Below are 61171 nucleotides of genomic sequence, written 5' to 3'. Positions count from 1 at the left end.
TTATTTTTTTAAAAAAAAATTATTTAAAATTAACTTAATTAATTTTTAATTGGATTTTACTAAATCAACCAAATCATTCAAAACTCATTGAAATTAATCAAGTTTTACAAGATTAATTTTCTTTTCAGTTTGCTCCGAATTCCTACGTCAATGTTTGTGCCTATATAGCACGAATTTCATGCAAGATAATCCACAGTAATTTAATCAAAAACTACTTTCTTGTGAGGTATTGACCTTGAGCTGGAGGACCAAGAGCAGAATCTCGAGCTACCCAACCCACGTTACAATCTAATCGAATAATAGATCTTGTAAGGAATTAATTAAACAATAGATTGTTGAATGTGCTGCATTGCAGGGCTGCCAAGAGAATAATTGTATCGTCTGGCATATTCTTCCGCCAAGGAGAGAATCCCAGGCCTTCATTACGCCGGGCAAATTAACCTTAAATTGGATTAAAAGATTTTAATTGAGTTTTTCGTTCGAACTCCTTACAAAATTAAATGAAATCATTAACTAAATTATATATGCGGCTTGGACTAATTAATAGCTTCGTAAATTAATTTCCATGCAGGTGCATATTTTTGCCTTGCTATTGTACAATCATCTTAATTAATTTTTTTTTATATTTTGAATCGTTTTGATGCGTTGATCTCAAAAATAATTTTAAAAAAATAAAAAAAAACATCATTATAATGCATTTTGAAACAAAAAGTACTTTGAAAAGCAATCGCAACCACACTTCAAAACATGAGAATATTTATAGAAAAAAAAAAGAATAAATATAAATTCAAACGAGAGGGCAATTATATCATAATTTCTCGATTGACTTGAGAATAAGATCTATGTGAATACTTGAGGGAGGGTTAGTGAGATTAATTTGTCGCTATTTAAGTGCAATAATAAGATGATAATATAAAGTAAAGATAAAGCAGAAGAGAACATAAAATTGGGGCCGGGCCGGGGACCTCTACAAAGAGTTTTCGTCAAATATGACAACCGGCACTGAATTAAAATCGTACATGATGAGATGGAGAGACACTGGCATTCAATTAGTTTTCTATAATCTAAGTATTTATTTATTTATTTATTTCTAGATCCATTGTTTTTTCTTCATATTTCCAGGATTTTGCTTTTAGGTGAGGAAACCAGAAATACAACCCTTCCCTTCTTCGGTGGAAATTATAGCCATGATGTGTTTTCTCGTGTACACATGCCTTTTTTTATTACTATTACTATTATTATTATTATTATTATTATTATTGCAAGTTGGTGACGAAAGCAACTTGCAATAATAATAATTAGTTTGTTCTTATATGCACATAAATATATCTTTGCATACATGCCATTGGATTTTTCTTGATAATTAATGAAAGCAACAAACTCATTGAATTTCTTGCAATAATAATAATTAGTTTGTTCTTATATGCACATAAATATATCTTTGCATACATGCCATTGGATTTTTCTTGATAATGAAAGCAACAAGCTCAATGAATTTCTTTTTTACGTAGAATTGTCAAACTCTTAAAGAGTATTCTGTCTCTAAAATGTTGGAAAATTATTAGTTTGTTCTTATAATAAGGTGAGTTTTATATATATATATATATATATATATATATATATAATTAAGTTATTTTTATTCTTATAAAATGCCTTATGTTCTAATTTATTTTCTAAATCTTTTTAAACGTAAATAAAATTGTTTAGTCATTGTTAACGTTTTTTCTATCAGAAAAAAAATTATGTAGGAGTTGATTTAATATAACCTGGTCATCTTGGCAAGTAAAAAGACTACTTAGACGATCGATACAAATATTGCTTGACTTAAAAACTCAAAACGATATCTTTTTTAAAAAAACAAAATTAGACGGAAATATATTAGATCAACCTCAGTTAACTTGTCATATCTGCAATCATATTCATAAGACCATAATAACTCTATAAAAAATAAATTGAAACAAATTATAAAATATATTTTCCAATTAATCCAATGTTAAAGAATACAATTAAAAAAAAATTAATTAAAAAATAACTAAAAAAGCAGTCCGAGTCAACCTGTCAAACTCGCGACTTGAATTATAAGACCGAGATAACCCTATAAAAAGTAAATTGAAACAAATTATAAAACTCAATTCTCAATCAACTCAATGTTTAAGAATAAGATTTTTTTTAAAAATAAATTAAAAAAAGGATACAAATAACAACCGTTGTCAACCCAGTTTAAATATATTAATTTGTTAGTCTCTTCATTCTCTGCTACTCAAGCCTGCCGATTTTACGAGATAGACGATGATTGCTGCACTTGATCCAAACCATAGTACATAATATTTGTAACCAAAATAAAATAATTAATTCCTTACAAGAAGAGAAAAGAAATGCATAAACCTTTTGTTTTGGTGAAAGAAGATATTATTTTATTACTCCATATGAAATTAACAGCCATGCATGCATAGCACAACAGGTTGAAAACTACATACGCATAAGCTACTTTTCAACAGAGCAGATTAACCGGTGACTACAGCTTTCTAATAATACACTAAACGAGGAAGCTGATCTTTTCTTCTACATGTCTCTCTTTATTCATCATATAAATAAAACACAGAGCTCCACTAATGCATGCAGTAGCTTGATTCCTTAGTTTCCTTCCTTGCAGAAGCTCCTGCACCCATCCTTTTCCTTATTACATGCATGACACTCTTCCCTTTAATTACCTGTCAAAACACACATAAATTGGATCTCTGTCAATATATATACTGGTGCATATTGGCAATATTTACTAATATTTATTTTATGTGGGAAGAAAGTGAATAATTTAATGCAATGCTGCACCAACATATTTTGGCCTGACATTATATTTTCAGATTTTTGTTAATTAAGATATATATACTTAGCATTGTCAAGATAATCGTTCTTGCATATATAATTGGGTTTACCTTGAAACTATATATGATAGCCGTATTCTAGTAATGGTGAGGTGGAGGGGGTGATGCGTAAATGTAATGGGGTGGTGGTGGTGACTTGTGTACTGGTGGTGGTGGGGGAGGAGACTTATATTTATAAACTGGAGTAGGAGGTGGGGGAGGAGACTTGTATTTGTATGGCTTCTTGGGAGGAGGTGGTGGAGGAGACTTGTGTACTGGTGGTGGTGGGGGAGGAGACTTGTATTTATAAACTGGAGTAGGGGGTGGTGGGGGAGACTTGTATTTGTAAGGCTTCTTGGGAGGAGGTGGTGGAGGAGACTTGTAAACTGGAGGAGGTGGTGGGGGAGACTTGTACTTGTATGGCTTCTCGGGAGGAGGAGGTGGTGACTTGTAAACTGGTGGTGGAGGAGGAGGAGACTTGTAAATTGGAGGTGGTGGGGGAGACTTATACTTGTACGGCTTCTTGGGTGGTGGGGGAGGTGACTTGTAAACTGGCGGAGGTGGAGGAGGAGACTTGTATTTGTAAACTGGTGGAGGAGGTGGTGGAGACTTGTACTTGTAAGGATGTGATGGTGGTGGTGGAGAATGAACCGGAGGAGGCGGTGGTGACTTGTACTTGTAGGGCTTTTTGGGTGGTGGTGGAGACTTATGCACCGGTGGAGGAGGTGGGGGGGACTTGTACTTGTAAGGGTGTGGTGGTGGTGGAGGAGAATGCACTGGAGGAGGTGGTGGTGGGGACTTGTAATGGTAAGGAGGAGGTGGTGATGGAGGCGATTTCTTAGGAGGTGGAGGAGAGGAGTATTCGTAGTTTGCTGTGGTTTGTGATGGCAAGCTGAGAGAGATTGCTACCAGTAGAAGAGTAGCAGTAAGAGAGGCCATTGAAGACCTCATTTTTGCCAACTTTGCTTTGGTTCTGCTTCTTAGGCAATCCTCACTTCCCTTTATATAGATTCGATACTTTACCCTTGAACACGTAAACCAATCATGGTAAAATGGACTTCGGAGAAGTTTTTAAACTTGGTGAAAAGGCATAGAAATAAAATAATTAATTTGAAACAATGTGACTTTTAAATAGTTGATTTGCCTTGATTGAGTCTGCAAACTCAGCAGGAATCGAGTACTAATTAAGACTATATATCCATGCATGTCCTTTGTTTTTTAGCTTTTGTAATTTCTTAATCAGTTGCTCAAGCGGGAAGTCATCCTCATTTATTTATTTATTTCTTCTTTTTTTAAAATAAAAAAACCATTTATTTCTGCATACAGAGCTAGTTTTGAAAAAGTTAAAAATATATAGAAAGCAAGGGCCTAACTTCCTATGACTTTTTTCCCCCGAGGGACCAGGCGGCTACGACTTCGACGTCTCTCTCTCGCAACCACTGTGTTGCTTCCCTCGAGTGCCTAGTTGCGTTCACTTTCAATTCGCCTTCACACTGTGCTAAATTCCAATTTATCTAGAAGTCAGCTTCTAATATCCTTAAAGGGTAAATTCAAAGGTAAGATCTGGTTTGGATTAATTAAAAAAAAAACATAATAAAACACTATTATAGATATATTTTCCTGTTCATCGGAAAAGTTCGCTTTTACCATTAAAAAAAAAACTACAGAAACTTTCAATTGTTTATAAAATCATCCTTTTCTTTTGATTCATTAGTTATTGTAAAATTAATTAAAAATAAATTAATTAGGATATCTTTTTTATCATAGTAAAATAACTAAATAATATTAGGCTTTCGGTTAAGGGTTTTTTCTGTTTTTTTTTAAATCACGATAAAATTATGGTCATACTCTTAGAAAAAAAATGAACATGCACAAAGAAACTTTTTTATTATTTTTTATTTTTTTAATAGTTAAATTACATAATTACTTTTGAAATCTAAAAAAAATTAAAGTTAATTTCAAGAGCATTTTAGTCTTTTCATTCTTCTACGTTCGTAAAGGGTAAATTCACATAAAAAAGTATTAATGAAACTATTGCAATCAATTACGGATGCATGCAAAACTTCTAGCTATGACCATGCTCAAGAATGATATAAGAAGTAAAAAAAAAGCATTGTTGAATATTTTAGTCACCGACTCTTAAAATACTACACCAAATACCTCTGCAACACTAAAAAATACAACTTGGATTAGAATAATTACCAATTATAACAATTTTAAGAGAGCAAATTCAATGACAAAGACTCCTCTAGTTGAACTTATCTTTTAAATAACAACGAGATGCAATTTTTGAGCTCCTCCTTTTTCAACTTTTTTTTTTCCTTGCAATATAGGTAGTACAGCTTGATGAAACTTAGAATATTATGCATGCATTAAAGTCGGCCATGTATCTGTGTGATGGTCCTTCATGAAGAAAGTCATTAATCTGCACGACTTCATCTCAAGTTGCCTTTGAGCAAGCAATCACAGTATCAGTACGGCACAGGAGTAGGTGAAGACTCAACCAACTTCAATCTCTTTTAGCTTGGAGAAAGACGACGTAAAAGAAGCATAAAACTTTGTCTTTGAATTTTTCTCTAGCTTTAATTACTATATATGTGTAGAAAGAGCTATCTAGACAAATACATCTACCCATCTAGTTATCTCAAATTTTCCAACAGCTGAAATTTCAAAGTTGGCTTGTCTTTTGAAACTTTCTATCCTTTTTATTTTATTTTATTTTGTTCAGCATTATTATAGGAAATTAAACAACATAGGATAGCATATGTGTAATCAAGAAATATTGATAGGCTTAATGATCTTGTATTGTAATCTCTACATTAACTATTATACATTGCCTTACATATATAGATAGAAAAGGTTGGCTGATTAATTGGTCAAGCCTCTTGTTCTTCTCAACTTTGTATCAGAGCCTTCACATATTAAAATTCTCTTTCCCTCTCCAAATGAACTCTTCCCTCACTGTCGTTTCTTCCCGCAACAGATTGGTGTTCCAGCTCCTACACCACAGGCTGGCGTTTCTTCTCAATCGATGCATACTCCTTCTTTTTCCCTTGCTTTGGAATCTTCCCCTGCTACTGATGCTACCGTGAATCTTCTCCTCATGAAGGCTTCAATTACAACGATTGTTCCCCTATCTAATACTCATCAAGTTATTTCTTTAAAATTTACAAACAACAATTATATTTATTAGCGAATGCAGATGAAGCCGTATCTTATTGGACAAGTTATTTTTCATTTTTTTGATGGCTCATTGTTGTGTCCTCCTTTTCATATGCTTTTTGCTGATGGTTCTTCTCTTTAGACTAATCATTTTTTTCTTCATTAGAAGCAGTATGATCAACTTATTTTCAGTGCACTGCTTTCTTCTCTTTCAATGGAAGTATTGCATCTTGTTGTCGATTGCAAAACCTCGCAATGTGTTTGGTGTACTTTTGACTAAGCCCTCATTTCCCCGTCTAATTCTTGTGTTATACAACTTTATGGGTCTTTACAAGATCTTCGTTAGGGTGATAATTCGATCATTATATATATGCAGAAGGTAAAAACATTTTTTAATGAATTACAGTTGTTGGCCAACCAGTTTCTTTATAGGATTTCAATTTGTATGTGTTTCATAGTCTTCACGGTGAGTTCAAAGACTTGGTAACAAACCTCGTGACCAAGGCAAAACCTCTTTCGTATGCAGATCTTCATAGTCATCTCCTTACTCATGAGTTCCTCCACAAGACCTCCCTTCAATTCATGATGGTTACTCCTCCTTTACTTCTCACGCCAGCTCAGCCATCGTCATCTAATGTTGCACACAATCAGTTCTCAAGTTCGTATAACAACAATCCTAATTTCAGTCATGGCAAACCAAGGTAACCACTTGCTTAATTTTCTTAATTCACCATTTTTTCCCTCCCTTATACCTATAGCCTCTCCACCACCCATATTGCCTATCATTTCTGCCACCATCAGACATCCCATCATCCCTGCCTTTTATGTCACCATCTGCTTGTTTATCTAATTATCATTCTCCACATCATATCCCTACTAACCACTAGCTTAATTTTTTTAATTTGCTATTTTTTCCCTCCCCTATACCTACAACCTCTCCACCACCCATACTGCCTATCGTTTCTGCCACCATCAGACATCCCATCATCCCTGCCTTTATGTCATCATCTGCTTGTTTATCTAATAATCATTTTCCACATCATATCCCTACTAACCACTAGCTTAATTTTTTTAATTCACCATTTTTTCCCCTCCCCTATACCTACAACCTTTCCACCACCCATAGTGCCTATCGTTTCTGCCACCATCAGACATCCCATAATCCCTGCCTTTATGTCATCATCTGCTTGTTTATTTAATGATCATTCTCCACATCATATCCCTACTAACCATTAGTTTAATTTTCTTAATTCATCATTTTTTCCCTCCCTTATACTTATAACCTCTCTACCACCCATACTACCTATCGTTTCTGCCACCATCAGACATCCCATCATCACTGTCCTTATGTCACCATCTACTTGTTTATCTAATGATCATTCTCTAGGTACATGTTCTTCTCCTTCAGAGTTGCTATTTTCTAGGTTTGTCGTCGTTGGTTCTGCTGCTGGGTCACTTGGTTTGTTGCTGCTAGTCTAGCATCTAGATCTGAATCTCCAGTTAGGTTGAATTTGGTTGTTGACCTCTCCTCATATCCTCTACAATAGCATACAGGTTCGAGCTTACCTACCTCTAGTTTTGTGGTTCGTCGGCATTATATGGTTCTTCATCCATAACTGCCAAAAACAGCAAGTCTGATGGTTTCTTCAATTTTGTTTACCAACCCTATCTCTCCTCCTACTTATGAACCGAGTGCATTTATGATGCTGACATATATGAGGCTTGGAACGATGCTATAAAGGATGAAATTTAGGCGCTGCATTCCAATGACACTTGGTCTCTGGTTCCTTTTCATCATTCGATGAATGTTGTTGGTAATTGTTGGGTGTATAAGATAAAGCATCATGCAAATGGCAATATTAAGCGCTATAAGGCTCGATTGGTTGCTAGAGGTTTTACTCAGCAAGAAGGTATTGGTTATCCTGAGATTTATAGTCCTGTCATTAAGCAAGTGACAGTTTGGTTGGTTTTCTCCATTACGGTTTTATGTGGTTAGAAGATTAATCAACTCGATATACATAATGTCTTTTTCAATGGGACACTTACCGAAGAGGTGTACATGTAGCAACCTCAAGGTTTTGTTAATTCTACTTTTTCCTTTCATATGTGTCGATCACATAAGTCTTTATATGACTTAAAACAAGCTCATCGAGCATGGTGCACTCGCTTGAGTGATTATCTTTTCTCTATTGGCTTTCAAGCTTCTAAGGTTGACACTTTACTATTCATCTTGTCTATGACTGTTGATATCTATTATGTTCTAGTTTAAGTTGATGATATTTTGCTTACAGGAAGCAATTCAATCTTGCTTCACCGATTGATACAGTTGCTGAGTTTAGAGTTTAAGTTTCGGGATTTAGAAGCCACTCATTATTTTTTTGGGGATTGAGGTTCATTTTACTAGTGTGAGTCTTATGTTTCAACAAGATAAGTATATTCTTGACATACGTTTTCTTTTGGCTTATATATCACTCATAGCTCTTCCTTTGATTTACATGGTTTTATGGATGTTGATTACGCTGATAGTGTTGATGATCGTAAGTCTACGAGTGGATATCTTATCTTTTTTTAGTAAAACACTGATTTCTTGAAAATCTAGCAAACAATGCATGGTTGCTAGCTCGTTTTTCTATTGAGGCTGAGTATAAAGCCTTAACCGATGGCACTGCTAAGGTTATCTAGCTTCCGTATTTATTGTCAAATATGCAGATTACTCATACTTCTATGCCTACACTTTGGTGTGATAATTTGGGTGCTATTTATTTGTCTGTGAATCATATCTTCCATGATCGTACTAAATGTATTGAGGTTGATTATCATTTTGTACGTGACAGGGTTGTCAAGATGGACATTCAGATTCACTTTATCTCTTCCAAGGATCAATTTACTGATGTTCTTACTAAGCCACTTCCTACTATTTTTTTACTGATCTTCAGTTCAAGTTTCGGGTTGATCCTTTACCCTCAGCTTGAAGGGGCGTATTATAGAAAATTACACAATATAGAATGTATATAATTAGAAAAAAATTAATAGGTTTAATCTTGTGTTGTAATCTCTACATGTATAAATAAAAAAGATTAACTAACTAATTATTCAAGCCTTGTATTCTTCTCAACCAGGATTGAATTCAAAAGTAGCTGGGGTTATTGATAATCAGAAAACGTTTAAAATAAAAATATCAGTTAGCTCATGCAATCAAACAAATCAAGTCCACACAAGTTTGGATGAATGATGTGTAAAGTTTAGATGGTGCCACGAAAATAATGATTGTCTTTTGTTTGACAAATGTGATTAATTTCACTGCAATCGAAAGTGAGACGGACTTGTAAATAAATAAAACCTAAATCGAGTTTTAGCTTTTAATCTGTTCATATACATATATACATGGTGATCATTGACATGAGTTCATCATCAACGAAAATAATATATAGTTCTTACCATTCAAATGGGCTTCTAATTAATCAGTTCACACACACGGAAGCACGAGCACGGAAGATTGAAATTCATATATTCATATATATATATATATATATATATATATATATATATATATATATATATATATATATATATATATATATATATCAGATTATTCATATTTTTATGGAGCCTATCTACATGGCACAACCTAAGATCCAAATCCATGCGTGAGAAAGATTTACAGCACATGACGTCTTGTGAAAAAGGAAGAAGAAGGTGAAAGACCCCATTGATGAAAGTGTATTTTTGCACATGTTCGTCTGCTGGGAAGATGAAGAGCAGGTTAATTATCCCAAACTTAAAAAAAGAAATAAAATATTTTCCCAGGATAAAACGACTGTACATTTCTCCATGCCGATCCAATTGGTGTGTATGTGAAACTAAATAATTGTGGTACCAAGTAATTTGGAATCAAATTCCAAGTCATTTGCCTGTTCGAGATTTTCATTTTCATTTTTATTATGTGTTTGTGAGTATGGGATAAAAGTAATATGTGAGATAAAACCTTTTCTTTTCTGGACAACAGTGGATCTTCATTGGATAGCCATCACTCAGTGAGCTTTCCGAGCTTTTTTTTTTTTTCACTGTGGTGGTTATTTATTTGAAAATTTATTAAAAAAATATTTTTTTAATATCAACCCATCAAAACAATTTAAAAATATAAAAAATTTAATTTAAAACAAAACAAATTAATTATTTTTAAATAACAATATGACAGCAATACCGAACACACTCTCTTTTTATTTGCCTTCGTGCTCTTGTTTTTAGCAGCTGCGTGTCTTCCGTCCTGCAGCAGCTTGTATGCCGACACTTTCTTCTTCTTCTTCTTCTATTTCCGTTGTTGACAAAAACGTCAAGACTTTCACTCGTTATTGAATGAATCAGCATTCCTTTTCAAAGAATTAATGTAATTTCATCTTAATCCTGCAGCTTTATACACATTGAAACTGTTAATCACTGGTTTTCCGTACATTACCAAAACCATGGCTTCTTCGTAATGGCGAGCGATCATTTTCTAAAGAGCTAGCTTCTCTTCCATTAACAATATTTATCCAAGACTTTAGATTGAGAAAAACAAACCCATTCATGCCAATCTTTTTTTTTCCCAGAAAATAATTCCACAGTTTCCCAGAAAATAGTACATTAATTAAGAGGTTGGTCTTAATTTTAAGGGATATTCTATCTTTTTAATTATCGATAATAACGCCGGCGCCTAACATGAGGTGAGGATATCACCTAACCATAAAACCACAAAATATAGACAGATAGATTTCTTAAATCTTGTCTTTGATTGTAAATAGGCTGCTTAATTTGAACGGTGGTTTTAAAGCAAGAATATTCAGACCTGCCTAACTACAAGAAAAGAAAATTCGTAAGAACGACAAATTTTAATTAAAGAGAGAATAAAACACCAGATCTTCTCTTTCCCTCTACAACGTGTTAGTTGTTCGCTGCACCTGAACAAACAAAACAGCCTGGAGATAGTGTATCTAGTCCATGCTTGGTATTATGGTTAAGATAGAAGTTTGCAAAATTTTAAATAATTTTTTAATGTATTTATATATAAAAAAATACTTTAAAATATAATCACTATCACATTCTTAAATATCTTGTTAGAAACCAATTTAAAATGACAAATTCCAAATTTGCACAGCAAAGGATCGGTCGTACGTAGAAATTAAACCCTATGAAAATGTTAATGTCCTATTAATTGAAAATCTTAAGTAATTTAAAATATCCATAGTCAAATTAATTAATTATAGTGAAAATTACAATACAAAATACGATGACCTAGCCAACATGATGAGAGCGATATATGGTGACTTTGTGTGCAATTCAGTCCACAACATAGCCTTTTTAGGGCCTGTTTGTTTCTGCGTTTCAAAAGCGTTTTTGACAAAATTTGAAAAAATTTTATTTTTTTATTAACTTCAAATTAATATGTTTTTAGTGTTTTCAAATCATTTTGATGTGCTGATGTCAAAAATGATTTTTAAAAAATAAAAAAACATCATTGGCATGCATTTTGACACGAAAAGCTATTTGAAAAGCAACCACAACCACACTGCCAAACAAACCCTTAATGGGGATCGATGTCTGGTTTGGTGATGATGCTCTTTTATTGCTGAAGATCAAAGGTCAAATTTCTCCATCCCTTGTAATAGGACTTAATCTTACAATTACAATGTCCTAAAAACGAGGTGATGAAGAGTAAAATCAAGTGTAGGGAAGTGCAGAAAATATTCCCATGATAAAAGGATGAAAAATCCTTGAGAAATTTGTATATTTCTTTGTTTTATCAGCTAGGAAACTTTTTATTGATTAATGTGTAGAATTTCTCATCTTATAAAACAAGTATCTTTCTTCTTCTGAAAAAACAAAACTATATGATGGAACTTCCTTGCTATTTTACCCTTTAAAGATAGAAAAATAAACCAAGCAAAAGAAAGAAAATTATGATTCTCCATTTTAAGTAAATGAGGTTTGCAATTTCTTGTTTAGAGAGATGAGGGACCATTCCTGTTTATTTTTGTATTTCAATAACGTTTTTAAAAAATTTAAATTTTTTTTATTTTTTTATTTCAAATCCCAAACACTAACTTATTAATTTTATCCACCAAGAACACAACAAATCAAAGTCATTTCACCATCTTTTTTTTCTCATAATAAAAACTTATCAGTTGATGCAACGCATAAATTAATATTCGGTTTTAAGTATATATCTTGTAGTTTGATTAATCAATTGATGGAACACCTGGTTAGGCATATGCTTTTGAAAAAAATGAAGACTCCACGCATAGATGGAAATGTCTTTATATAGTTATATTATTTCTTTAAATTATTTTTACAAGTTGTGGCTTGAAGATGAGATTTAATCTTAGCTAAAAATATTTTTTGTCATCAAATAAAAATCCTTGCAAGGTAGATGGTTAGTTAATTGCTCAGATTTGAATAAACCTTGTATGTTTGAAATTATGATAACAATTGTAATTTAGAGTGTTTTTTATTTAGAAATACATTAAAATAATATTTTTTTATTTTTAAAAAAATTATTTTTAAGATTAACATATCAAAACGATTTAAAAACATTAAAATAAACTTAAAAAAAATTTAAATTTAAGGGAACACGTTTTAATCGCGTTTCCAAAATGCCTTTTTAGAACTGTGTTCCAAACTAAGTTTCACTAAATTATTTTAAAAAATATATTTTACAGGAGGATGTTAGCATTGAATTACTCCATCACCACCGGATGCAAAATGTTAGCCGTTAAACAAACTACAATGGGAACCGGAGGAGGTTTCCGTTTTACAGGAGGGGGAAAAAGACGTGCACAGGCCGTCCAAGGAAAGATCGTGAGCTCGTAATCCACAAGAAAAACGAAAGGGAAAGAGAGCGAGCGTACCGTGTTCGGAACGGGGTCGTTTTAGCATGCAACTGGAAGGGAGATGGGAGGCTCTAGCCGGTTCCAGTAACCGGCTGCCATTTTAACCGGCTGCCAAAGAGTTGAAGTGTTTAAAAAGCAGAATTTATTTTTATTTATGGAGACAGTTCAATTAGAGCAATGGCCAATCCCCGATTCTACTTTACATACGAGACAAAAATCATGAATGTCTCATAATGTTGATCTTCTGGTCCAGCGCTCGATTACGAATTGTACTTGTAGAGCAAGATTTACTTTAACCCAATCAGTCATCAATGATGATGATACAAGAAAAAATAAATTTTCCTATAACAAAAAAATTATTTTTCCAAGCCGCGCCTAGAAATTGTTTATTGTCTTGCCATCTTTTTCTTTGTTCAATTCCACCCTTCTTTTGAGTTCTTTTATTTATTCTACTCACTTTTATTTGCATAATAATTTAATTTCCACTCATACAAGGAGAATTGAGAGGCGAGTTCACAGAGAAAGAAATAAATATGAGATGCAAATCAATGCCTTCACGATTCCCAATTTATTATTCATGTCTAGTGTTTTGCGTGAAAATTTATATTTATTTTTGTGTTTTAAAAATAGTTTTTAAAAAAATTAGAATTTATATTTATTCCTTCACGGGCCCTTGTATCCCCGTGGATATGGTATGCCGTGAGTCCATTGGATGCAAAATTAGTGCTTTCGAAATTTGATTTCCAACTGGTCTTTGCAGCAGTGAGTGCACTATTTATGATTTTCACGTGAACGTGCCAGCTCTTGATCATAGAGATTTGAGCTTGAAAGATAGCATAATCACTGTGGCTTCAGTGGCCAATTTTAGTGCGGTTTTTCTTGGGATCTTGGTAGAAGAGGAATCATGCTGGCGCTCTCTCTGCAACTCGGTCGTTTTGCATCCAGTTTCTTTCTTTTCGTCTTCTTCAATAGCTTCAAGTGCTTTGAAAATTATCCGTGGTGTGGGAAACACCTTCAGATGCACAGTTGGAGCAGATTTTCAAGTTTCATAAAAATAAAAACGATGCAAATCTTCAAGCCCGAAGAAAATGATAAATATCGAAGATCAGGACGACCAGCTGTGGCTTGCATGCCCCTTCATTGACTTGATATTTCCTACATTTTTTTTTTGTTTTTTTTTTTTTAAAAAAAAAAGCAAGGAAGAAAAAAGAAACGTCAAGCCCATATCACGGCCCAACTTCATTAACTGCGTTAAAACACTTTTTTTATTTTTTTTTCCTCGTGGATGAGACATGGCAGCAAATCTTTTTCCTTGGGTAATGCTGGATAGACTATGGGCAGAACAAAATGTGTATAATTATTAACTTATGAATCGCTAAGTTCAGGTAAAAGAAAAATGGTTGGGGTTCTTAACAACAATGGAAACCTAAACGTAACTCTTAACGTATTACTTCATTATTAAATGAATTTCAAACCTTTTAATTTCATTAATTACATTTTAATTAATGTCAAACAATATTATCCTTTCATCCATTTTATTGTAAGTAGAAGTTAAGAGATTTCGTCCAATTTGTACATATTTACTGAGTGTTTCCATTCAAGATGTCAAATGTTAGCTTACTCTAAAGGATAATTTTGACATCAAATCGTAGTGAAGTGGAGAAAAGTTTGCTGTGAATCAATTTTAAAATTGTCCTTTAGAATAGAATGAGGTTTAATTTGACAAGCCTTTGGATAAAATCACTTAAAGAAATATATGTAAATTGGACCCAAAAAAAATTATTGCTAACGGTGTTAGATAAATAAATAGATGGATGATATTGTCTAATTTTGATTAGATCTAGAAAAATTTTTTATAAAATCAAAAAATTTATAACTCTATAATTGGACTGGATAGTATGGCAATTGATTTTACTTTATGCATGTTAAAAAATAATATAAATTATATTTTTGAGGTTTATTTGGGTTGAGATAGTTATTTAACATAGTATTATTAGAGCTTTGATCATGACCAAATGTTCACGAGTTCAAATCTCAACACCCTCCTTCTCTCTTCTAATAAAAATTAATTAATTACACAATGTAGTGTATGCATGTGCAAGTCTTGAAAGGGTGTGTTAGAAAATAATATAAATCATATATCGGAGTCTTATAACCTAACAACTTAAGTTTTTAAATTTGTATCTTGAACTTTACCTAATAGCTTAAATTTTTAGATTAAAATGGTTATGAGGTCAAATTTCACCATTTTCATTCTAATTAATAAAATTAAATATAAAACAATATGAGTCTGTGTAAGTTTTTAGTGCAAAAAACTTTCACTTAAAAAGGTATATTAATGAATAATATAAATTATATTTTGAAATTCTACCCACTAACTTAAACTTTGTTTTACAATATAGTGTAGCATTCTAGTTTATATACACTACACGGATAGTTGATATGAGGTGTTTTATTTTAAGTTACAAGAAACAAATGAGTTGTTTTAATTTATTTTATCTTTTGTTGGGAAAGGGGAGGAAAATGGCTATGAGTAAGTTAATCTCTAACTTGAAGTTGTAATGCTTTTCGACAATATTGGAATAACAAGTCACACTACATATCATCATTGATGATGACAAGTATTATCCATAATGTGATGAATGGCAATGGCAGCACCATGTGCCTCTTAAAAGTGCAGAAAACCACCCATGGTTCCGAGCAGTGAGTAGTCAAGGTATCCATGTCTCCGATGAAGTAGACATGACAAATCTTCGGGCCCTGGATGGTGCGTTAACATATTGGGCATGGCCCCTTTTCTTTTTATTTTTTGTTTTCTTCAATCTACTGCTAAATATGGCAACATCTTCCTCGCCTGAGCACGAGCTGCTATAATAAATTTTATAGAGATTTGAGGGTGGGTTCAGGCTAGCATGGAAGGAGAATTTTTGTTTTACATTCCCTGTGTTGATAAAGGAGAGGTTTTTATGATTCAAGGTTTTCACTTGTTGCTTAATTATGGTCATCCATTGAAAGAAGAAAAAGTGAAAGTGCTAAAAGAAGGATAAAAAGAAGAGAGGGAGAAGTATACCGGAGCAAGATATTAATGAAATTTGATGTTTCAAATCCTTTTTAAGGGTTAAAAATTAAATTTCAAATGAAATTTAATATTTAAAAATATTTAAAAAATAAATTAAAAAACTAAGTCTACAAGAAAATTAAATGTTAAAAATCACTTGATAATACACATGTCAATATTCACCTATTACTACTGAATTGAATTATTATTTGGAAACGGTATTAATATTAATTTTTTTATTTTGTATTTATGTTAAAAATAAATTTTAAAATAAAAATATATTATTTTAATATATTTATAAATAAAAATACTTTAAAAAACAACCAACAAACCAACACAATATAAAACACCGGCTAATAAAAGGGAAAGAAACAGACCAGCAAAATTAAACCATTCTCAATGTCAGAGCTCAATAAAGAGACCCAACCCCACTATTAGACCTTAAGATGCGAATGGCCCCATATGCGAAACAAGAGGCCGACCAGGCGAGGCAGGTTGCGTAATTGTATCAAATCAAGCGGTCCCTCGCTTTACAATTTTGGCTTCTTGTCCACAAAGTTAGCCTTTGGAAGTATAGCCTTCTCTTGTTCAACTCCCTCTCTCTCATCATTTGTGCTTCATTTCACTGGCCTCTAGATCCCCACTGTACTTTCCTCCCCCCAATCAAAACCATAGTAGCTATAAGGCGGCTTTCAAGGTCTTCATTGCATTTGCTATTACATTATGTTCATCATTACTAGTTCAGCACCATTAATCTAATCACTGCTCCAATGCATCAATCATTGCTGTGTTGAGAACACACAGAAAGCCGGTGAAATGGGATCGTTTCTATGGAAAAATATACAACGTGCTTCTGATGCAGCATAAAGCAACAAGTAGCTTACATACAAAACATAAGATGAATCATATCTAGCTAAGATGTTTAATCCGGGAATCATATCTTGCTAGTTGATGGAGCTGGTGCCATTGAATTAGGTTAACAACTGAATGCGAAATGTGACTGTGGTGGACGTTGATTCCCAACCACGCCAAGGACTGCAGCGGTTGGCAGTACAGGTGGGATCGATGGAATTTATTTTTATAGTTGATTGATGATTGCCTAGTTCTAAATCCAACCTCCTGATGTGAGATAATTCCTTATTGCTGTTCTTGACGAGTCTCGTTTCGTTCAGGATGACAAGGAGTACGTACGCCTCTCTGATTTTAAATCCTTTCAGTTTTCTTGAATACTAACGCCAATAATCCAGTCTTACCATCGACGATCGATGATAAAAGTGGGAGTTCTGTGGCCCCAAATTTAACTCTGCAATTAATCTGGGCAGATTATACTGTCATCATCACTGTAGATGGCGAGACAATGGTTTTCCTGCCGTATATTAGCACTTCCTCCAATATGAAAGCTGAATTTCCAACCATTAATAATAATAATAATAATAATAAAAGAATTCGGGAGTCAAAAAAAGAAAAGAAAAATCCAACCATTAAGAAAAATCCTAAGTGCTGATGGCATAGTCAAATTTGCAACAAAACATCGAGAGGATCAGTGCTGATGGCATCCTAAGTTGCCCGCTGCTGTGTTTTGATCAAGTACTTCCGTCCTTCATTAGAAAGAAAGATAACAAGGTTGGAACTTCGCTGCGCAGATTTGACAATTGCCCATACCACGCGGTCGTTGACCCCAAACCTAATTATTATTATATCAAAATTAAGCCTAGTTTGTTGATCGAAAAATAGTTTTTTTAAAACAATATATATAGTTTTTACAGAAAATAAATAATTAAAAAGTAAATTATTTTTTAATATTTGATAGAAAATAAGTTTGAAAATAATTTCTAGTATTTGACTATGTCATGAAAAATGAGTTGCAAAATTATTATTTTTTTCAAGTTTATTAAAAGAATGAGTACAAATTATAAAAGATAAAAAAGTTAGAAAAAAATCTATTTTCATAAATTATTTCAAATAAAAAAATAGTAATTAAAAGATGGTGAAATTGAAAAACAAAAATCAATTTCATAAATTATTTCAAATAAAACAAATAACAATTAAAAGATTGAGGATCAAATCTGATAAAGAAAAAATCTCAATTAAGAAAAGGATGAGAGAAAAAAAATAACAATAAAAAAAATAAAGATCAAAATTGGTATAAAAATAAAATTAAATCAAATTCTACGGAATGAAATTTTAAAAAAAAATTATAACAATCAAAAGATTGAGGACCAAATTTGATATAATTAACAAAAAACAAGATATTTTTTTTCAACTTTTGAAAAGTGTTTTCCAACCAAAATAAAAATAAAAAAAACACTTTCCTGAAAACTAAGCTAAATTGTTTTTTAGTTAAATTTATTTTCATTAATTAACTTTTCTAATAATAAAAAAACAAAGTTTGAAAAGTGATTTTCAGAAAATTATTTTTCATGAATCAAATGAAATGAAGTCTTAGGGATAATAATTTTTCCTTGATCCATTGTATATTTAGCATCACCTAGTTTACTAATTGAGTCAAGTGAAAATCAAAGAGTTGGAGAGAGATTTACCCATCTATCACTTGACACGTATTCAGCCTAGTAGTTTTATTATTATTAATTTTAAAATGTATGTATAAATTTTATCATGCATTTGATTTTTAGATTTTAGTAGTTTTGTTGGCCGCGCTCCCGCTGTAAATAAAGATTTGAGATGTTAGTAAATTCTTTGTAAGCATTTTTTTTTTTTTGTAAACAATAGACGTAATCTCATAACATATAAAACTAACCTGGTCGAAACCCGATATTACTAAAAAAAAATTCAAAAAACAATGTTACGCAAGGTTTTGTTTAAAATAAAATTCTAAGTGAAATTGTTTTCTTAAAAGTAAAAAAATAATAATTTGAGCACACGATGAAGAACTCTTTAGAAACGTCATTAAACCTGATTTTAGGGGTTAACTATAAAACCTTCTAACCTGATTGTTTGCATTGTTCAAGCTTTAAATTAATTTTTAGAGGTTCCCACAACATGATTAAGTTGATTTGGTAATGTCAAAAATAACATGAACGGTTGATAACAATGTGGGTTAGCTTTAAAAGAAATTAGAAAGATATATTTTTTTTATTTTAATATTGAGATGGAAACATATTAGATTATTCTCGGTCAATCTATGTTAAATACTAAATTCATGACTCAGGTTACGAGTTTGATCACAATTCGCTAACCTGATAGGTCAGTTGTTCTTTTCTTTTTTCTTCTCTTATTTTCTCCCTCGATTGGGCTTTTATTGGGCTTAGGTCGGATGGAAATTCCAACCTAAATTGAATATTTATAAGATAATCATAAACTAAATGAAAAGAAAATGGCTTGGGCTCTATGCAATGAAACTAAAGACTTGAGTGAAGGGTTATTATAAAAGTAGGGACTAATTTGAACAAAGCAAAAAAAAAAAAGTATCTAGCAAGTTGAGAACATGTGTCATCATGTGAGAGGACTTGCCTGAATGTTGTGGCGCATGCAACTTCCTTTAGCCTTCAAAAATGACTTTTTTTTTTTATGTCTTTAGAAGCGTTTCGACGAGGGCTTCCATTGTAGGTGGCTTTCCTTCAATTATAGTCCCTTGAGTTTTAATCTCTCGGAAAATAAAACACCCAAGCAATCTTTTGCAAAATTATGTATGAGGTAAATGGCAGAATGTTTTTTCCCCTCTATGAATTCACAGTGAGCTAATCGAAATAAACTATCATAGTCAAACATGAATAATATAAATATGGAAGAGTCAAATTAAAAAAAAAAAATTCAAGTAAAAAAAAACAAAAAAAATGGCGCTGTGTGAAACCACAATGTCAATGAGTTTGCAATTCACAATAAATGCAACTTTAAAAATCCCAGGTGCGTTAGTTTTTCTTACTTTAATGGTTTTATTTAAAGATTTTATTTCATGGGGTTTTCATTTTAAGGATGGAGTTTTAATAATTTGTATGCTTTAACTATCCAGGATGTATTTTTTAATGATGATTTTTTTTTTTTTTTTCAGGATAAGGTTGGATTCCTGAAATACCAAGATTTCGTTTGAAAACGCGGTAGAAACTATATTTTCTTAAATTTTGAATTGTTTTTGTTAAAAATTATTATTTTATATTTTTAAATCGTTTTGATGTGATGATGACTATTCAGAACAAAGAAAATGCACAGTAATCTTAATCTTTTTTCATTAGTGTATTTTACTAATTATTTAAAAAGATTTATGGAAATGTCACCATCCCTCGAAGCTTTGATATGGGCAGGAATTAAAATGATGATCCACACATGGGTTTTTGTCACTTTTTGTTTCATTCTAGTGTTCCCTTGACTCGCAAGCTTAATCATCTCTTTACAATCAAGTGTTGTTTTGTTGAATCGTTGTAGTCAAGCAAACAACCAAGAATCGATCGTCCCTCGCAATATTTGATTATTCGATCAATAATCTTGATCTGATTTCTTTTTCTTTGAAAACCCATTTGATTTTTATAACAATCTGCCAAATACCTAGAGTTAATTAGCAATTAGAGATTCAAATCTCATCATTCCTTTATTTTTATTATTTTTTTAATTCACGCAAGTTGATGTGTGGATGTAATTTCCAAGTATATTCATATCATTTTTATTCTTTTTTATTTTAAATACATACTTTGTAAATATGTTGTTTACTTATTAATTTATTCTCTAAATCCAAAAAATATCTCAAAAAATTACAAATAAAAAAATTAGTTTGACAGTAATGATTCAACTTTATTATGTAAATATAGATAAAAATCATATAAACCTTATAATATATAATTGTTAATTAATACATATGATTTAATTTAAGTAGATGATATATGAAGTGCACAGTATTTTTAAAGTACTTTTACAATAACAACAATAATAAAATCATGTACCATTTCACCTGAATGTTTTCTTGACGTATTGTTAAAAATCATGGTGTGCCTCGGGTGCTAAATTAAACTCAAACCTTCTTCTTTCTTTGCTTATATGCTGCTCAGTAAATAATGTAACAATTTTTGATCGAGTGTAGATTTTATAGGCATACTCGACATAAATCTAAAACTAGTAAAAAAAAATTGTTGTCGCACATAAAAACTTAAATGCTTTCTAATTACTTCTAAATTATAAAATATTATTTTTTTTAAAGATTGTTGAGTATATGATATGATATCATTTGTATGATATACTAGATGGAGTCATGAGACACCCTTTTCATGGTGAAGCCTGAAAACATTTTAATAAGATGCATTCTTAATTTTTAATAGAACCACGAAACATATATATTGAGTTATGTACAGACGAATTTAATACATTAAGGTCATTTGGAATGATATTTCTTAAAAAATTATTTTTTTTATATTTTTAGATCGTTCTGATGAGGTGATGTTAAAAATAATTTTTTTAAAAATAAAAAATATTATTTTAATATATTTTTAAATAAACAAATATTTTAAAAAACAACAGTTATCAAACACCATTATCTTTGTTAACCTAACCACCTTCTTGATTCCGTTTTAACACCCGACAAGGAATCCTTAATTTTCTACTCATGGGGCAAATCCATAAGACCCCAGATTTTAGGCGCAACCTAAATATCGTGAATTTGCCATGGTCCCTAGATTTCATGAAAAAATTCAACTTCCCAATTCACTAAAAATCCCAAAAGATTTCAGGGAGGCATTTGGTTTCTCGTAAGCAATACATTCTCCTCGTCCGTATCCAAAAATCTGAGCGGGATAAACGGCCCTTCTCTCTCGCTGCCTCCACGCAAAGTCTTTACTCTCTCTTTCATCGAAATGGAAGTTACCTACCCTACCCCTGCGCTTGCGTTCGACTAAAAGTACACCCCGCCGCTTTCTTTACATCACACGCATTTATTTTCGTCGTCAGAAAGTGTTTAGAATTATATCAGTTTTTTATTTTAAAATTATTTTAAAATAATATTTTTATTATTTTAAATTTATTGTTAATATATTATATTAAAACAAACTAAAATCAAGAAAAAAATTAATTTAAAAAAAACTTTAAAATTTTGAAAAGCATGTTTTAAAGCAAAAACAAACATAGCGGGGCCAAAGCAAACCTTAATCTCCGCAATACGCCACGTGTTAGTTGCCTTAACACCTCATCCTCCCCTCCCTCAGCCCCAAAGCAGCAGAAGTACAGCATAACTCAAGAGCGTTAACTCTTCACAACTCCCGAAAACTAGGAGCTGTTTGGCTACCTCTCAATTCCTTTCTTCCCTTGTTTTTAAGAGTATAGTTTAGTTTTCTTTAAATCTCGACAACGTGGAGCATATATTATCATTATAAATTTTAGTTCAAGAGTTACCACCAATTAATTTTTTATATTATGATGATAGGAACATCTTTCTCAACATTCCCCTAAAATATTCATTTGGACCCGTGCTCAGGAATAATCAACCCGAAATGAATTGGGAGGGTACCAAACAATCCTTAAGAAAAGTAAAAGTAAGAAATAGTTATATTTAATTTGAATATTATTGTATACTTTTCTAATAAATCGAGAGTAGTGGAGCTTAGCCTTTTCATTTATTTCTCTTTTTTCTCAAAATCTCTTCAGGAGAATTCATGCTCTCTGACCCTCACCATCTAAAACCTTCACCTTTTCTTTTTTATTTAATTTATTTTTTAATAATAAGTTCCCTTTTTGTTTTCCGAGCTTTGACTCTCTCCGTGCTTTATTTTATTTTTACAAATACATCTAAAGAGAGCCTGTCTTCCTTCTCTCCCCTCCCGTTTCTCTCTGTGACACCACCACTTCCTCTCGCCGGAATCCTCTCAATCCTCCACAAAACCGACTTCATCGACCTTGAAGACCGCTCTTTGCTCTTTAGCCTTCTTCTTCAACAGTGATGATCACCGGCTTTGACTTAGTTTTTTTGGTGGTTTTAGAGAGAATTATAGATCTGTAAAGAGCTGGTTTTTTGGTTAGAGAGACAGAGTGAGAGTGAGGGGTATTGATGTGAAGAGGAAGTAGATGGTATATGATGAACGGAGCTCCGGTGAGCGATCGGAGAGGGAGGTGGTGTTTTCGTAAATATCTTCACATGGAATGGCAGATCTTGTTAGCTACGGTAATGCCGAACGTGACATCGAGCAGGTACCTTCTTCTCCCTTTACCCACGCATGAATTTAATTTGTGTCCATGTTCGTTTTTTTTTTTTTTGTTTGAAAATTTTCGGGTCTAATTTTTGCTGCTGTTTTATTTTAGGTAGGAAATGCCATAGTTTTTTTTTTTTTTTTTTTTTTGTGAATCTCTTCTTTTTAAATTTTCTTTGGATGCCTATTTGGAGAAATGAAATGGAATCATGTTGCCCTTTTTAATGTTTTGACAAATTTGTACAGAAAAAGTGGTTAACTTGTTGCAAGGTTTGTTGAATTCAATGTAAAAAATTGCATAGAATCATGATGCCCTATTTGAAAGAAAGAGAAAATAAAGGAAATTGCTTCTCTCGTTTTTAGTTATGCATTATCCGAGTTAAATTAGGCCACATATTTGTTTTTGTTATGTTTGGAGTACAGTCATAATGGGCCATAAAATGCCTTATATTTCATTACCATTTTTCTTTTGGGAACCTTTTAGTTGGCTGCGGCTATTTTTAGCAATTGAAGTGGGGTTTGAAGGTGCATTTTAGAATTTAGAGGGAACACACAATAGGGAAGAGTAGTGCATTTGTCTCAGCTTAATACCAAAACTCTATGTGTTATGCCAAGAACAATATTGACCATTGATTTTGGATTCACGATGGGATTAATAAACAATATATTTCATTACATGTATTGAACCAAATCAGAAATACTTTCAATGTCATTGGGTTGATTCGTTCATTTTGTTTTGCAAACTTGTAAAGGATAAGTTCAATTTATAAGACAGGTTGTGGAATAGTATCTCCGCCGAGGAGATTCAATAATGAGTTAGGAAAACAAGCAATAATATGCCTCTGAAAATTCTACTTGATAATCTTAACAAGCAGTTGTGCCAAAATATGTGTAAAACAATTAACTAAATTCAAAGATGACACCTTTTTTCTTTTTGGTTGTCTTAGTAACATATCGTCCACATGCCAATTGTATCACGCCAATGGTTCATCTTCTGTGTTTTGCAGGCATTAATTGCTTTGAAGAAGGGCTCTCAACTTTTGAAATATGGTCGCAAGGGAAAGCCAAAGTTTTGTCCGTTTAGACTTTCTAATGTAAGTTTGATTCTTGAGAATTTGAGTAGGGACACTTCCAGTTTCTGCTTTACTCATTTTCAGTTTAACTGTTTATGGTTAAAATCACAGGATGAAACAACTTTGATCTGGATTTCAAGTGGTGGTGAAAGAAGTTTGAAGTTAGCCTCAATCTCTAAAATTATTCCAGGACAAAGAACTGTGAGATTTGTTTTTCTCTTCTGTATCTGTTTTTTTTTTCCCTGTTAGCATAGCATATTTAATGATTCTGCTCTTGTATATTGTGGATAAATTTGTTGTATTTATTCCTCTTAAATGTGCTACCAGGCTGTTTTCCAAAGATATCTTCGCCCTGAAAAGGACTATTTATCATTTTCTCTTATATACAACAACGGGAAGCGGTCCCTCGATCTGGTTGGTGATGAAATTGTGAAGTTGTGTTTTGCTGCTTCTATATCTCTTAAATTGTGAATCTTATATGACCTTGCCTTTAGATTTGCAAGGACAAAGTTGAGGCGGAGGTGTGGATTGCAGGCTTAAAGGCATTAATATCCTCTAGTCAAGGTGGGCGCTCCAAAATTGATGGATGGAGTGATGGAGGCCTCTACCTTGATGTAATTCTACCTACTTAAACTTTAGTTAATTTTCACCTCATACTTCCTCCTCTTCCTCTTTCTCTTCCCCACACCCTATCTGGAATTGGAGTTGTTCTGTTTCCTTTTTTTTATTACGTTAGTGATGTTATGTTCTTGTTTCAGTGCAAAATACAATAACTATGAATATTGTTCCTGATAGTGCTGCTGTGTATTGCCTGACGTGAAAATATCTGATTTCAGGATGGCAGAGATTTAACATCAAATAGTGCTAGTGACAGTTCTGTTAGTATTTCGCGTGATATTAGCTCTCCAGAGATTTCTGTCAGTTTGAACCCAAATACATCTCCGAAGAATTTTTGGCCTGAGAGTTCTCTGCATTCTGATCGGTCACATGTAGCATCAGAAAACACAAATATGCAAGTCAAAGGATCTGGTTCAGATGCTTTTAGAGTTAGTGTTTCCAGTGCTCCCAGCACTTCCAGTCATGGTTCTGCACCTGATGATTGTGATGCTTTAGGTGATGTATACATATGGGGTGAGGTCTTATGTTCTGTTAAGGTTGGGGCTGATAAGAACACCAGTTATTTAAGCACTAGAGCTGATGTGCTTCTTCCCAGGCCTTTAGAATCTAATGTAGTTTTAGATGTACATCATATAGCCTGTGGAGTCAGACATGCTGCCATGGTCACAAGGCAGGGTGAAGTTTTTACATGGGGTGAAGAATCTGGTGGAAGGCTTGGCCATGGTGCTGGGAAAGATGTTATTCAACCTTGCTTGGTTGAATCTTTGGCAGCGACTACTGTTGACTTTGTAGCATGTGGAGAATTCCATTCTTGTGCTGTTACAATGGCTGGGGAACTCTATACATGGGGAGATGGGACGCACAATGCTGGGCTTCTTGGTCATGGCACTGATGTCAGTCACTGGATACCCAAGAGAATCTCTGGTCCTCTTGAGGGTCTTCAAGTTGCTTCTGTAACATGTGGTCCATGGCATACAGCTTTGGTGACATCAATGGGGCAGCTTTTTACATTTGGTGATGGAACATTCGGTGTCTTAGGCCATGGCAACAGAGAAAATGTTGCATATCCTAGAGAAGTAGAATCACTCGCTGGGTTGAGGACAATTGCTGTTGCTTGTGGAGTGTGGCATACTGCTGCTGTAGTGGAGGTTATTGTCGCTCAATCAAGTTCCAGTGCTTCGTCTGGAAAATTGTTTACCTGGGGTGACGGAGACAAAAATCGTCTTGGACATGGTGACAAAGAACCTCGACTTGAACCCACATGCGTGCCAGCATTGATTGATTACAATTTTCACAAAATTGCTTGTGGACATAGTTTAACTGTTGGCTTGACCACGGCAGGACATGTTTTCACAATGGGCAGTACTGTTTATGGTCAGCTTGGGAATCCTTGTGCTGATGGGAAGGTGCCTTGCTTGGTAGAAGATAAACTTTATGGAGAATCTGTTGAAGAAATTGCCTGTGGTGCATATCATGTAGCAGCTTTGACATCCAGGAACGAGGTTTATACCTGGGGAAAGGGTGCCAATGGCAGGTTGGGCCATGGAGACGGTGAAGATCGAAAAACACCTACTATAGTTGAAGCTTTGAAGGATAGACATGTGAAATATATTGCATGCGGTGCGAACTATTCTGCAGCTATATGCTTCCATAAATGGGTATCCGGTTCTGAGCAGTCCCAGTGTTCGTCCTGCAGACAGGCTTTTGGATTTACTCGGAAAAGGCACAACTGCTACAATTGTGGACTTGTTCACTGCCATTCATGCAGTTCCAGAAAAGCAACAAGAGCAGCCTTAGCTCCTAACCCCAGCAAACCATATCGTGTCTGTGATTCCTGTTTTGTCAAACTAAATAAGATGTCAGAACCTAGTAACACTAACAGGAGAAATGCTGGACCTCGCCTTTCCGGTGAAAACAAAGACAGGTTGGACAAGGCTGATTTAAGGTTGTCGAAGTCTACACCGCCTTCAAACCTGGATTTGATTAAGCAACTAGATAGCAAAGCAGCCAAACAAGGAAAGAAGGCGGATACATTTTCTCTTGTCCGGTCATCTCAAGCACCTTCTTTGTTACAGCTGAAAGATGTTGTTTTGTCCAGTGCTATTGATCTGCGACCAAAGGTTTCCAAACCTGTTCTTACGCCATCCGGAGTAAGTTCCAGGTCTGTGTCACCTTTTTCAAGGAGACCTAGCCCTCCACGTTCAGCAACACCTGTTCCAACGATGTCAGGACTTTCCTTCACCAAAAGTATAGCTGATAGTCTGAAGAAAACAAATGAACTTTTGAATCAAGAAGCGCTTAAGTTGCGTACACAGGTATGCTGGCTGAAATTCCCACATTAATTAATCACACATTTCTGAATGAATTAAGTTAGGTTTTCTTTTGGGTTGGCTCAATCATTGTTTGGTTTGGATGGAATTTAATTTTGATGGTATGGATCTTGTTTAGGTTGAGAGCCTGAGACAGAGATGTGAATTCCAAGAATTAGAACTTCAGAAATCTGCGAAGAAGATACAAGAAGCTATGGCAGTAGCTGCTGAAGAGTCAGCTAAGTCTAAAGCTGCAAAAGATGTTATAAAATCACTTACTGCACAGGTACTTCTGCTTTACTAACTGTTCATTGCTTCCCTGTTAATGAATTTTCAAACTTCTCTATGATAGTCTCAGCACCTTGATGGCACGTGTCACAATATGTATCTGCCTTGGCAAATCTCTAAGAATTTGATGGAACAGAATCTGTAAAACTTGAAAACACTGATTGCCATTAATTTAGTTAGCTTTCCAATTTGTAGTGATCAGAGAATATACTTGTTTTTTGTTATTAGTGTCATTAGAATTTTTCATATATTTTCTTAATTTTTGTGTTGTATTTATGATTCTACACTATTAATTCCAGCTCAAGGATATGGCTGAGAGGCTGCCGCCTGGGGTCTATGATACTGAGAGCATGAAACTGTCTTACCTACCAAATGGTTTGGAGACAAATGGCATTCATTATCCTGATACAAATGGAGGGCGGCATTCAAGATCCGATTCTATAAGAGGAACTTCTTTGGCTTCCCCGACAAGAAGCGACTCCACTTCAATAAATGGAACTCTAAGTATCGCTCAATCATTCCGGGATTCACCTGGAACCAATGGGAGGGATGACCATCTGGCTGCTAGACTGTCCAATGGTGGTGGAGGGGTTCAGCCAAGTGGTAATAGTATGTCAGAGGCGATTGATGGGAAGGAACCTTGGTCCCCTCAAGATGGTGATAATGGTATGAAATCTAGGGATTCATCATTGGTTGCTAACGGGAATCAAGTTGAGGCTGAGTGGATTGAACAGTATGAGCCGGGAGTGTATATTACTCTTGTTGCCCTGCGTGATGGAACTAGAGATCTCAAACGAGTGCGCTTCAGGTACTTCCTTATTTCATTTTATTTTAAATACTAATGGCTCACTCATTTTGTGGCTTAGAAGCAGAATAAAATCTAAACAACTGGTTAACATGATGTTGATGATGGGCATTTTTTATAAAATCCCTGTCTGGATTTTTTATAAACAATCACAGACCATTTTGAACATGAGCACAGATTGTTATATGGGTTTGAAATCATTTCATTTACATCAGTTACTATTAATTTATCTGCAGTCGGAGAAGATTTGGGGAGCACCAAGCAGAAACTTGGTGGTCGGAGAATCGTGAAAAAGTGTATGAGAAGTACAATGTTAAAGGTTCAGACAAATCATCAGTTACTGGCCAGGCAGCACGTAGATCAGAGGGAGGCATGTCCTCTTCTTCTATACCTTAGCAGCTAAATGTGGGAGGGAGGGAGTCTCGTAACACATTTTCTACCTTCAACAAAGAAGGTTTTAAGGTTAATCAAAGATGAAGAAAGTCAATAGCCCGCTTTCTATCCTCTTCTCTTTTTGATGTTATCCTCCCCACCTCTCCCCTTAATTATTTCCTTCTTCCATTTAATTTCTTCGGGGGGTATCAACCCTTTACATATCTGCTGTATTGTAGTGTATATAAAAGCATCAATTATGACAATCTAGGCAAGAAAGTTTTTGTCCCTGGCTTTCCAGCCATCCACACTGAGCTCTTGGGTCCCATGTTCTCTTTATCATGCGCTCTTGTTATGCGTTGATTTGTTTGCAGGAGCTTTCCTCGATGCCTTGCCCTGCATTTCATTGTTTTAGATTGTTCAAACCAGATCATAGGCAACACAGAAAATCTCAATCAGCTGTAGTTATCAGAGTTATAAGAGCTTCGAATTGTGGTTTTGGTCATGGAATACCGAGCATTAGGTAGTTAAAGTAAAATCTATTGAGTAATGTTCATCCCTTTTATCTCGCATATGACTTGTGTTAACAAGTTTCACAGAACATCATCTCTAGTATCATCCCGGATGTAGCTTTATTGCTGTCCTTTTTAACCTCTGGAATTCTTGTCGGTCGAACCACTTCACGCATCCTAGCCAGATCTCACATGGTTGTAACAGTATGCTTGTGAATCAAAGCTTGTGTGGCCGATCGGTACTGCGATCGGTACTGCTGACAGCTTTTTTCAACAGTTTCGTGTGGGTTTCAACGGCGAACGGGTATCATAAATGCACAGAGCAGTACCTTAGTACGTTGTTTATGCTTCTGTCGTCCCCGTGAAAAAGTTTAACTCTAAGGTCATGCTAGCCATGATGGATGAATAGGAGGAAGGATGGATTGGATAAAATGAGAGGATGAGCAGAGACGAAATTGAAAGTTTTGCAAACCGTCCTTTCTCCAATCCCTCCTGGTAAACGCTCTAGTCTTTCCTTGTAGGCCTCGTAACCATATTTTACATATAGTATGAAAGCAGGCAACAATTTCCAAAAGTGGGGCTGGTTGAATTTACACACATACACCAGAACAAGTTCATGACACAAGATGAAAGAAGGTTAAACAAGAGCACGCACACACATCGTCACACCACTATTTTGTAATGCGATTGACCTAGAACCGCCATGGAAGATAAAACAAACAATTCTAGAAGGGTGCGCGTGTTTCAATGAGGTTTGATTATTCACTGGCTAGCAATACATCTACTACATTTAACACGAGACTGAAGTCAGATCATATATTTTATACAAACACTGGCATGATATCTTGTATGAACTCTCTCAAGAGGAGTTTTGTGAAGGGGAAAAAAGTGGCAAGCTTTATGTCATTAATCAGCCCACCAAATAGCACGTTGATATCCCTCTACCAAGGAAAGTTTAAAGATTCAGCAAGGGTCCTCCTCCTTGTTTAACCAAACCCACTTGAAATTTCCCTCCTTCAGTATCCAAATTTCATTTTTTTTGTAACGACCATTGACTACAGGCTTTCTTCGACGATGACCATTTTCACATGGCCCCTCCAATTCTCCCTCAATTAGGTCATAATAACATGATCGTTGTTTTTTATTTTTTTTCCAACTAGCATAAACAAATCCATTTTGACCTTTTCTTCTACAAATGTCACCTTTGATAGAGATCCATGTCTATTATGTCATCTTCGAGCTGGATAGTCAAGAATGTCTGGTGCTATATTTACCGCTTAAATCTTTGATCTGCTTCTACAAACACTATCTCATTCTTTGACGTTGTAATAGGTTAATATGATGCCAAATAGATTATAAAATTTGACCAATGAAAATTTACAAAGATGTATAAATGAGAGCATATCCTGATAACTACGAAAAAGGAGTTGTTTGAGTATTATACATGGTCTAGAAAGCGGAGTACATCTTTGCGGGTTGTAGTAGGTATAGAAGTGTAATGGAGATACGTGCATATAAATCCATATATTAACCTACTTTGAAAATTGAGGAACAGCAGGAGTACTCTTTGATAGACCAGTGTAGGAGGATAGCTAGGTATGCAGCAGCACCTCAGAAAAGAAATCTTTTCCATCAATTGATTGTTATATCAGATCACTCAAAACGAACATAAAATTACGTCACCTTTACATAACCCTTGAGCGTGTAAGGAAGGTCAATTTGATCAACTGTTCATATCAGCAATGCAATATTAAAATTAATTGATTATGAGAATCAGCGAGCTCATCAATTACACAGCACGATCACTGCTGTAATAATAAATATAAAAATAGCAGTGCCAACTTTGTAAAATGGGGTGGATACATGACGGAAGAACAACTACATCCTATCCATGATGAACCAAGAGTAAATAAATAATCAAGCTCAATGTTTGAGAATTCTAGTTAGCAAAACAAGAAGAAGCAAGGCAAGCATGAAGAAAAGAAAAGAAAAAAACATACTGCAAGTTTGTTACAAATATTTATATTAAGTGTTTACAAAAAATATTTCCAGTCAGTTTTGAGTTATCATTCTATTCCACCCAGGAACAATATATGTAATTGCGAGAGCTATCTTAAAATATATCCTCCGAGAGAAGGAGGGTTCACACTACATGATGCCCCTGTAGATATACAAGCTTGAGCAATTAATCTTTGCTTTCTCATGATCTTAACAATACTAGCTATAACTTCTCCCACGAGATGCGGCCAAACAAAAGAGAAATGCCGACAAGTTGAACAAATAACCCCACCAGTCCCCGTATACTGATATACATACCTTGCTTCTATGAGTAGTGAAAGGATTAAAAGACTGATCAAGTGATCACTTGATTAGTCATGGAGTCTCATTCATGGAAACGACTTCGAACTTTGTAAGCCGATGTCATTGTGCCTCTTTGAAGGACCAGATGGTGGGATCGGCATTCCTTTTGGCAAGAAACCCATAAAAGTACTCGGTGATGAATTCTGAGAATTGGGCTTCATCATCTTGAAAATTTGACTCTGCCGCGCGCCATATGTATGACTAGCTGAAGATGTAATCAAGAGCAACCATAGAGCTAGAACTAGATGACTCCTCCTGCCCATTTCACCAATCCAAGAGGGAAAAAAGAAAAAAGTGTGTGAGAGAGAGGGGGGGGGGGGGATTTGGTAAGCTAAAAGGTTTAAAGTGGAGATGACTGATAACTACAAAAACTCATGCATAGGATATACTAGTAATAAATAATGAGTGTGGTATGTTGGTGATATTGAGAGGGGGGGTGGTGGCTTGTTTGCGAAGGAAATGGATGAAATGTTAAACAAAGAGGAAACAAAGAGGAAATGTGGAAACATGAGGAAGTAAATGCTGGGTCGTCATGTGCTGATAGATTAACCTATTCGGCTGTGCTCTGTTTAGTGTATTCGGAGATTGATGACTAACGTACACGACCAAGTGAAATAAATAAATTGTGCTAATAATACTCTGCATATTAAATTTGTGCTGAGAGGGCCTCGGATTGAACGGGTCCTTAGGAAGTGTGTCTTGAAAGAGAATGCATTTGATGAAACATCAAAGGCCAAAATGGAAGAAAAAAGATTTGGAGAAAAAGAGGGATTTGTCTAGCACAGTTAGGTGTCTGCGTGGGGCCATGCCATGCTTTAATGGCCGACTACAGACATGAACTGTTGTGTTAGGTTCCCCTACAAAAACAACATGGAAATCTGTCCCTTTGCTAATCCGCCAGGACCCTTCATAAACCTTTCCAGTAGAGGGTCTTCACGACATAATTTAAAGGAGTGTCCTCCCCATCGCCGCACGTAGTGTACTGTGAGTAATACCAAATCTTTTGTTTTCTTTAATTCATATGATATTCCACTTTCTTCAGTGACATTATTGAAGTGTTCTTTGATCTCAATTTGTGAAACAGGGAGGGGAAGGATACTGATCAATATACATAGCGCAATCAGCAAATTGACTTGAGGATATTCATTACTGTGGAATAGAAAAAAAGGATTCCAATAATGGGTTCTCCTAGCGTTCTTTTTTTTTTTTTTCTTGTTGTGAAATTTAGGAAAATGTGCATGAAGATTTATCTCTTAAAGATGAATAATTACCAATAAACTCTATCTATGGTATTCTTGTTAGATCAATAAGTTCATGTCTTCTTATATTTTCACCAAAAATCCTTAAAATGCATTTTATATAACTTTTTATTTATCCTTTTGCTATTATAAAATGCTCCACAACAAGTTTATCATGTAACATTTAAAATTATATTCTTTTGTGATTCTTTTTCCTAAAAACGTTTTTAGATTTTTTTAAGATTGAGGATTTATTATCATATAATCTATTATTGTTAATTTCTATAATTATCATATGAAAAAAAAGGCTAAAATAAGAGGAGCAAATCTAAAATCTAAATAAATCAAATTGAAAAAATCAAAATAAGAGGAGCAAATCTAAAATAAAAAAAGGCTAAAAAATATCATTAATTATCAATTTGAAAAAAACAAAACAAACAATATTTCACAAAAAAACTCAAATTACAAAAACCCAAAATCAAAAGAAAGAGGAGTAAATCTAAAATCAAAATAAAATAAGAGAAAAATTAACATTTCAATGTCTGGGGATGAAATTAAAAACAATTGAATTTGATAAAAGCCCCCCCAAAAAAATATAGTAATATAAAAAAATAAGAACCAAATACTAAATAAAAAATTGAGGAAAATAACATTAATTGATTCAAAGATAAAATTAAAAAAAATCAAATATTTCAAAAAAAATAATAAAAAACCCGAAATCAAAATAAAGATGATTAGACATTTGATTGAGGGATAACCAAGTAAATTTATTATTCATTTTCAAATTAAAAAACAAACCCGCCCTGTCTTGACTTGAAAATTACAAAAAAATACTAAAAGAGAAGGATGAATAAGCCCTCTAACCAAAGTTAAAATATAATTGTTTCAAGGGACAACAAAGTAAATTTAATCGGTTTTATATACAAAAAGACAAAATCTCCCCTACATCAAAGAAATTTTTTGTTTGTATTTTAATGGCATATCAGTCATTACACTCTATAATTAGAAAGAGATAGACATCCTATACCCCAATTAAAATGATAATTACAAGTTCGTCCCTGTGAAATTGCAATTGTACCCTAGAAGCTATTAGAGGGAAAAAATAGCAATTACACTATTCTCGTCCACAGTTCACTAAATCTTTGGCCACAATGATTTCTCCATCTTTTTTAGTTTTTGTTTTTAATAGGGATAATAAATGGGTGCACTAAGATGGCTCCACATGTTGTAGAGGGAGATGGCTTTGGCCCTATTTATTTATGTGGTGGCAATATGCTTTTGCAAAAAAATAATTTTTTTTGGTTATTAAATTATTTTGATATACTGATATTAAAATTAAATTTAAAAAAAATAAAAAAATTATTTTAATATATTTCCAAATAAAAAATATTATAAAAAATAATCGCTATTATAATATCAAATTAGCAGATAAAACCAAGGGACAAAAGTGATTTTAAAGACAAGATTGATGGGCAGTATTCTTGTTAAAGCTTCAGGCTAAGGTTGTGAGTTTTTCTCTAAACTTAGTAATGTGTTAGAAATTGTTTTTCGTTTAAAAAATCATCAAAATAATAATTTTTTTAAAAAAATATTTTTAATATCAGCACATCAAAACGATTAAAAAAAATAATTTAAAAATATTTTTTTTTTAAATACAGTTAAACCACATTAGCAAACACCCACCACGTTGGAAGGGAGATTAGGGGGCAAGTTTTCTTAGGATTGAAAGTTTTGAGTGACTATTCTATGCATGTGTAACATCTTCTGAACACCAGCTAACGTTGTGGAGGCAAGTGATTCTCTAATTGAGGCTTTTTCTCAACTGACGGGTGTTTTTGTCAATGTTATTGTAGCACTTCACCGTTAAACCCTTCTCAAATTAATTTGTCGATTATTCAAACTAGTGTCATTTTGCATGCAACCCCTAGACTACAATATGCACGTCACTTGAAACGTAATGTGCTCTCTAGAAGTAGAACTCTTCAGAATTGAATCAAGAACATATTCCTTTCTTTTGATGCCTTTCAAGACCTCCAAAACACTTTTTTTGTGTGTATTTTTGACCTTTTGCATTGCCTTTCAATATGTTTGGCAACACCTGCCTTGAAAGACTAAAAATACACCTTCGTCTTTTGTGGTTGGGACTACGCCATGTGTAGGTTGGGTTTTTTTAGATACAATCTCTATAAAGCATATGGACTGTTCAACTTGCTAATTTCTGCATGACTTTTCTTCATTGACTGGTGATTTTGATACAAAATAGCACTACTTTGCATCATCGGCAATTTTGAGCTCAGGCAATGCCTAGGCCGTCGTCATACCGTGATATATCAGTACCTACCCATGCTTATATAAGCTCAACATTTGTTGCCGGGAACTAAAGACCGGTGGCATCCACGAGGGAGATGGATGAATTTCTAGAATATCGGGCGTGAGGTTAGGGAGTTAAGATTCAAAGGAGGTTGAGGCTCTAGAGAATATATTGGGCTTGTTGCTATGCTAGCTCACATAACAGTGACCTAGCTAAGTATAGATTGAAAATCAAAATAAACTAGCTACTTGGAATTAATGAAAGGACCACTTCCTACTTGGAATGTCAGTTTTCACGTTGCTTCCGTTAAGATCCTTTTCATACAACAAGATTCAATTTTCACCACATATATATATATATATATATATATATATATATATATATATTTTAATTAATGTTGGTATTCAAACCAATGTATACATCTCAATTAATTTCACGCGTCTTAAAATTAATAATTATATAAATTTTCAGTAATTCTGAGATTTGTGAAACTTGAACTAGTGATATTTAAAAAACAAACTTGTAACTTAACCATTACTGCACCTCTTAGAATTAATATATATTTTTTTATATAACTGTAGTGTTAAAATAATGATCTATTTATGCCTCTTTTAGTATTGATTAATAAAATAATATTTTTCATTCTAAAAAACTATTTATTAATTTAATAAAGTCTTACTTTAGCATTCATGTATTAAAATTTAATAACTGAAAGTCCCTTTTCTTCGTTTTTCTTTTCTTCCAAAATTGGTAAAAAAAAAAAAATTAAATTATTTCTCGTAAAAGAAAAAATGTAAATGCATCCAAAATCAAGTTTCGTTTATGTTTTGTTTGCAATTTCACACTAAGTAGAACGGTAAAACCATACGGATTCCATCATAAGATTTGATTTCCATCAATTATACACACACACACACACACACACACACACACTAAAAAAAATAAAATCCTCAGGGGGTTGTCGTGGTGATTATGAAAGTTTACTCTCGTTTTAACTTTTCTGTTCAAACCTTGAGATAATTAATTAGATATTCTTATGAATACACAACAAGAACAATCTCAAAAATGCATTTTTAAGATTGTCCATATGAATAAACTTACAAAAAATTATAACGTTAGAGGACTGATATTAACAAGTAAAAAAAAAAAAAAAAAACAGAGAAGGGCAAGAGCTAGCGGATGTGAAACTCGGTCATTGAAGTGCAAATCAGCCACACCCCACAAGGTAGTTCTTAACTCTTTCCTCGTAAAGAAAACGAACAGAATAAATACATATATAATTACGTATGAAAGCATCCAGGGTTGTTTGATAGCTTGGATCTGAAGTCGAAGGGCTGCCCAGCTATTTCATTAGCATCCACAGCTGGAAATCCGCCATTTTTTGTAGCTTCTACCTGGCGCTATTCCATAATATTTACCTTGAGCAACTTGATGATCCAAGAGACTAGCTAGAGAGGCGATTTTCACAACTGATTAGATCATTTATTTTGACTCGTAATATCAGAGCACAAAAGTGGGGTCACGGTGGCCGGCTCTGATGACTAACCAGCTGAAATCTCCATTAATTAATTGGGTGAAAACGTAGAGAAAAACGACATGGTAAAAGAGAGAAAGTCTCTAAATAATTGCTGCTGTAATATTAGCTTATTGACATGGGGTCACCTTTTCATGAAGTCAAATAAATAGAGATGGGGACATAGCAGAGAAAATTAAGAGCACCAACAGCCTGATCAAAAGAGTCGTGGTGGCGATTGCAGGGATTGAAGAAAATCACAGGTTTAGGTGATAAGTCAAGAGTCAACAAGGCATGCTGCTAGTCTATCCCTGTATTATTGCAGATGCGTTTTCTTGTTAAGTTGTATTCAAGGTTTCAAACACAGACCACCCGTTTCCTTAGTTATAGCTTTCTTTTGAGTTGAAACTTTTGTGGTGTCCATATTCTTCAAACATCCATTATTGTATTCACTTGTTAACTATAAATTAAAGAGGGGGGTGGTTTACTTTACCCCTCAATCACTATTCATTGGAAATAGTACGTATTTTGATTTATTTATTCATATTTATTTAAATTCAATCTTTAATGTTATGTTTTTTTTTTTGACTTATCATACTCTCGTAACTCGAATTATAAGTTTAGTAGGTTAACCTGGTTGACTCAAGTTTTTTTTTTAATTATTTTTTTTAAATTTTATTTTTTAATATTTGGATTGTTTGAAAATTAGACTTCATGATTTATTTTATTTATTTTTTATTATGTTATTTCAGTCTCATAACCTGAGAATAGTGTTTAAGGGGTTAACCCAAGTAAACTCGAATTGTTTTTTATGTCTCATTTTTAATAGATTTTTTTTTCAATTTCATTTTACAACACTAGATCGATTGATAATTAAGTTTCATAATCTGTTTTGATTTGCTTTTTATGATGATATCTTTGTCTCATGATCAAGGTCACTGATTTTGACATTTTAATCCTTATTAAATCAAGTTTTTTTTTTTTCTTCTAAGAGGTTATCTCGGTTTCATGATTCAGGTCATAAATCCTTTAAAATTTGATTTTATTTTTATTGGGTTGCTCTCGTCTCATGATCTGGTCACAGGTTTGACAAGTTAATCTAACTGACTTTTTTTTTCTTTTTTTAATTGACTTTTTACTTAATTTCATCATTTAATATTGTGTTTGATTGAGAATTAAGTTTCATAATTTGTTTTAATTTACTTTTTATTAGTTTATTTCGGCTTCATTACTCGAGAACAATGCTTAATAGGTTAACTCAGATTTACTTGACTAATTTTTTATGTCATTCTCTTAATTAAAATTTTTACAAATTTTATCATTTAATATTAAACCCGACATGAGTGATTGGGAATTGAGTTTGATAATTTGTTTTGATTTGCTCTTTATAGGTTAACCCGGGTTAAATCAAGTTATTTTTTTATTTTTTTCTATGAGGTTATTTCGATCTGATGACCCAGGTCATGAGTTTGGTGGATTAACTCGAATTGTTTTTTATGTTCTTTTTTAATTAATTTATTTTTATTCGATTTGTTTTCCATATGATATCTCAGGTTATGTTAACCCGGGTCACTTTTTTAAGTCCAATTTTAATTGATTTGTTTTTCAATTTTATCTTTCAATATTGGTTTGATTAAGAATTAGACTTGATAATTTATTTTGATTTGCTTTTTATATGGTTATCATAATCTATAATCTTAGTCGCAGATTTGACATATTAGCTTGAGTTGATCCAAATCAATCCAATATGTTGTTATTTTAATATTAAAAATAGATCTCATCTTGAATTTTAATTTTTAATTAAACTATGTTTTTATGAGTTGTATGAATTGTTTTTAAACCTATAAATTCAACCAAGTTATATCGAGTCAACCCTTACATGATTAAAAAAATATTTTGCTAAAAAAAATAATTTGTAATATCTAAATATTTTTTTTTCATTTAAAAAAAGTATACCCTATCCCAGCATAGCTCGGGTAAATAATACAGTAACTGTATTAGTTAATATGCTTATTTGTACAAAAATTAATAAATAAACAAACGCATATGATAATGAGAACAGTACCATCCTGGACTCGTAGCAATAGTTGATCAAGTACAGATTTTGATATGGCAAATGAAGGCAAAAAAGTCTACGTACCCCTGTCCTCATAATGAAATAAACAATCTTTTGAGTAGGCGTACATATTAATCTGTGATAAAGCCTTCTTTGCCGGTGCTGTCCAAGCATAGATTAATAAAAATTTATTTATTTAAAATTATTATTTATTTATTTTCAGATTATTTTAACGAGTTGATATAAAATTAAAATTTTAAAAATAAAAAAATATCATTTAATATATTTTAAAATAAAAAATACTTAAAAAATAATTATTATCACACCTCTAAATTAAAAAAACACCTCTTTGTATTCTTTTATAACAAATGGAGGAACCGGTAAAATATTTGAGATCATGTCTTAAAAGAATAGTAGTAAAGCTTGACTAATTCTATCCAACCGTGTCAAAAAAAAAAAAAAAAAGGGTTAAAATCCTTGAAACATTGAAAATACCTTCAAATAAAATTATTATATACTACTATACAAAAAAAAATAAAAAAAAATAAATAAAAAAACATTGAAGGGAGAAAAATAGCTTGGACTTGGAGACTTGAAGGTGGTAGGGGACCACCGAAAGGAGAAGAGTTCCACCACTTATCCGCAACCTGCTCCCTCTTCCACGTCTGTTCAATTCCCCACTTCCATCCTTTTTATTAAAAGAATTGGCCATGCCAAGAAAACAACGACGTTACCCTTTGACTCCTTCTTCCCCTACAATTAAATCCCCTCTTCCCTCTCCTCCAATCTTTGCATCTCTCTCTTTCTTTTTCTCTAAAGAAACAAAAATGGGGAGAGACGAACTCTGCATAACCGTACCCAGTCTTTTTCACTGTCCGATTTCTCTCGACGTAATGAACTCTCCCGTGAGTCTCTGCACCGGCGTCTCATACGATCGCTCCAGTATCCAACACTGGCTCGACTCCGGTCACGACACCTGTCCTGCCACCATGCAAGTCCTCTCCTCCAAGGACTTTGTTCCTAACCTCACTCTCCGCCGCCTTATCAACCTCTGGACCTCCTCGAACTCCTCGAACTCCTCTCCCTCTACTGCAGATTTGGAAGAGAAGGTTATGGCTTGGATTGAAGAAATTAACAACGCAAAACCCGAGAGGTGTTTGGGTTCGATTGTGGAATTTGCTAGTCGTGGAGAGGTGAACCGAAGTCTTTTGGCAAGTTTTGATGGTTTTTTGGAGACTATCGTTGGTGTTTTGAGCATAAATGGCATGCAAATTCGTGTTTTGGAGTCGGTTGTCAGGATCTTAAGTTTAATTTTGCTTGAAAACGGAGTCAACGAAAAATTGCACAAACTAATCCTCAAATCATCTTCGAACTCGAGTTGTTTACCTTCATTTATTTCTATTCTGCGAAATGGGAGTTTAGAGTCCAAGATGGCATGCTTCACTGTTTTAGAATCAGTTACTACAAACAACGAATCAAAGCGATTCATTGCAGGAGTGGAGAACAACTTCTTGCCTGTTATAATTCATCTCATCAAAATAGATAACGACAACCAAGAGTTACACGACGTGGTTTTATCGTTCTTGATTGCGGTTTCTGTGGCTCGCTCCATCAAGTCACAGCTGGTTCAACTCGGAATCGTCGAAGTTTTATCTAACATGATGTCGAGCAAAAACGCTGCCATTTCTGTCGTGGAGAAGTCACTGAAGATATTGTCAATGGTTTGCACGTGTGCGGATGGACAGTCAGCGCTAAGCGGTGACCAGAAATGTGCGGGGGCAATAGTGGAGAGACTAATGAAGGTCTCAAAAACGGCAACGGAGGATGCCGTGGTGGTGCTGTGGAGCATGTGTTGTTTGTTCAGGGATGAGAAGGTGGTGGAGAAAGTGGCGAGGAGCAACGGAGTGACAAAAGTATTGCTGGTTATGCAAAGTGAAGTAGGGGAAGGGAATTATGTAAGGAGGATGTGTGGTGACTTGATCAAGGTTTTGAGGTTTGGGTGTAAGAATGTCGGTGGATTTAGTGGGGCGGTGAGCTATGAGACCAAAACTACACATATCATGCCTTGTTAAATCTTGATATGCTGACTATGTTGTTGATCTCTGGGGGTTTTGTGGATTATGTGTAATTGGGAGTTTTTCTCTCGACATTATCAAACACATGAACAGATAAAAGACTCGATTTTCCCCCTTTTTTCTAGAATTTGAACTTGTAGCTTTAGCTTCGTGTCTAATGAAAAAATTTACTCAGTTACATGACTTTATGGAATATTTTTCTAGCTCCAATACCCTTTTCAGATCAGATAATATATATACCATCTAATTGATACAGTGTGGAAACAGAACAAAAGAAAGAAGGGATAACACCATATCGAGTAGTTCCATCCCATATTTTGCAACTGCTTGGCTTAATTAAGATGCCTGGAGAAAGAAAGCACTTTATGCTTTTTTTTTTTTTTCTTATTAACAACTTATCCTTTGTTTTCCAATAATTATTTTGAGAAAGCATTTGCGGCTTCCTTTCTTTCACTGGTGTTTTTTTTTTTTTTTTCAATTTGAAGTTGTTGCTTGGTATCATTGTGATGGTTTACTGGGCGAAGAAAACTAATAATCAAGAACTTGTTGAAACTGTTTCTACAATTATTTGGACGAAGATTGATTTGCGTTTTTCTTTCTTGACTAAAAGATTATTTATCAACCAAAGTATTGTGGGTTTCCAATGATGCACTCTGTCTGAGTGTTTGGGAAGGAGGATTCGTAGAAGGAAAATGATTTCCAAATAAATAAATCATTCTAAAAGTCTGTGAAAACTGATCTTACAAGTGACAATCAATGAATTATAGATCCCCCAGGAGTATTAAGTAATTGATGGGAAATGATGGTTTTGAATATCATCCACGTAGTCAAAATAATAAAATGAATTTATTTGTAATTTTTTAAGATAATGTTAGATAAATATAAAATTATTTAGAGATTTATTATCTAAATATTTAATCTTCTTTACTTTGAATAATTCTTTAAAAATTGGATTGTCACAAACAATAAATCGTTTAATTGTCCGGTCTCTAGTGATAATCCACACCACCAATGAGAAATCTTCTAAACTCTTATTTAAGAAAGAGAGATTGCTATGCCTAGAGTGTTAGCTCTTTATTTTGTAACTAGCTTTTGCAACGACCAAGTTAACTGGATTATATTGGAAAAACTCTTACACTGTTTAATTTTAAACCCGATCCAAGCTAAGAGTCGGATCGAGATGTTTTTTTTTGTTTGTTAATTTCATCAATTTTTTGTTAATTTCACTCTCCTAATTTTCTTACTGGCCGGCCAAGTCGATTAGGTTATGTTAGGACAACTCCCACATAATTTAATTTTAAATTCAGGCTAGACAAGAGTTGAGTTGGAAGGTCTTTTATGCCAATTTCATCATTTTTTCTCAATTTCATCCTTATATTTTTTTTTATAGTCCTTCGGAATGTCTTGAGATCGATAAAGTCAATTAGATCATATTAAAATAACTCCCACATGATTTAATATTAAACCTGAACTAAACAATGAGTCAAGTAAGATGATTTCAAGGTTGATCTGCTAGGCTGGACTCAATAAAAACACATAATCATTCATAACAATTTTTTTATATATTTTTGTATCCAACCCAGCATTGTAGTGTGAAAACTAGTTTGTTTTTTATGACTTGGACTTGCTCAATTAATATCAGTGAAACCTTAGATGGAAAAACAGTAAGCGAAACCTTTTATAGTAGAGGTATGAATGATGGCATGCTTCTTCTTCTTCTTCTTCTTTGCCAAAGTTGTAAAGTATTGGCAAAGACCATTCATTGGTACTTTTTCCAAAAGGGTGTTGGGTACATGTATACATGCTAAAAACAATTTATGTTTGAATGTCAAAATGATCACATGCATGCATCAAGTAATACATGCATGTCTTGGTGAAAGATGAAAAGAAAATGGTAGCAATAAAATCTCATCGAGCATTTCATATTCTCACATTTATGTTGCACATACATGCATGTTATATTAGGTAAGCATCATGTCGAAGATGCATGGGCATGTAAGAGATAAAATGGAGACATAAATAAACAAATCATCTTATCTCCTTCATTATCTGGGAAACATGACGACTTTTGTTTGGGTTTCCACACACGAGGCTGCATTATTTTCTTAGCCTCTAAAAAAGTTAATGGGTCTCCTCTTTGATGGGTTGGGAGGCATGGAGGCTGAGTAATTGAATGTGATTGTTGACCTTCGACTTCTTGGATCCTTACAAAAAAAGTCCACTTGTAGGAGGAGGATCAAGGGACTTCTGATATAAGTTAGCATTAATGAAGGAGGAGGAAAATCTTTTGAAGGTGTATTCTAGGTATCTCTCTTTTCATATGCTTATTTAAATTAGCTCAGTGCGGTTGACGGGCATTAGTTATAATTACTTTGTGAGGTGATTATTTATAGAAGAAAATCAGAAGCCTTTAACGCCTCCTTGGAAAGGGAAAATGTAAGGTGTCATCCATGAACTAACGGACATTTCTATTCCAATATGAACACTCGAAGGCCCAAAATTAGAAATCCTGAGTCGTGGCATGACTCCTGAGCCCAAGGTGTGATCCCCAAGCCTAAGAAGACAGGCATATGTCCGCGGAGCTGTCCTCCTACTACTACAAGTAGACTTGGGAACGGGCTTGCCTGCACTTATTCATATTTATCGAACCCGGTTTGGAAGTTAATGATTTGGTTAAGGAAATCCCAAGTTACATAAGATCATCCTAGTCACCCGGGTTAATTTAAAAAATTTTAAAAAATATTAAAGATTTTAATATTTTATATGAAAAAATTAAGAAGCAATCTATGTAGATATAGGCTATATATGTTGTAAATAATGTAGTTTAAAAAATTATTTCAAAAGATTTTTTATTCCACATTGAAAAGATACTACTATCTTATTATTCTGACTTGAAGTATTTAAACCAAATTTTTTAAAAAAACAATATAAATTTAGATTTTTATGACGTGTTTTTGTATATAAAAAAATCTCAAATGGAATTCAAAAAGTTCATGCATATATCTAATTAAATAAACCGAGAACTATTTATGCAACAAAAAATTATCAAGCCTAATCCCTACCTAACCAAAATTAATCAGCCAAACCTGTGACCCAGGTAATGGACTAAATTGGATTCAATAATTTTTTTTATATAATTTTCAATCTAAAATAAACAACAATAAAATCAAGAAGCAAGAAAATATCAAATTGATTGGAAAAAATCAAATTGAAACAAATTACGTTGCTCACTTAATAATCAACCAAATATTAAGTGATAAAATTAAAAAACAAAACATATGTAATTGATAAAAATGAAAAAATAAGAAAGAAAGAAAAAATAAAAATAGGTCCAGTCTCTCGAGCTAGGAAGACCCAGAGTTCCTGGGCCTCTAGAAAAAGGCCCAGGTTTGCGGGCCTGGAGCAGCCCAAACACCTAGGCCTTGTTTTTTGTTTATTTTTCTTAAGGGGCGGACGATTGGTCGTCCACTCTTTAATGCTTTGAAAAAAATAGTAGGCGGCACGTTGCCTGCACTACTCTGATTTTAGCAACCTCTAGTTACTGAAAAATTAAATTGGTCTATTTCGGATCAAGAAAAGCTTATTTTCAACCATATTTTGACCCAGAAAAACCAAAAAAACACTCTAAACACTTTGTTAAACATATCTATAACCTCTAATAGCTTAGAAATTAACTCTAAAACGCACAATCAACCTGAAATAAAAAAAAATACCTTGTATAAACTTTTCCCATTAAAAGAAACACATTGAGTCCAAAACCACATGTTTTCTTGGTTGGAATTTGTATTAGCTAAGACTTTCTCTCTCCTCTCTTAAATAAGGAACCAAAAAATAAGAAAAATGATATTTGGAATCAAATTGAATCTCATAAATTGTTAATGATTGAAAGTTTATAATTCTAAAAATTGGAGGACCAAAGTATACATTTAGCCTTAAGTTTAGAAAAACCATATCTTTTTGATGTTTTTTTTTTTCATTTTAGCACCCTATCTTTAAATCTTGCCTTTCATTAATAAATGTGCTTTAATTGACCATTATGTGGGATATAAAGGTGTAATAAAAAAAATAAACAGGCTTAAAAAATGAAGACAAATCATTATGGCAATCTAGAATGAATTGTTCCTTAGTAAACAATGACATGAGAAACAATATTTTCCCCATGTATTTTAGAATATTCCTTAATGAATGAGTGGGGTTACAAAAATAATGGTTTAATGACATTAAAAGTCTATCTAGTATCAATTTATATAAAAAAACACTTTTTCTTCCTGTTTTAAGCTATTAAATTTTTATGATTTGGTTTGTTGGGTAGTAAACACAGTTATTAAATTCAACCTGGGCCAACCTGAGGTTGACCTGGCCAAGGAGTTAGGTCTCGGATCACACTAGTTGACTTAGAATAATAAAATAAAAAATTATGTTAGAGGTTTTAATATCTCACATTGTAAATTTTTACAACAATACATGTGAATGCAGGCTATAAAAAATATGAGGCATGCAATATAATATGGTTATTTCATATCGAAAAGTTAAGAAACAATCCATATGGATGTAAGTTATATAAAAAAAAATTTAGTATAGCTATCCCATATCGAAAAATTAAGAAACAATTCATTTGAATGTAGGCTATGTATAATTATCCCACATCAAAAAATTATATGAGACATGAAGTGTAGTATAGTTATCTCATTTCAAAAAGTTAAGAAATAATTCATGTGGATGTAGATTATTAAAATAAAAATATAAGACTAAATACTCATAAATTATATATATATATATATATATATATATATATATATATATATATATATATATATAAAGTCCAGTCTCACCTAGGCGATACTAGGCCACTTGGATTTGACTCTAGGTTACACTAGGGCTCCTTAAGGTTTTTATTGTTTAAGACCCGGCCAAATTCCTTAATTACATGGGTATCGCATTAATCTGTCAGGTCAAACTGAATTTTATAAATATGAAAGTAAATGTTCTTTTATTTATAGTCAATTTAATTTTAAGTTAATCTTGATTTAAAAAAAAAAGATATACATGAGCTTCTTAGTGGTTCTAATTTTAGAAAGAAGAAAAATTGAATAAAATTTTAAAAATTGTTATTTTAACAACTTTTTATTTATTTATTTTTCTATGTTTAATTTGTTTTTGGGGAAATTTGGGTTAGATTTAAAAAATTTCGTGAGCAACCACGCCACGAAAACCCTAATCAACGATTTTTAAATTTTGTCCCCACAACAAGTCAGCAACTTCCTGGATAGTTCTACAAATGAATTCCCCCTATCTTCAATCTCAGCTTTCTACAGCTTAATCTACGTGCAGGGAAAGGGAACCTAAAAGACATTGATACCTTGTGGCCAAGCATTATTTGTCTCCAACTTGTTGAAGTAAATATCATTTCAAGAGAAAACGATCAAGCCATCTTCAGTTCATCATTCACAAAGCCATTAAGCTCTGCTTTGAATAGCTCATTGCCACAACTTACACTGCAAGTTACCATCTTCTATCCAAGAAGGAAGCCAATGAGCTAGCAAACATTTGGCCTTGCTAAACGATCCAAAACATATAAAATATATTAATTTTTTTTTTAAAAATTTAATTTTTTTAAAAACGCGGTGCAGTCTCTAAATCTATTCATTGTTGTTGAACTGCCAACCAATTAGTTTCTTGACGCAGCTATCGATTTTTATCAACACAACTTTAAATGTCTAGTGCTGCTGCCAACCATAATCATAATAGATAATAAGAGTATAGAGAACAAATCATATTGAATATAATTTCATCATCTTGATAGAAAATTTAACAAGTTAATTTGAATTGACTCGAATAATTATTTTTATTAGTTGTTTTTTTTAATTTTATTATTTAATATTAAATTTATTAAAAATTATACATCATAATTTATTAAATTATGCAACTCCAAACCCCAAAATTTCAAGCAGCAAGAAATTGCCATGCAAGGGTAAAATGACAGCGGATCTAGGAAAATAATTGATGTGCATCTACAACCCTATAAGCTCAGCCTCTTGGACCGGCTCATCCCCGCTACTTGTGCCGCACTTACGATTTTCTACTCCCAAGACTGAAGCCAATAATTTTGACATCATCCAAACCTCGGCTCATTTACAGACTTCCCTCTCAGAAACGCTTAATCTCCTCTATCCATTTTCAGGTAGGGTGAGAGATAACATCTATATTGACTGCTTTGATGAAGGTGTGCCGTTTGTGGAAGCCCGAGACCTTCTTGCCATGTCTGAATTTTTTGAACATCCAGAAATCGAGGAGTCGAACAAATTCATTTCATGCTGTTCCTTCTCCAAGGAACCAGGGGATGAGGTACCCCTGTTAGCTTTCAAGTGAACACATTTTTATGCGGCAGAACGGTAATTGGCGGGCGTATATCTCGAAGTCCACGCCCTGATTATCCTTGGGTGGAATGTGGGCTGCGATTATCCGTGGGGGCATAAAATAGAACAGTCCATCCTGATTTTGCCAGGACATCATCCATCTTTCCACCAACAGATTCTTTCATAAAAAGTAGGATTCTACAGTTGAGGCGAGAACGTCTTAAGAAGATCTTTGTTTGATCACAATTCACTTGCCACACTGAGGCAAATGGCAAAAGGGAATTGTGACGAGCACTGTCTTATTTCATCTGGAAACATTTCATGGCTGCATTTAGAGCTACAACAGGCTCCTCAAGGCCATCCGTTGTATGACAAGCAATGAACATGCAGCAGCTGACAAGGTCCATTTGCCAATACGGAGATGGACATAGGGTTGCATGAACTGACCGACATATTAAGTGAAGCTATTGCGAAACTTGATCAATGGTTACTTGAAAAGTCACAAGGAGACGAAGGAATTCAAGATGTTTCAAAAAGCATAGACATGCTAGAAGATGTGCTTATTGAGGAAAAATTAGATAGGCACTCCATCACAATTTGGACTAATATTGGTGTTGATAATGTTAGTCTTGGAGCCTTGAAGCCTGTTTGGATTGGGGCTTTTGGGAAAGTTGGTGCTGCGCTTATGAATTTCACTATTTTGATTGAAACAAAAGGGAGTAGAGGATTTGAGACATGGATCACATAAGATAAAAAAAAGAGGCTATATGGAGGACGATCCTGAATTCCTAGAATATGCAACTCCGAACCCCAAAATTTCAAGCAGCAGAAATTGCCATGCAAGGGTAATTTGACAGCGGATCTAGGAAAATAATTGATGTGCATTTAATAAAAAGGTAATGTTGAAAGCCAAAAAAAGAAGACGACGAGGACGACGACAATAATAATAATAAAGGGAAATATTATTAGGCAAGCCAGACAAGGCATTGGTTTTCTTTTCTTAGTCTCCATGTTTGTATGTGAAATATGTAGTCGGATTCAAATGTTTTCTTATGCAAAATACAAAAAAGAAGTTAACTCCATTTTCATACAAGATAATGACCAACTGCAAAGAACAACACCATTCTCTAATCTTAAACCCTAGTTAGCACAAAGTAGAAAAATGATCCTTATTACTGATGGTAACATCTCAAAAAAGAAGCAGCAACACCATTGGATGTTTTTCTATGGTTGATTTACTGTAACAAAACAGTCAGTGCAACTCTGAATGGTAGAGTCTGAATAAGTTGCTGAATTTCTCATAAAGAAAAAGATCAATTTAGCCGTATGAAGATAAAGATGTGCATCTAATAAAAGTAATCCCCACACTCCAGATGATTGGCTTTCTTCTAGTTACTGCTGCTTCTATGTGATTTGACAAGCTTCCAATTCTGTGAGTTATAATTAGAGAGTAAAATAAAACCATTCTTAGGGTCTCACCTTACAGCTTAATTTGTGCAAATGTTAGTTATAAGACATTTTATAAATAAAGCAATCGTCATTTGGTATGCTTAAAGAAAGACTTCATTTTCTATTCTCACATTTGCTCAAATCTTTTCATTAAAAAAATAAATCAATAAATGCATATAACCACACAATCTCTATTCAGGTTATCCACTATAAAACAAAGAGAAACAAATTAATCAAACAATGTGTAAGTAAAGTTGCCTAAAGCATTCCTTTCTAGTTTCTAGCAACTAATAGTAAGAAAAAAGCATAAGTAAACTGCCCAAAGCTATTCCTTTCTAGTTTCTAGCAACTACATTCCACAGTGTGTTTCCATACGGAACATCTTGCTATTGCAATTAGATTCAGCCGGTAGCTCGGGTTCCACTAAAAATTATCATTGGAATAAAATGAAGTTTAAAAAGGAACAGCGTGCTCAACTAAATCACAGGTATTTGAGTGAAAAACTAACAAAACGAGAATAATAATAAAAAATAGTTAGGTAGGGGTCCTGTACAGTAAGTAGCTGATGGTAACAAAACAGTATCTTCCATTGTATCTTCAAATTTTACATGCATTCCAGTGGTCAATTGATAAATCACCAGCAATAAAACTTAATGACATTATTATCAGACTGTGAGCATATGTGGCAATCAATTAAGAAAATAAGTCAACAAACAATGAAAGTGGATTCACTGGAACTCATGCGAGAATTTTAAATCAGTATTGCAAGCACAATATCTTTCATGCTAATAATAAGAGACCAACCATGTTGAATTTTCTTATTCCAAGTGCGTACAAATGCAGAAACGAAAATTAGTTTACAACCATTTCACCAATAGAAAAAGCAACCAACGAGAAAAACAAGGGACAAGAATTACCAGCAGCAATGACAATCAATCCCCAATTCACAGCCACCAATCAAGTAGGAGCAGCATCCAACTCGCGCAACTCCTTGTGCCTCAAGTACCGATGCAAGATAGTAAGCCTTGCCGTCTCAAATGCAAAGTATCCCAAAGCCGAAAAGCAAGCACTATGAACCACTCTAGGACCCATTCCCCTAGTAAAACCTACCCACCCTTCCTCCGTCAAAATCTGCTTCACTGTCGCCGAAACACCACTATACATTACAGCTGCAGCCTTATCCACAACGTCCTTATTCATTTGGGTCATCAACCTGGTCTTAACCACATCAAGTGGTGTGGTTAAAGACGCTGAAATAGCCCCAGCCAGTGCCCCACAGCTCACACTTTCAATTGGCAGCAAACTGTTCTTTTTAGTCTTAGTCAAAACAGCAGCTTTTAAATACTCGAATGAAGAATAACTCAGAACACCAGCAGGCAAATTCCTTAACAAAGTAGCAGAATACCCTGCATAAAGACCCAAGATACCATCTTTTTCCAAAATTCTCAGCAAAACTTCCCAAGATCTCCCCTTTGCACCAGCTTGCATTTGCTGCGTAATCAATTCTTTAGGCACCATTATTGCTGATGACACAATATTGCCCATTGCACCAGCAGTTGGAGGGATAAGCACGGATGGATACTTCTCAAATTTTGACAAAATTGATTTACCAAACTCACAAGTACCAAAATACACGGCTGAAGATGCAGTAGAACCCACAATAACAGCAGATACACCACTATAAAACCCCAAAATCCCTTTATCTTGAAAGGTCTTAATCACAGCATCAAGTGTATTTTTATAAATCTGAGATGCACCCTTTGTTTGCAACTTCGTTTTAATTGTATCCAGCGGGTGCAGACACACATAAGTAAATGCACCGGCTATGCCGCCGCCACCTGCTCCTATAAGTGCTCTCTCAAAAACAGAGAGGTTTTTCATTAAAGATTGGACTTTGGGGCTGTTTCTTGAGGTGGATTGGACCCATTTTGGGCTTTTTGGTGCGAAAATCTGGGAATTTAAGGAGTTTGAGGCAAATGGGAGGGTGGTTTTATTGCGGGTTTTGGTCGGTTTTTCTGGGTTTTTAATCAATATAAGAGAGGAGAATTGAGCGAAGAGGTTAGTGAAGTCAGTTTGGATTGCTGGGTTGTGGTGATTTTGAGAGTTTGGAGATGGGAGGCCTAGAGATGCACACAGATTTGCCTCCATTTCTGAGGCGAAAAAAACACTTCTTTCGCTACCAGCCTCTCATCTTCTTTCCAAGGGTTTTTTAGAAGCCAACATTTACATGAGAGAGCAGAAACGGTGCCGTTAGAAGAAGGCACCAACGCACCAGCTACTACCAAAAGACGGCCTTTTTCTTGTGCCACTTATTTTAAGCCCACAGCATTGCAAGTCAGAAAACAAGCTCAAGATAACAAAAAGAGACTACAAGGCCGATGACTGATAATCCCAAAGGAAAGCCCATTCTTTGTATACATTTTGATCAGCTGCGAACTGCAGGTCTTTTCCCTCCAAATTCTCTCAGGCCGAGAGAAACAGATCATAGAATCAGATAAGCAAGAAAGATTCAGTTTGGGGTTCTCAAATCTTCTGTTTCTTGCAAGAGCAACTTCTCTATATCCAACTATCAGATAATCATATCTGTGATTTCAATGCGTTCGTTTTCTTTTCTTGTTTTCTTGCTCTCGTTCTTTCTCTTATTTGACTTCAGCTTTCCCTCTCTTTCCGTCTCTTTCTTGCCAGATAGAAATGTTACTCTCTATGGTGATGCACATCTCACAAACAATGCCATTAGTCTCACTCAACAACACACCTGCCCTGCTTCATCATCATCATCATCATCATCTTCTAATGGGGTTGGGAAAGCTCTCTACCTGTACCCAATTAGGTTTCTTGATCCTATAACTAACACAACCGCGTCTTTCTTTTGTCGATTCTCATTTTCCATTATTCGATCCCCACTTTGTTCTTCTGGTGATGGTATGGCATTCTTGATTACCTCTAATGCTGATTCTTTTAGTCTCTCAAAAGGGTACATGGGTCTTCCAGAACCAGCCTTAAACCCTCAAGATTCATTCATTGCAGTGGAATTTGATACAAGTTGTGATCCTTCGCTTGGTGATATAAGTAGCAATCACATTGGAATTGATGCTAACACAATTGTCTCTTTTGCTGCAATTGATGCTGTGTCAGTAGGGATTGATCTACAAAGTGGGAGGCAGATCACGGCTTGGATTGAGTACTCAGATTCATCCAAGTTGATTCAGGTGTGGGTCAGTTACTTTCAAGTCAGGCCACCAAGTCCTATTCTTGTGGCTCAGGTTGATCTCTCTGAGCATTTCAAAGAGTACATGCATGTCGGTTTCTCTGCTTCGAATGGTCAGGGTTCAGCTGTTCACATTGTTGATCATTGGCGGTTCAAAACTTATGCGACTCTCTCGTCCGTGACACCTAGAGATACAAGTGATAAGGGGGATTGTTTAATGTGTTATCCAGAGAATCCAATGTACAATTACGGGCCCGGTACTCAAAATGGATGGAAAAAAAAGCTACTAGAAATGGCTTTGGGATTGGGAGGTTTGGCTGCATTTACTGTCTCCTTAATTGTAGTTCTTTTTGTTATCATTTTCTTTGCGATAAAGAAAGGAAAGGGTGTTGGCGGAAGAACTAAAGAAGGCCGAATTAATAGAGTACCAAGAAGGCTGTCAATTACTGAGATTAGGACAGCAACAATGGGATTTCACCGAAGCAGAATTATTGGTCAAGGCGCTTCTGCTACAGTTTTTAAAGGGTATCTGTCCTCTTGTGGATCAGTGGCAGTTAAGAGGTTTGATCAGGCAGGGATTGAATGTGCTCGCAATCCTTTCATCACTGAGTTTGCAACAATGGTAGGTTGCTTAAGACATGAGAACTTGGTTCAGCTTCAAGGATGGTGTTGTGAGGGAACGGTATTAGCTCTAGTCTATGAATACTTGCCCAATGGTAGCCTTAACGAAGTGCTTCACAAGAACTCCAGCTCTGCAATTTTTCTCTTGTGGAAGCAAAGAGTAAATATAGTCCTTGGAGTTGCTTCTGCTCTTTCATATCTACATGAAGAATGTGAGAGACAGATAATTCATAGAGATGTGAAAGCTTGCAATATATTGCTTGATGCAGAATTCAATGCCAAGCTTGGAGATTTCGGTTTAGCGGAAGTCTATGAACATAGTTCTGTGATGAGAGCAGCTACTATACCAGCTGGGACAACAGGATATCTCGCTCCTGAGTATGTTTACTATGGTGTTCCATCGGTGAAATCTGATGTTTACAGCTTTGGTGTGGTGATGCTAGAAGTAGCCACGGGAAAAAGACCTGTAGATGATGTTGGTGCAGTGCTGGTCGATCGGGTATGGAGCTTTTGGGAGAAAGGGAAACTGATAGAGGCTGCTGATTCAAAGTTGGTAGGGATGTTTAATACACTGGAAGTTGAGAGGATGCTCATGGTGGGACTTTCTTGTGTGCACCCAAATCATGAGATGAGGCCAACAGTTAAGGAGGCAGCTGTGATTCTTAGAGGCCAAGCGCCACTTCCTGTTTTGCCACAGAGGAAACCAGCAGTGGGATTTCAGTCTGTTTTGTCAGAGGATTCCGATGAAACACTGAATTTAGCAGGAGATAACAGTCCATGTACTGATGATGTAACATGGATGACACCTAGGACCAGTTTTGGCTAGAACAAGCTCAGAAAACATCGTGCATTTAAATGTATGCGTATGAAAAACCATCTGCAGTTTGAGTTTTAATTTCTTTTGATAATTTTCCTGTTTCTGAAAAACTGATATGATCTTTTGCTAAGTTTGTGGATCTTTTAGATCTCTATGTGTCATCATGCATGTCAAGATGTTCAAAGAATTGTATGCCTCATGGTGTATAAATGAGAAACAATTATTTTTTCAGACTTCTGTATTTAGGCAAATATGGATGCCTTCTTATCTATTCCCGAAAGGTGAAGGATAATTGAGTGCCTAGTTTTTTGTATATCATGATTTCGCAAGTTATTCGAAACCATGCTAATCAATTCTCAAGTTGTTTTCTCAAGGCATTATACTTATAACGATGATGTGCCTTTGCTGGACAAGATAAATCTGCATTTTCAATGCCATGAAGCACTCAATAATACCTATCCCAATTGCTAGGAATTGAGATGTACATTTATTTTATCAGTCAGCATATTGCAAAAGTCTTTAGTTGGCCATGGCTTGTGTGGTTGTAACCTGATCAAGTAGTTGAACAGCAAAGTCATTCTAAACTTTGAGTCACGTCTCTCAGTTCAGTAGCAGATTTCAGCTTCACAAAGTGGAATGTTTGGGGGTGTTTGGGGGTGGGGTAATGGTTGCTTTTCAAAGTGTTTTTCGTTAAAAAATACATCAAAATAATATTTTTTTTATTTTTTAAAAATTATTTTTGACATCAACATATCAAAATGATATGAAAACATTAAAAAATATTAATTTGAAACAAAAAAAATTATTATTATTTTTAAATATTTTTAAAACACAGTTTCAAACTATTTAAAATTAAGAGCAGACTGCGGTTATAATATGTATAATCACGTGCTATATCCACTTTACCATAATAACATGTCTTGTCATTTCTTCCTTGCATGGATTTTGGTATGAGCATCATCAATGTAATTGCTGGTCACTTCAATAAATTCCTGAATTTCCCTTGAGATTTAGCTTAATTGTAATAAACCACAATGGTACACAGTGGCAATCTCAACTGTAGGCTTGATAATTATCTGTAAAATATCCTAACACTCACCTTCAGGCTTCAGCTCAGCCATGGAGAGTCTGTTGAAATCACCTCCTTTTGTATCAAGAACATTCCAGGCCAGGCATCAATAAAAGGTTTTTGAATTTCCCTTTGTAATTTTGTAGAAGGAATATTTCCCTTCTTGTATAGAAATACAACAAATGCTTGACTATTATTGAAATCAATGATGTTGGTGATGCAGTCCTGAAAACCTCAAACAAAAATGGGTTTTTAATGGTTGTGTCTTGAGTTGTGGTGATTGAGCTTAAATGTGAGCTTTTCTTTTTAAGCTTGGTGTTTCTTGCAACACAAGTCTCTTTTTGATACTTGAAACCCTTCAATGTTTAAGTTAATAAATGTAAAAGAAAAAAATAATGTACAAGAAAAAATAATAATGCGAGGAGCAAGAGAAAAGTGTGTTGGTTGAATAAACTGGTGCGTGAAGCTCAACTTGCTTGTCTTGGCTTGGTTTAAATGTTTTACCAGATAACTAAAGGTATTTATAAACCTTTAGTCAAGCCAACGTACCTTATGGAGTATTGTAGGTATCTCACGATGTGTGGAGTTGTAGGTATCTCAGTGAGTGGAGCAATGATGGAGAGTGATCTTATGGTGTGTCGAGAAAACTAGATATCATTGGTAAAGAGATTGATGTTGGTTTATGGTGTTGTTATGCCATTGGATGGAGAAGTTAATGCTTCTGCTCTATACAAAGAATTTGTATGTGTGAGGTGTGTTATGCCTATATAGAGAACTTGTGTGCTTCCATAAAGAATTAGTGTGTGCGACGTATGCATTCACTAGTAGATGGTGCACGACTCCTTGAAGCTAAAAAAAAAATGCATTAAGGTGTATGCCAAAGGTGATATTGGACAATTCAAGGCAAGTTGGGAGTGAGTGAATGGGAGACTGTTTAGGTCATCCCAAAATGACTAGGATTCTAGTTGTTTGGGCTTATAATGTCCCTTTGGACTTGGCCCTACTGATTACGATGAAGCCCAAATGGTTATAATTTTTTTTGTGCACTCTCATTTACCTCTAAAGTCTTTTAAATAATGGTGTTTGAAAGACTTGACCATAAGAAATAAGGGAAATATTTATTATTTTATAATGATGTTATCTTTTTGTGGTATTTTTAAAGCTTGCAATAGAGATAAATGTTTTCTTATAAAAGAGATGAAGGTTTGATCAATTTGTTTGTTCCTTTTAAAATATAGGACATTATTATTTAAAATTTAGAGAATGCTTTGTGATCATGAAAGCAGTATTAAAGCATTATGAAAGGAGATTGCAGACTTTAATGAATTTATTTTTGGAGACATGGAGATTTTGTCATGGAGATTTTTATCAGAGACGTGAAGATTCATTTAAAGATATGAAGATATCACCATGGATATTTTTATCGGAGATATAAAGATTTTTCTATAGAGATTTTGATCGAAGACATGGGGATTTCACAATGGAGAATTGATTGGAGACATGAGTATTTTCATTGGAGACATAGAGAAACACTACTAGTTTTATTAAAAAGTTCAAAAGGCTTTCTCAAATAGAGATATAATTTTTGAACATTATTGAATCTCATGTAATTCAAGGTGAGGATCTTTCCTCATGTTGTATGAATAGTTGCATTTTCTTCTTAACAAAATATTAAAGATGACCTTTGGTAATCAATCTTTTTATCTTCTTTTTCAAGGCATGACATTCTTCAATATCATGATTGTGGTCGTGGTGAAAATGAATTATTGGGGTTTTTTGTGTTTATGTCACTCTTTATAGGATGTGGATATTGCATGAAGTATTTTCCCTTTATAGTAGCCAATACCTCAACATGCGTTGTGGTTAAAGGTGTGGTTAGGAGTTTAGAGAAAGCCATGTGATTAGGAATAGATCCCTTAGTGTTTCTTTTAGATGCTTTGGTTAGAGATTGATTATATTGGAGAGATTTTTCTCTTTATAGATGCAAATGAGGGTGTTCTTATCTAGTCACATTTTCTTTTCTACTTGAACATTGTTTTTCATCTTTTGTTTCATGTTGAGGAGAGTTCGGTCACATAGAGTATACAATCATTCCTATAAAGAGTAATTGTATACCTCGCCAATTAAGGCTTCAATGGTGATGTGTTAGAGTAGATTCTTCATGTTGAGCATTTTCTTGTTAAACATTTGGAGATATATTCTAGTGCTTTCATCTTCTTATTGTATAATGACAAAGAGCTTAGATGTTTGTTTTTTTGTTGATAAACTTGTGCTGAAGTGAGAGATGAGTTTGATATAATGATCGTGAAAGTCAAGGGTGAAGTTAGGCCCGTTTGTTTTCTATAAAGTAGTTTCATTTTAGAAAATAATTTTCATGAAAAGTGGATTATTTTTTAATGTTTTGTAGTGTTAGGGAAAATGAGTTGGAAAACCGTTTTCATTGTTTGGCTATGTTATGAGAAATTAGCTAGATAATAACTTATTAATATTTTATTTTTTTCAAATTTATTAAAAGGATGAGGACTAGATTTGACATATGAAAAAGTTGAAGGATGATGAAATTGAAAAAAATAAATTATTTCAAATAAAACAAATAACAATAAAAAGAATGAGAACCAAATCTAATAGATAAAAAAATTAAAGGAGGATGAAATAGAAAAAAAAATTAATTTCATAAATTATTTTAAATAAAACAAATAGCAATCAAAATAATAAGAAAGTGTTTAGTCATTTCACTTTTTTTTAAAAAAAGTTTTGGAAAGTGTTTTCTAGAGAAAATAAAAAGGAAAACACTTTCCTTTCTTTAAGGATAATTTTTCATTTGACTAGAAAATATTTTCCCCTTAACCAATTTTCCTTAAGGTTACTAAATATTGAAAAGTAGGGAAAATGGTTTCCAATAAACTGTTTTTTTTTGGAAACAAACAGGGCCTAGGCTAAAAGATATGGTACGACACTCAAACAAATCCATAGATTGTTGTTGGGAGGATTTTGTACATAACATCATTGTTTTGTATTACAAGTTGTAGGATATTTCTTATGTTTTATATGTGCTATCTTATGTTTATGAGTTCAATATATTTGTCTAAGTTGGTCTTGGCATAAAAACAATACTCGGAGAGACAAGTGTGTAGCACTTGACGATAAAATAGGGAATCTCCGACCTGATAAGAGTGATGTTCATTCTTAGTAGCTCGTTCAACTACTAATCTAGTCTCCCAGTTGGGCCTTTTTTCTATAGAAAACATACAAGTGAGATCTAGAAGAGGATTGGTGACAATAGCTATTCTTGTATCTAGAATTTATTAAGGATTGTTCTTCATAGTAGATATGATGTTTTTATAGAGTTAGAGTACAACTATTCTCATATGATTTCATGTCTGTTTTATTCCTTCAGGGAAATGGAGTTATCTTTGTACATTCAGTAGTGTATGTAATGGAGATAACTATTATGTTTCCTATTGATGGAATAAAAGATTACAAAGTTGTTTTTGTATAGCTTACACAACATTGTTGAGCATTTGCACTTGATGAGAATTGGTTGAGGTTTGAAGAAGATGAAGTTCCTATGATGGGAACATTAATTACTCTTCCATGTCTTAGAGTTTCTACGTCATTTTCTAAGGACAAAAATATTTGAATGAGGTGTAAAAAGGGAATGAAATAACTTTTGTCCAGGTTCCTATACATGGCATTACTAATGAAGTCTAGAAAATCTCAAACAGAAATGGGCATTTCACGATTGTGTTTTGGGTTATAGTGATTGAGCTTGAATGTGGACTTTTCTCTATAGGCTTGGTGTTTCCTACAAAAGTTTCTTATCTGAACAAAGGACTCTATGATGCGTAAACCAATAAATATAGGAGAGAAGAATGTATAATAAAGAAAAATAATGTAAGAAGCAAGCAAAAAATGTGTTGATTGAATGAACCGATACTTGAATTTTAACGTGCCCAGCTTAGCTTGGCTCAAATTGTTTTATCTAATGACTAGAGGTATTTATAAACCTTTGGTCACATTTGTGTGCGTGAGGCGTGTGACTATTTGGAGCTAAAAAAATAATTGAGATGTTTGCATGGGATAATATTGGACAACTTGAGATTCTATTTGCCATTTTTAATTACATACCTATATATTAAGTTTATTGGAAAAAAATTCTAAATGTTTGAGCTTTGCCTCACAGGGCTAGAAATGTTTTATATAGGTATGGTAGATGGAACCTCAAACATTGTTTTTTCCAATGAAGTTAGCATATAGGCATGTAATATTAAAATCCTAAAATTTTAAACTTTGATTCTAAAATAAAACAAAACATCTACTTACAAAATATAATATTGACTACAAGTGATAATTAGTAAAATATTTTGACATATATGGTTCTGACACTAACAAATATTACTAACTAGATAGGTGACCTGTGCTTTATCGAGTGTCGAGCTGATTTTTTTTATAATGTTAAAAAATGATATTCAAACGCTTTTGGTGTGTTTTAAAGAAAGAAAAAAATCCACGAATCAACTCATAGACCCTACTAGGTCCAATGAGATGGTTCATCTAATTATATGATAGAAAAAACAATGATGGTAAATGGACTAGATTTTAAAAGAAAAAAAATGATAACAATGACTAAAAGAAAAAGAACACTTGTCAAAAGAGAAAAAAAAAAATACAAAGCAAAATCCCAAGATAATTCAATGGTAAATGATGAAGTTGGAAAAAAATAAAAAAAAATAAAAAAAATAAAGAGCCAACCCGAGCTAGCATGACAAACTCGCAATTTGGATCATAAGGTCGGGCAAATCTTATAGAAAGTAAATTAAAAAAAAGTAACGATGGTCGATCTCTAACAATCTAAATATAGAATGATGAAAAAAAATCAATCAACTAAAAGAATCTCAAAAAAATAAAACACCTACAAACCTGGGTAATGGCCAATAAACCTTGTGAGCTTGATCATACAAACAAAATAACCTAATAGAAGATAAAATGAGAAAAAAAATGATGAAGCTCAATTTTAAAAAGAATCCAATGAAGATCGAAACTGAAAAAGGATATAAAAAAAGCTACATAAAAAAAACATCTGAGTTAATCAATCAAACATGTTGTCTAAGTCTTGTGATAAGGATAACTTGATTGAGAGGAAATTGAAAAAAATTATGAAGCTTTTTTTTTTCAAAATAAATAACGTTGAAGGATGAAATAAAAAAAGTGCAAAAAAAAACAAAAACAAAGTCAACCTATGTTAACTTTTTTAACTTATGACTTGAGTCACTAAACTGGAAGCATCTAATTTAGAAAAATCATGAAGCCCAATTCTCAACAAATCAAATGTTGAATGATGAAATTGAACAAAAAATCAATTATATAAAAGGATCCAAAATAAAAAAAATAGCAAATATGAGATTGAGGACTGAATTTAAAATAAAAAAGAAATGAGTGGACAACATAGAATTTTGAATTGAAAACGAAATCCAAATTCACAACATGATTTGAAATACAAAATAAAAATTAAAAGAATGAGGACTAGATTTGAAAAAAAATAACAAATCACAATTATGGATTTTGACAAAAAGGCCTAAAACAACAATTAGAAATAAAAAAACAAAGATCAAAGTTGAAATATCGATACATAAGAGGACAACTCTTAAATTTTGAACTTAAATTTTGAATGGTCAGTACGAATTTCGAGAAGAGAGAGAAAAGAGAAAAAAAAAAAAGAGTCATTAACGATACACTGTCATATAAAGTGATGACATGCACTATCTTATATGGAAGGAGTGCCATGATGCTTCTAATGTCTTCATGGAATCTATCATATGTCACCCAACTTTGATTTTAAATTATATTTTATATTTATTAAAATACTAAATTATCTAATAGTCAACTTAATAATAATTAAAAAACCAGGACAAAGAAATCCCCTAAACGTTAGTTAAATAAGTTTTGATTTTATGAGTAATTTAGTTATTTCACTATATTTTAAAAATGCAAAAAGTCTTACTTATCCACGATTAATATGATAATGACTAATCAACCTTTTAAAAAGATCATATTATCTCCAATAACCAATTTATCATTTTTTTAGAAGGATAAATTAGTCATTATACTATTCCAATGAATAGGAACCCTCTCACATTGAACATTATTTTTTTCTCCCTAATTAGCTTTTGTTATTGGTAATATTAATATGTATAAAAAAAATAAAGTAAAGGTTAAATTTTACGGCTTTTTAGGAATCAAATCACATATAGAATTGAATTTAATTTTACATGTAATTTAAATTCATTTGATAATTTATTTTGAAAAATAGTTTTTTATTTTTTTTTAATTTTAACCTGATTCCATGTAACTAATTTGAAGTACATAATTTAACATTTATTATTTTCTTTTCACATTATTTCACAAATTTTTAAAATCTTTAAACGCAAAGTCAGAAATAATTTTACCTTACGTTTTTTTTTTCTTGTTCACAGTTCACACAATTCATTTCTTATCTCTACTCTTTCACGAAATTATTATGACTTTTTCAAAATACTTCTAAAACTCCGTGATTAACGATAACTTTTTAAGTAAATCACGCGTGTCCCAAGTGCCCTAAAACCGCCGATACTTGCGTTAATGCTGTTTTTTTTTTTTTCTCCTACGAAAATATACTTGAATAATCTTGTGCTAAATGAAATTAAATCTCATCAATTTGTTAATATGCTGACTGCTATGGTAGCAATTTTTTTTAAAAGTAATTATTATTATAATATTAAGATAGTGTTTAGAAACACAGGTCAATCCACGTTTCAAAAAAATTAGTTTTTGTTTTGCAAAAATTAAAATTTTTTTTTTGTATATTTTGGATCATTTTAATACGCTGATTTCAAAAATAATTTTTTTAAAATAAAAAAAAATATCATTTTGATGCATTTCGGCATGAAAAATACTTTGAAAATCAACCGCAACCACACTTCTAAACAGACTCTAAAAATATGTTGCTTAACGACATTGTTTTTTTAAGAATAAAATTATGAATGAAAGTATTTTTAAATTAGTTTATATAGTAA

General features: G+C 33.5%; 4 protein-coding genes across 6 annotated transcripts; 2 read left to right on the top strand and 2 right to left on the bottom strand.

The window, feature by feature from the left end:
• Positions 1–2376: 2376 nt before the first annotated feature.
• LOC112327657 (extensin-like) lies at positions 2377–3812 on the bottom strand. Of its 2 annotated transcripts, XM_052453196.1 has the most exons (3): positions 3257–3812; positions 2934–3184; positions 2377–2711 (listed from the first exon to the last, which is right to left on the bottom strand). In XM_052453196.1, the coding sequence occupies exons 1-2, from the start codon at positions 3810–3812 to the stop codon at positions 2961–2963; spliced, it is 780 nt and encodes a 259-aa protein (XP_052309156.1). In that variant the 3' UTR covers positions 2377–2711; positions 2934–2960. The 2 variants fall into 2 exon arrangements, with proteins under 2 accessions (XP_052309156.1, XP_052309155.1); XM_052453195.1 differs by having other exon boundaries at positions 2934–3812.
• Positions 3813–22515: 18703 nt separating this feature from the next.
• On the top strand, positions 22516–28841 carry LOC7469211 (PH, RCC1 and FYVE domains-containing protein 1). 2 transcript variants are annotated; one of them, XM_024601346.2, is made up of 9 exons: positions 22516–23069; positions 24076–24162; positions 24253–24342; positions 24469–24555; positions 24636–24755; positions 24978–27074; positions 27208–27354; positions 27656–28164; positions 28398–28841. In XM_024601346.2, the coding sequence occupies exons 1-9, from the start codon at positions 23022–23024 to the stop codon at positions 28555–28557; spliced, it is 3345 nt and encodes a 1114-aa protein (XP_024457114.2). In that variant the 5' UTR covers positions 22516–23021; the 3' UTR covers positions 28558–28841. The 2 variants fall into 2 exon arrangements, with proteins under 2 accessions (XP_024457114.2, XP_024457115.2); XM_024601347.2 differs by lacking the exons at positions 24469–24555; positions 24636–24755.
• Positions 28842–49182: 20341 nt separating this feature from the next.
• On the bottom strand, positions 49183–50632 carry LOC7492455 (protein MITOFERRINLIKE 1, chloroplastic). Its single transcript, XM_002306650.4, has one exon. The coding sequence runs from the start codon at positions 50550–50552 to the stop codon at positions 49362–49364; it is 1191 nt and encodes a 396-aa protein (XP_002306686.1). The 5' UTR covers positions 50553–50632; the 3' UTR covers positions 49183–49361.
• A 104-nt stretch (positions 50633–50736) lies between these two features.
• On the top strand, positions 50737–53281 carry LOC7492454 (L-type lectin-domain containing receptor kinase S.6). Its single transcript, XM_024602201.2, has one exon. The coding sequence runs from the start codon at positions 50999–51001 to the stop codon at positions 53057–53059; it is 2061 nt and encodes a 686-aa protein (XP_024457969.1). The 5' UTR covers positions 50737–50998; the 3' UTR covers positions 53060–53281.
• The last annotated feature ends 7890 nt before the right edge of the window (positions 53282–61171 follow it).

Source organism: Populus trichocarpa, chromosome 5 (assembly GCF_000002775.5).
Source record: "Populus trichocarpa isolate Nisqually-1 chromosome 5, P.trichocarpa_v4.1, whole genome shotgun sequence".
NCBI lineage: Eukaryota > Viridiplantae > Streptophyta > Magnoliopsida > Malpighiales > Salicaceae > Populus > Populus trichocarpa.
Note: the sequence above shows the minus strand (reverse complement) of the source record. Positions and strands in the feature narration are given on the sequence as shown.

What these genes read in the sequence shown, in the direction of transcription:
- LOC7492455 (XM_002306650.4), bottom strand. Translation starts at nt 50,552, where the DNA reads ATGGAGGCAAATCTGTGTGCATCTCTAGGCCTCCCATCTCCAAACTCT.
- LOC112327657 (XM_052453195.1), bottom strand. Translation starts at nt 3,812, where the DNA reads ATGAGGTCTTCAATGGCCTCTCTTACTGCTACTCTTCTACTGGTAGCA.
- LOC7469211 (XM_024601346.2), top strand. Translation starts at nt 23,022, where the DNA reads ATGGCAGATCTTGTTAGCTACGGTAATGCCGAACGTGACATCGAGCAG. An exon ending in GTCCGTTTAGACTTTCTAAT is followed by an intron (nt 24,163 to 24,252) that starts GTAAGTTTGATT and finishes TTAAAATCACAG; the next exon opens with GATGAAACAACTTTGATCTG. An exon ending in CGCTTAAGTTGCGTACACAG is followed by an intron (nt 27,075 to 27,207) that starts GTATGCTGGCTG and finishes GATCTTGTTTAG; the next exon opens with GTTGAGAGCCTGAGACAGAG.
- LOC7492454 (XM_024602201.2), top strand. Translation starts at nt 50,999, where the DNA reads ATGCGTTCGTTTTCTTTTCTTGTTTTCTTGCTCTCGTTCTTTCTCTTA.